This window comes from Triturus cristatus, chromosome 9 (assembly GCF_964204655.1).
Source record: "Triturus cristatus chromosome 9, aTriCri1.1, whole genome shotgun sequence".
Lineage (NCBI taxonomy): Eukaryota > Metazoa > Chordata > Amphibia > Caudata > Salamandridae > Triturus > Triturus cristatus.
This window is the reverse complement of record NC_140592.1, coordinates 225,566,607-225,638,695: the sequence shown is the minus strand read 5'-3', so window position 1 is coordinate 225,638,695 and position 72,089 is coordinate 225,566,607.

The window sequence follows — 72,089 nt, the reverse complement described above, 5'->3', positions numbered from 1 at the left end:
TGCCCACAATGGTCTATTACATTGCCACAGCCTCTCTTGCAAGTCCTGTATTGTTGGTTTGTTGCCCCTGCCCCCCTTTCCACTGCCCTCCATAGTCTGCTGTGCTACCACGGCCACGGCCCTTCCTGCCTGCTCCGTGTGGTTAAATTGTTGCCTTTGCACCCTCCTACCTGCCTTCAATTTTCAGAGTCCGTGCCCCTGGCCTCTGCCTAATGAACAACTAGATTGCTAACATTCTATATTTATTACAAAAGTGTGGAACGCCTGACGTCATCTTGATGTAATAATAACTGTAATACCTAGAGCATTTCCTTTATAAATTACATATATGAGAGGGTCTTATTGGCATCAAAATTATGGTTAGTGCTCTAAAAGACTAAAATAAGCACATATTTTCTGAGTTTTCAAATAGCGACAAAGCACTTTTAAATTATTTGTTATCTTTATGTTTTTTTATCCAGTTGACCAATTGATTAAATGTTGCACTTAGGGGAGAGGATGTGGTGTTACTTCCAGAACTGCAGACTTTGCAACTGGGGACCAGGTTGGAGTTTCTGCTTCAGCTCGACATTCTGTGATTCTGGTCAAATCACTTAGTCTCCCCATGTCTACAACCAAAATGAATTTGTTCTTGTGTGATGTATCCAATGCTCATGTAAAGCACTCCAATACCTGACAAGTCTGCACTATATAACACTGCAAAAACACAAAATAATAAGTGTTTTGCACACTTCTGTCATTGGGCTATATTTGGGCTACCTCTGGGGGATTTTGGGCTACATTTGGGCTCTTTTGTCTCCGGTGGCCATTTTGGGAGATGTATTTGTTATGAAGTTTCCTAATTTCCTCATGTACTGCAGTCTCCTCAGTAGGAAATGCTTTCAGTTTTTTACTTTGATTCCATCATGAAGGTATTCAGATATGTCACACATTTGCCATAAATTCTGAATGTTAGCACTCTAGTTGCTCATTAGATCACTGTAGTAAAACTACTGTTCACCATGGAAGTCTGCTCCTGGTATTAAAAGTGCATGTTTCAGTCTGCATGTCAGAATTTTTTAATGAAATAGAAGAGGATTTGACAAGTCACTCATAATGTGCCCTCATTTTCTTTCTTCAGCATTTATCATAATTTCTATGGCAAAATGAACCCCCTCATTGTGTTCCTTTTTAAATTAAATGTTGTAAGTGTTACCAGTTTATTCCAATCAAGATGGCTTCAGGTGTGCCATACTTTTGTCATAATTAAGACAGTAAGTGCTCTAGTTGTTTTTAAGAACACTCTGGGACATTCTGTCATTGGGCTATACTTGGGCTACATCTGGGTGATATTTGGGCTACATTTGGGCTCTTTTGTCTCTGGTGGCCATCTTGGGAGACTTATTTCTTATGAAGTTTCCTAATTTCCTCATTTACTGCAGTCTCCTCAGTAGGAAATACTTTCAGTTTTTTACTTTGATTCCATCAAGAAGGCATTCAGATGTGTCACACATTTGCCATAAATTCAGAATGTTAGCACTCTTTTTGCTCATTAGATCACTGTAGTAAAGCTACTGCTCACCAGGGAAAACTGCTGCTGGTATTGAAAGTGCATGTTTCAGTCTGCATGTCAGAATTGTTTAATGAAATAGAAGAGGATTTGAGAAGTCACTCAAAATGTGCCCTAATTTTTCTTTCTGCAGCACTAATCATACTTTTTATGGAAAAATGAACCCCCTCATTTTGTTTCTTTTAAATTAAATGTTTTAAGAGTTACCACTTTAATCCAAGCAAGATGGCTTCAGGTGTGCCATACATTTATCATAAGTAGGACTGTTAGCGCTCTAGTTGTTCTTTGGAACACTCTGGGAAGCTGCAGTAGAACACAAAGGAATCAACTGACAGTCTCTGGATGTACATGTTTTACTGAGAATGTCAGACTTCATTCTCACATGACTGAGAAAGATAATGTGAATTTACAGAAAATAAGCCCTCAGTTTAGCTTATAGATCACCTTCCAAACCTCTGTGGGAAAAGCATGAGAAAATAATTTCCTCTCAATCATGATATCCCAGCAGAAGGCTTTTTCACATGGTGAAATCACCTTAGAACATACCACAATTCCTAAAATGAGTATGGTACCATCAACAAATGATTTATAATGTAACTAAAGTCTTAAAACCTTCTATTAACTGCAATGCTTTTTAATGAGGTGCTATCATGTATATTGGTCCCAAGATGGCTGCCAACACTTCTTGGATGAAGTGCTGACAGCCAATCAGATCTCAGGATGAGATGTGTGGTTAGGCTCCGCCCACATATATATATGATTTTACTTTTGATTTTCTCAGGAACTACTGAACAGATTGACACCAGACCTGCAAAAGGCACTTACCTGACCTGAGGACTACCTCTCTGCCAAATTTCAAGTAATTCTGTTTAGCCGTTCGGGCTGTACCTTGGACTAAAGGTCCCTATGGAAAAATGCATGGGGAAAACGTGTTTTGGGACCCCCCTTTTTTCTCGGCCCCCGCTTGACGAATCACCCCGAGACTTTCAGGGTAGGAGCGGAGCAGAGCGCCCCACCTATTTTGAAAATTTTGCGAGGATTCGTCAACCGGCGCCAAAGTTATTCCAAATAGAATGTTGCGGATTTCCTTTGGAAACACGGTCCTAACTATAACTATCTACTGGCGACCGCCAGTAGATAATATATATATATAGATATATCGAAGAATTTTGCCAAGAGTGCTCCTGTACACCAACAGTCTCGAGGAAAACAGGAACAGACGAAAGCTGACCCAGTATGCAAGTGAGAACATTTCTTTATTCTTGTTTTACAGCAATGCCTGCATGACGCGTTTCAGCCTACGAAAGGCCTTGATCACATCATATATATATGTGTGTGTGTGTATGTATATGTCCTTCAGTATGTTCTCTCATGCAATGCCATTGTTTCACCAGAACGAAGGGTGCGTTGTCTCAGCGGACCTCATGGGAGTTGGTCCGTAACAAAATCACTGCTTTCCCTTGATATATATGTATATATATATCGGTCAAACGCTTGGGAAAAAAAATCTTAAGAGACAAACGGAGCCAACTTCAAATGCCATTCTCCATGCTTCATTTATTTTTGAGCGCGTCAGCCGTGACGCGTTTCAGCCGACACAGCGGTTTTGTTCACACATATCTTCAAATGTATGTAGATGTGGAATAGTAGAGTCATACTCTCGTTTATCATCCTAACTTTTGATATATTGTCCTAAATATTTTGGCTACAACATTAATGTATAATGATATTCTGTCCTCGATATTCCTGACTGAAACTCACAACTGTATTACTGAGTAAATCTTTTTTGCATGTGGGAGATGGTTCAATCATAAAATGTCTCAGTAGACCCTGAATATGGAAGTTTGGAATTGTAAGTTTATTGTTTCATTTACTTAAGACCATAACAATTTCACAGGTCAAAAACTGTAATTTATTACACTGTATAAACATCATCAATATGTACAAAACAATTCAAACCTGAGATATGCAATTTTAAAGATTTATGTAAAACATTGTGCCAAGAAGGAGAAAGAGCTAACTCTGGGTATCTGGTCACTCTAGACTGGTATAAAGTCATCATAGGTTCAGACTGACTGCAATGTAGTGCGCAGCAGATATTGGGACCAGGTTAGTCCTGCTAAAAAGTTACCTTTTCAAGGGTCAGTGGGCAGAGTTCAAGAGTTTCACAGAAGGAGTCTGCAGGTCCAGGTGTGTACTGATGAGTGGCTCAAGAGGTCCAATATTTATACCTGGTGTCACCCTTTGAAGTAGGGGAAACTTCTAGTCTGAACCTACATCTGGTTCTGTAAAGTGCCTTCCTTCTCCTATCTTCCCCTGCCCAGGCTCCAAGAGCTCTAGGGAGACAAAAGGCTAGTGTCAAGTTCCTTTGTCAGTGTGCTGAAGGCAGCCCTGCAAGTTGAGCAGGTTACAGCTCCGCATCTCATACTCTGGTAGGATGGGCCTCCATCAGCTACATCCAGCTCATACTGTTCACTGTTTGGGCCTAATATGCATTCCTGATGGGAGTGCTATTAACAGACCCAGGCAGTTGAAAACTCATAGAAAGCCTCAGAAAATGTTGTTCAGGAAAATGCCAACTTTCTAAAAGTTTCACGTATTTCAAGGTGTTGGGCCCTTAGTAACAACTAGAATCGGCCTCTTTAATATATTATCCAAAAATGATTTAGCTGTTCATTTACACCCCTATCCAATTCTGAAAATAGGACCAATAATTCAATTTACTTGGCCCTTGTATTTATTCACTATGATTCTTTAATTAATTAATTTCCATAAAATCATAGTTCATTTTATGTAAAAAATGGGACCACTTTCATCATTTTGGATTTGTACACAAACACTTTAAATACCAAGACGTGAAAAACTTATTACAAAACAGAAACAAAAACCAGAGAAACTAAATTCACAAATTAAAAACAATTCATGTGTGCAATTTTGCAAGTACTTTTATCCAGTCATATATTAATGAAATCAATCAGCACCATCGTTGCCCCTCAACACCCAAAGTCAAGGGCCAGGGGGGAAAAAGGGTCCCGCTATGGGCCCCCAACATCCCTTTCAGCCAGTCTTTTCATGGCTGGTTACCTGCCATAAAAAGGCCAGTGGAAAGAGACATTGTAATACCTACGGCGGTGCCTGGTAGGTACCGCCAACATGGTAGGGACTACAAGCCCCTCCACCGAGACCGTCGGATGCGTGACGGTCGCAAATCACCCCAATCGGCATTGTAATATGGCAGACGGGAAACATGTATCTGATGGAAGGTAGACCACCACCGGCAGCCTGTCAGTGGGGGTCTCCCCGCCATCATAAGCGGTCCCTCGGTGTGGTCGTGTTTTAGTTTACAGGTAAAACTCGATGGCAAAATTACACATATTTCAAGGGGTTGGGCTCTCAGTAACAGCTAGAATCGACCTCTCTAGTATATTACCCAAAAATGCTCTAGATGTCGATTTACACTAATATCCAATTCTGAAAATAGGACCAATAAATCAATTTACTTCGCCCTTATATTTATTTACTATGATTCTTTGTTTAATTTCCATAAAATTACATTTCATTTTTTGTCATCAAAGGGACCACTTTCATCATTTTGGAAAGGTGCACAAACACTTTAATTACATCAAACAAAACCAAGATGTGAAAAACCTATTAGAAATCACAAACACAAACCAGGGAAACCAATTCACAAATCAAAAACAATTCATGTGTACACTTACAATGGCCAAGTAAATTGAATTATTGGTCCTATTTTTAGAATTGGATAGTAGTGTAAGTGGACAGCTAGAACTTTCTAAAAGTGTCATTTTCAAACTTGCAATTTAAATCTAACTTTACCGTTAAAGAAGATTTTAAATTACAATTCATTCGAGTCCAAACATGACAAATGTTGGGCTCTAGTTGGCAATGGTTTGCACCTTGACCAAGAAGGGGCCCTTCCTTCTAGTTAGGGTATGGGGGATACACTTTTAAAATAATCCCTGTTTTTCCTCTTGGCAGCTAGGCACGAGCAGTCAGGCTTATCTCCGAGGCAATGTGTAGAGCATTAGCACATAACTCACAGTAATACAGTAAAAACACTACAAAAGGACACCACACCAGTTTTAGCAAAATAGCCAATAGTTATCTGTGCAAAAAAAGGCCAAAACGATAAGGATCCAACATACAGATATTCATTAAAATGAATAAGTAAAAATAGACTTTAGAGACAGTTTCTTGTAGTGATTAGCTCTGTCTGTGGCTAGCAGGTGGTGTAAATCAAAAAATCCCACAGTTCGGGACGACCGCGACAGTATGGCCCAGCTGCGGTGTCAAAAGACCCTCACACAGTACCTTTTGTTCTGCCCGACCACGGCGGTGCAGGCCAGCTGCAGTGGGCGTCAAGGCTGTGGTTTAAAGCACAGCAGTGCAGTGTGTGGTGCCCTCAGTTCACGGTGCAGGCAGCGGCTCGGTGACAGTCGTCCAGCGGCGACGGTGAGACCAGGGCTGTAGTGCCAAATGGGGCGGTGCTCGTTGTTCTGCTGATGGTCACGGTGCAGCAACGGCATCCGTTTATGATTGGGGGTCAGTGGGGCTGGCGTCGGTGGGCCAAGAATGAGGTGTGGGAAGGGGTGGTGTATTGTGTAACTTATGAGTGGTGCCCTCAAGCCACGGTGCAGGCAGCAGAGGCGATTTCAGCTCACAGCGGTGTTGGCGGTGAGACCAGGGAAGCGGAGTGAAGCGAGGCGGTGTGGAGTGCGGTGCCCACAGGTCGTGGTGCAATCAGCAGCTTGGTGGCTGCGGAAGACCACATCGTCGGTGAGACCAGTGATCCGGTACAAATTGCAGCGGTGCCCTCTGCGATGCCTTCAGGTCACTGAGGTGGCAGCGTTCTTGGTGATGGTGTGGGGTTACGGTTTCCCTCTGTGGCATCTGAAACCCACAGTGCCAGGTACGGTACCCAGAGGAAGATTAAGTCTTTGCTGTTCCTGAGACTTCTTGAATAGGGAGAACACTCTAATTCAAGCCCTTGATGATACTCAGAAGAAGTTGGAGAAAGTTCAGTCCAGTCCTTTCACTGCTGATTACAGAAGCAGCCACTGTAGGCCAACACACTAAAGCACACAGCAAAGTGGTAGTCCCTCATCACAGCTTCTCCGGATCTTCTACTTGGCAGGGTTCTTGATCCCAAAGAGTCCCAAAGTCCTGGGGTCAGGTCACCAATATTTATACCACATTTCCCTTTGAAGTTGGCACAAGCAAAGTTCCAGGGGCATACATAATGCAGTTCTGCCTGGCTCCGGCCAGGCTTACTCCAAGAGGGGGAGACAGCTTTGTGGAAGGCAGCCACAGTACATTCAGGCGCAAGTGATAACTCCTCCCACTACCATAAATGCAGCCAGGTCTATTCAGCCTTGCTATGAGTCACCCAGGAAAGGCAGGACACTCCTCAAACACCCCCCCCCCTTGTGTCTGTCTAGTGTGAATGCACATCCCCTGCTCCTGTCACTCTGAACCCAGAAGGGGAATACACAAATGGCAGAGGCACACAAAATGCTTAAGCAAAAAATGCCCACATTGTAAAAGTGCATTTTCATACACACAATATAAAATTATCTTAACGAAAAGTTGTATCTTTAAATTCGGAGATCAGGAGGCCTAAACTCAATTTCTCTATCTTGTTACAATGGAAAGTTAAGACTGTAAGATGTTACAAAGCAACTCCCATGTTAGCCTATGGGACAGATAAACTCACCAGTACATGTCCTACCTTGAACATACACTGGGGGGTACTTTGGGCCTGCCCGTGGGGTGCCTTAGATATAAGAAAAGGGATGGTTAGGGCATGACAAGTGGGTGCACTTGCCGGGTCGATATGGCAGTAAAACTGTGCGCAGACACTGCAGTGGCAGGTCTGAAAAACCTTTGAAAGGCTACTTGTATGGGTGGCACAACGAGTGCTGGAAGCCCACTAGTAGCATTTGATTTACAGGCCCTGGGAACACACAGTGCACTGCACTAGGGACTTACTAGTAAATCAAATGTCCCAATCATTGATACCAATCATAACACAATTTACAGTAGTAGCACTTTAGCACTGCTTAGCAGGGAAAAAGTGTGCAGAGACACTAAACCAGAAAAAACGAAGTCTAGCACACCATTAAAACCAGGAGGTCAGAAAGCAAAAGACTGGGGAAACACGCCAAAGGATGCCAGGTCTAACAGTTCCCAATCAAACGTTTAGGGCCTACCTTATGGGTGACTTATATGTATTGACAAGGATGGTTTAGGCCTGGCAGATGTTTATTTTGCCAGATAGAATTGGCATTTTAAAGCTGCAATTGCAGGCCTGAGACGTATTAAAAGTGCTACTTTCTTTAGTGGGTGGCACAATGAGTGCCGCAGGCCCACTAGTCACATGAAATTTACAGGCCTTAGGCACATATACTACCATATACTAGGGGCTTGCAACTAAATTACATGAGCCAGTGGAGTGTAAGCCAATATTACCATGTTTTAGGGAGAGAGCTCAATCACTTACGCACAGGTTAGCAGTGGTGAAGTGCACAAAGTCCTAAAACCCAACAGCAACCAGTTCAGAAAACAGGAGGCGTGAAGGAAAAAAGTTTTGTGGTGACCCTACATGTGAAAATAATTCACTCACTGCTACTCATCACAAGGAAAAGGCAGGAAAAGTCATGGAAAATACCAACTGCATGTTCACATCCAGGCAGTCACTACTGAATCTAGTAGTATTTAATACAAAAAGCTTTCAAGGCCAGTGCCCTATGCAGTTCCTGGATTATTCAAGTTTAGTTACATCATTGCCTCTTTTAAAATGTATCTACCAGTAGAATTTCCTGACTGATTTGATGTGAGGAATCCGTGAGAATCAAGGCTCAGTTACACATTAAATATGTGTAACTCCAACTCCGGTATCTGACAAACATGTACTGTCCAGGAATATTAAGGTTGGCCATAAAATTCTTCCTGTCCTTTGAAAGATAATTAACCCTAAAGGTTTTATCATGTTTTACCAGATCACCTTAAGCTGTGTGAACAGGCGATCTCGAATGTGATTGGCTTTTCAATGGTACTTTCAAAGAAAATGACTGATGTAAATCAGTCTTTATTAAAATCGAGTTCACTGCTTTACAACAAGCCACATCTAATGTTGCACAAGACATCTTCTAAGTGTCGTTTTTTAATTTAAAATGCAATAATTTTCCTTTCACCTGTTTAAGGCTGCATCTTCGGTATATTTCAGTGCTCTATGGCACTTGTCAGATGGCCGTTCGCAATTTCGTTTGGGAATTACATTAATCATGCTACAGTATCAAATATATGAGTGCGTTCAGATTTATTTTTATAACAGGCACACATAAAATATTTCTCTGTAAGTCGAGACGCCTATTTCTCATATCCCAATGTTGTACTGATTTTCACTCACCATCATTCATTTTTCGATAAGGCAAAAAACTAGTTGCGTTTTTATTGCAAATGACATCAGCTATAGGACTAAGCGTTAAATATTCAAAATAAAAACACTATCAGCCTGTTAAGGTGGATTCAAATGCTAAATACATTTTGTGTATCACCCACTTTAACAAAGAAAGACTCACCACGGGAATGGAAGCCACGAATTGGCATACACAGATCCCAGTAAACGGCGTAGCTTTCTGTATCTTTGGGTCCATGTCTCGGTGTAACTGACTTTGACTTGCTCCCTTAACCTTCGTCCGCTTTTGTGCAAAATAAAATGCGACTTTAATTCCTGGCAGCCTCCTCCTCTTCAGACCATTGGGAAATGATGTTGTCTCATGGCTAGACTGCCGACTTTGGATCTGGGAAAACCAAGGTTCGAATCACTTAATCTCCCTGTGCCTACCAAAACAAGCACTGGCATAGCCAATAGGTCTCGCCTTTGGCACCTTATAAGTATTTAGTTATGCAGTACAATATCCTTGGTGCAACAACATCAACTGTTGCATGTCTAAACACTTATAAGGTCCCAAAGGCGAGACCTATTGGCTATGCCAATACTTGTTTTTTGTTATGTCAGGCCGGGGCGGGCAATACTGACAATGGGAGAGTGGGCCATAATGGGTGACAAGGACAAATGGAGGGTGGTACATAACAGCAACGGGACGGTACAAAAGCGCAATGACACGGCTAGCCCTGGACGCATCACAGCACCTGCAATATCGGGGCCAAGTCGCCGGTCATCTCCACAGCCTTCCTTCCAAGCCATGAAATGCACGTGGTGGCAAAGCCCACATCTGGGCCCTTCCCTAGGGCATCGCCACAGAAGTACACTAAGCCTAAAATCATTTTTCCAACATCAAGCACACTGAAGTGAAAACACTACAATTCATACATCACTGAGGAAATTTAAGAATGTGGGCCGAGCTGTTTTTTACGCTGTAAAAGCAGTTAATAAGATTACTCAAGTGCAACTCAAAGGCAAGGGGGATTTTTAAAATTGTTTTATATGGCTTATCATGGTTTAAAAGAGACCAGTTCTTTTCGGATGAAGTTATGAAGCACACTGATAGCAGTGATTTTGCTCAGGTCCTCAAGAAGCGTGAGCAAAAAGTGGACACGAGTGGTGCGCACGGCGATAAGAAAAGTGAAAGTAGGCTGCGCGCGCGAAAGTGATCGCGGCTGTACATAGTGCAAAGCTGCCGGCTGCGCGCGTGCACGCTTGCGTGAACTCAAGCGCTAGGCCAGCCAGCAGCACTTTGAAAACTCACCTTCTAAATGTCTCTCCGAGCAGCGCATGCACGCTGACTCAGTGAGACCTAAAAACATAATAATGTGTCCTTGTGTAAAGTAACAGGTGCTCATGTAAGGCACTCCAATACCTTCGGGTCAAGTTCACGCTATATAACTGCAAAAAAAAAGGGTGGTCGTATTTAAAATGATTGGGCTTTCGGGGTTTTTGTATCTCCTGCAGAACTTCCCACTCGTTATTTCTCCAGCGTGGTTCCAGGACCTTAAGGCCTCCTTTAGGGGGCATCCCTCCCCCATCCCCTGGATTGCCTCGGAGCAATGTTGCCAGTTTCCTTTTGATAGGGAAATGGGCATGGCCGATGTTTAATTGTAGTACTGGGCCTACCCATCGCTGGTTATTAATGACTGGATGAAGGCGGGGGACTCAGCATATGCACTAGAACTCTCCTTACTGGATTTAGATAGTGTCCATCATATACTCTACGGTAGGACTCTCCCCCATTCCCTGTCTGAGCCCACTAGGGTGGTGTTCTCCATTTGGCGAATGACGCTGGGGCACTTGTGGTGGGAAAGGCAAATCACACAGCAGACCCCATTGTGGAGGGGAGACGACTTGCCCAGGTAGAGAGCCTCAAGGGGTTCAGAAATGGAACGTCATTGTTATTACCCCTCGGGTTGATGTGTGGAAGGGAGAGTCCATTATCACATTTCAAGACTTGCAAAAACAGCTCTCGCTTTCCACCACACAGTTTCACAAGTACTTCCAGTTGTGGCATGCTCTCTACTGTTGTCAGGAAGAGCTGCTTAACCCTGCAGAGTATAACCCGCTTGAGGTCAGACTGCTTCAGGGCCCCTGGGCAAGGGAGGGATTTCACTAGCATATAAATCACTTGTACCTAACTCCCTGACAAATTTCAAACACAAAAGTGAAGCCTGGGTTAGTCTTTTAGATGATGTGAACTGATAGGCTACGCAAATGAAATGAAAGGATTTGAAATAGCGCAAGCAGCTACTCCGGCTAGAGTGTCTTGGCGCTAGGATGGAACATTAGGGCTAGGGAGGATATAGTGGCAGGATGCTAGGCTCGGGCTAAGTCTTGAAAAGCCAGGATTTAAGGTGTTTTCTGAATGTTGCCAGTCAGCTGAGGCTCTCAAAGAGACAGGAAGGCTGTTCCATGTTTGTGCACTCAGAAACCTGAAAGATCTTCCCCCTATGCACACTAAGCGTATTTTGGGGAGGCGTGCAAAATCTGCAGTAGAGGATCTTAAGGTCCTCCTTGGAATGTAGTGGATAACGTGCTTCCCAAGATACTTAACGTCTTGGCCATGGATTGCTTAAAAAAATATCACCATGGCTTTAAACTTGATTCTTCCTTTAATTCGGAGCCAGTGCAAAGATTTGAGAATAGGAGTCATACGAGATCTAGGCTTTGGACTAAGGATCGCTCTGGCCGCTGCATTCTGCATTACTTGTAGATGCTGAATGAGATAGTCAGGTAGGACAAGGTACAGGGTATTAGAGTAGTCCAATTTTGATGTCACTAAGGCCTGAACTACGATCTTCCTAGTGTCCACTGACAACAGGGGGAGACATTTTTTTAGCATGCGGAGTATGCCAAAATATGAGCCAATCAGTATTTTAATCTAGGGACCCATGGAAAGGACAATGCTCAAGTTGTGAACCCTGTCTTGGGCCGACTGAGGTGGCGACAAATCCATTGGCCACCAATCGCTCCAGTTAACCACTACCAGTTGCCCAAAGAAAATAATCTCAGATTTGTCTGGATTGCTTTTCAATTGACTAATTTTAAGGCAGTTGAAAACCTTTGTGAGGCAGAGTCTGATGCTGTCACTGACAAAATCGGCTCCTTTTTCACATGTGAAGATCAGTTGTATATCATCAGCGTAGGAGATAATCTTAACTCCATCTTCCTCTACCAGAGATGCTAAGGGTGACACATATATATATTGAAGAGGGTGGGGCTCAGAATGGAGCCCTGTGGCACTCCTATGCTCAGATTTGGCATGGCCCCTAGAGTACTGGATATTTCCTCCCGACTGTGTCTCATTCAACTTCACTATCTGCATGCCACTTGTTAGACCTGGCGATTTCTGGTTGGCTAGGGCTTGCGCCAAAGCCAGGCAGAAACCACCACTCTAGTCAGGGCAAGGAAGTTACACGCCAAAGATAACCCCTGCTCACCCCCTTGGTAGCTTGGCACGAGCAGTCAGGCTTATCTCTGAGGCAATGTGTAAAGCGTTTGCGCGCGCACCCAGCAACAACACCCAAGGCCCACCACAAAGGAAACTCCGCACAAGGTATTCTATAAAAATAACCTTTGTATTATACGCAACACATTAGATAAGAACACACACTTTACAATACGCCAACAGGCACGGGCAGAATTTACAAGGGATTATATATATACAGGGGACAGGGCCACGTGGACCACTGTCAAGAATTAGCACTTTTTGATATTCAGCACTTAGCACCAAATATAAAATTACTGTAGCACAGAAAATAATATTCATATAGCACACAACCAGTACTTACTGGCAACAAGACAGTACCACCTACGCAACCCTAACCACTTTAGGAGACTATCACGCAGGGGCTCAGAACCTCCCTAGTACCACCGGTACCAGGGGAACACTACCACCTAGGTATCACAATACCTGTATGGGAAAACACATATTACACATGATGCATAAAACATTCAGAGGTGCAGAACAGGGTGAACACATGATGCATGAAACATTCAGCGGTGCTCTGAGAGAAAACACATGATGCAGTAACTACATTCAGCGGTGTCATAAAAGGAAACACATGATGCATCGAAAATACATTCAGAGGTGTAGGTAGGAACATTAGCGTGAAAACTCGCATGAGCCACCACCTGTGGCAGTCCCTAGGCCAACTGGCCTTGTCCAAGCTTAGGACGCTGTCTCAGTCAAGCTGCGCCAGCTGCGCAAGCTAAACAAGTAATTCTTCCCAACCTAAACCTTGCAGCTGCCCACTAAGTGCTGGGCAGCTGGGAAACTGAGCATGGGCACCACCAATGTGCCTTGGGACATGTAGGAGCGGCCCGCTGCCTTCCGGGGCCGCTCTACTCCCTAAGAAATGCCCCCTAGAGCCTCGGGGCTCTAAACCACCACGACAGCCTCCTGGAGCCTTCTAGGCTCGAGTGATCAACACTTTGCCCTTCCGTTGGAGCCACGGGGCCCAGAAACCAATGCGCCCCGTTTTGGAGCCTCACAGGGCTCTAGCGAAGTGCCCCCGGTCGTTGGAGTCCCACACGGGGGACTCGTGCACACTCTATGGCTCGCGCTCGAGAGCCAATGCCCCCAAACACATGCGTGGAGTCCCCAGCCCTCTGCACTTACCGGGCTGCCTTCAGGGGACTCCCGCGTCGTCTGCTCTCGCTGCTCCGGCGGACGGGCGGACTCTTCTCCACGCGGAGGGGCAGGCACCGACAATGTGCCTCGCGCCCCCTCCGCACCGACTCCGGCCGCCGCGCTCCTCTCCTCAGTCCAGCGCGGGGTGGGCTCCCGCCTGGATCGACACCCTCGAGGTCCGGACCAGCCGCGATGCTTCGTAGGAGGCGGGGTAGGCTCCCGCCCTCCTATCCTCAGTTCCGGTTGTCCCGGAGGCCCGCCCTCAACCCGCCTGACTTCCGGTTGAAGCCCGGCCGCGGCGGTGAATTCCTCGGCAATGAGAGGGGTAGGCTCCCTCACCAACGAGCACAACGGCGGGGTGGGCACCCGCCGAAGCTGGCAGATACCAGCGTAATCGCGGGGTGGGCACCCGCTATCGAAATCCAAGCGCACACAGCGCTATAAAATCAGACAGCGCTCACAGCGCTATAAAGCCCATAAAAGCGCTCCCAGGCGCTTAGGAATAGCAAGTCCAGAAATAAAGTCCTTCCAGAGCAGAGGGGCAAAGGCTGGGCCCAGAGCCAGCACACAGGGCCCTCCAGCAGGGAGGCAGTCCCCAGTGGCGGTCTCTCCTGGCGCCCAGCAGCAGCAGGCCCCCCCCTCAGATGATCCTGCAAGAGAACACCATGTAAGGGGACACAGCCCCTTTTTATACTGTACAAGTCTTTGTCTAAGGTGCAGGGAAGGGGCGAACCAGTTACATCTGGTTCCTGAGCACTTTGTTTTGCTCAGCCCCTCTCCCTATTCACTGGCAGGGCTAGGGTCGTTAGACGCACCACAGGGGCCGGCGCCAGCATTGTGTGGGGGAGCCCTGTCCTATTCAGGACCCAGGCACACTCCTCCCCAGCCATCAACATGCCAACCCCCCATTCATCACTGGGTGACTCCTCCTGACTCTGGGGAACTCCCTAGTCCGTCACCTGACCTCACCAGCCAATCGCCAGACAAGCCACACATTTCAGACTGCACACTGAAGTGCCCACTTCTAGAAGTGGCACTTCCACACCAGGTACATGCACGCCGCACACATCAACGCGCAGCATTCACTCCCACGAGTCCGCACATACCAAACACGGGCCTGCACACCCCACGCATCAGGAACTGCCAGGACACATACATTCCCCCATGCATTCCTATGGGAGGGCAGGCCAACCTCACAACACGCACGCACTTTACCCTGGGACACAGCGGTAAAGTGCGCAGAAACCCAAAAATCACCAAACCAAGTCATCAATAAAAAGCGAAAAGTCTCGGGGGTGAACCTGCCAGAAGGGCCGGGTCCAACACAACCCCCTTCCAGCCAAAACGCAGGGTAGACCAATCACCACCGTGAAGGTCTTCCCTGCTTTGGGCGACAAAACACGGACACAGGCCCGCAACGGCAGGGACACTCTCCGGTTTTACGCCACTCTAAACCCCTGGAGTTCCTTCTAAAAGAACTCGGCGGACCAACTGGGCTACCCCACTGGTACTCCTCAGCTGTCCGCGGCCAGGACCAGGCCCTAGGCCATCTAGGCGCCACTGGTCCTTGCCTAAACACAGAGTGGGGGGTAGTAACCCCTGGCATGTAGTGACCATTTTCCACTCTTCCCCTCATCAGGGCTGTTCTAAACATCCACTGATCTTCCAGCCCAGGGTCTGAACCCTCAAGCTGACCAACAGTCACGGGTGAGGCTCTCCTCCCCCTACCTCTCCTTCTAGGGTTCCGTCCTCTCCTCCTCTGAGAGGCACCCTCAGAAATCAACTTTCCCACCAGCTCAGGACACCTCCCTGAGAACTGGTCTCCCAACCTAGGGTTTAACCCCTCAGGTTGCACCGGGGTCAGAGGTGGGCTCTCCCACCCTCTGCACCCCCTTCCAGAGTCCTGCTCCCCACCAACTGGGGCGGTACCCCTGGAAGAAGCACTGGTCAGGACACTGGTTACAGTAGTCCTACCCTTCAGGTCAGGCTGATCCTGAACCTGGCCTCCCAACCTCTGGTCTAAAACCTTCAGCTGCATACTTGCCTGGCACTCCAGGACTTCTGGGGACTCACACAGTATCCCCCCAAGAGTAACATATTCCTCATATGTTGCATGACAGTCTGCCTGGCGCAGATCTCCCGCCACCTGTCCACCTGACAGTGCGCGAAGATCCCCCAGGACAGACGTGCAGTCGCCATGGTCACCTCTAGGAGACTCAGCCCTACCGGCTGGTCCCTGACCCACTGGCTCCTCCACCGGGGAACACAGCCCCATGCCACTCCTCTCGCCGGACTTCTGTACCCTCCCTACTGGAGCGGTACTGCCTGACACCAGAACCACTGGAGCTCCATTTACAGAGACTCCAGGTTCTCCATACCCTAGGCGAGCTTCCTCAAGTGACCTAACAGGACAGCCTAGGCCCCCAACCTGGTGTTCCCTTAAGAAACCATCCAGGTTCTGAGACTGGGTTTCGGGCCTCTGGGGACTCAAAGTCACCCACTCACTCCTACTCCACTGAGATAGGCCGTGAGCCCCTACACCCCTCTCACTACTCTGAGACCTAGCTGGGCTACTCTGAACCTCCACCCCCATGCAAGATGGGAAGATCCCTGAGCCACTGCTATTGGAAGTACTCTCCCATACCTCATCAGAATCTTGGGCACCCTCCCAACGGTCTGCTTCCTCTGCCAGCTCAAACTGCCCAGACAATCCACACCTCAACAGGTGCTGGCGCAACCCAGGCACACAACAACTGAGCAGGTGTTCTTTGAGAACCAGATCACACAGGTTGTCGTAATCATATCCTGCGGGAACTCTTACCCAATCAAACAGTGCATTCTCACATGCCTCCACAAACTCCTCCCATGACTGGTGAGACAGTTTCCTACTGCCCCTGAATGTCAACCTTAACTCCTCCTCCTGGGAAACAGGTACCAGACTGGGTGAACTGGGAGTGGGTCTCTCTGCACTGTTCTCTCTATCGCTGCCACCACTGGACTCCACCCTCCCTGAGGAATCCAGAAAACCACAACTGCGCTCTGGGGACAGGTAAAGGGATGGGGTGCTGCTCCTGACACTGGACCCAGCAAGGGACTCCCTATCTATGGGGTCTTCACTTTCTACTGGCGTCCCTGTCAGGTAACCTTCCTCCTCTTCTGAATCTTCAGGGCTCCCCACAGACCCACCACCCTCTTGGCGTGCGGCCCGGGCCCTATCTTGCTCGCTGCGCTCTCGCTCCCACTCAACCTTTTGCCAAGTGATCAGGTTGTCCCTCAGTGTGGACTGGGTATCTAACTCACCCACCTCTATGTCCCTCTCCTCACAGAACCTTACCAGCTCCAACCTACTGTACCTAAACAGACTACAGAAGTTAAAAGCAGGCTCCATTTTGGCGGACGTTCCTGAGAAGAGTTTAACACAAGGAACCTGAGTGTCTGAGCTAACACAGGAGTACATGATTCAAAAAGGACACCTTCAGGAGAAGAAATAATGGAACTAAAAAAAGAAAAACAATAATCCCTAAAATGTGATTTATCTAATGCAGAGTTTTGTGGTGTAGCCAGTCGCTGCTGCGGTACAGCGCAAACGCACGTCCAAATCCCACCGCTGAACACCAATGTTAGACCTGGCGATTTCTGGTTGGCTAGGGCTTGCGCCAAAGCCAGGCAGAAACCACCACTCTAGTCAGGGCAAGGAAGTTACACGCCAAAGATAACCCCTGCTCACCCCCTTGGTAGCTTGGCACGAGCAGTCAGGCTTATCTCTGAGGCAATGTGTAAAGCGTTTGCGCGCGCACCCAGCAACAACACCCAAGGCCCACCACAAAGGAAACTCCGCACAAGGTATTCTATAAAAATAACCTTTGTATTATACGCAACACATTAGATAAGAACACACACTTTACAATGCGCCAACAGGCACGGGCAGAATTTACAAGGGATTATATATATACAGGGGACAGGGCCACGTGGACCACTGTCAAGAATTAGCACTTTTTGATATTCAGCACTTAGCACCAAATATAAAATTACTGTAGCACAGAAAATAATATTCATATAGCACACAACCAGTACTTACTGGCAACAAGACAGTACCACCTACGCAACCCTAACCACTTTAGGAGACTATCACGCAGGGGCTCAGAACCTCCCTAGTACCACCGGTACCAGGGGAACACTACCACCTAGGTATCACAATACCTGTATGGGAAAACACATATTACACATGATGCATAAAACATTCAGAGGTGCAGAACAGGGTGAACACATGATGCATGAAACATTCAGCGGTGCTCTGAGAGAAAACACATGATGCAGTAACTACATTCAGCGGTGTCATAAAAGGAAACACATGATGCATCGAAAATACATTCAGCGGTGTAGGTAGGAACATTAGCGTGAAAACTCGCATGAGCCACCACCTGTGGCAGTCCCTAGGCCAACTGGCCTTGTCCAAGCTTAGGACGCTGTCTCAGTCAAGCTGCGCCAGCTGCGCAAGCTAAACAAGTAATTCTTCCCAACCTAAACGTTGCAGCTGCCCACTAAGTGCTGGGCAGCTGGGAAACTGAGCATGGGCACCACCAATGTGCCTTGGGACATGTAGGAGCGGCCCGCTGCCTTCCGGGGCCGCTCTACTCCCTAAGAAATGCCCCCTAGAGCCTCGGGGCTCTAAACCACCACGACAGCCTCCTGGAGCCTTCTAGGCTCGAGTGATCAACACTTTGCCCTTCCGTTGGAGCCACGGGGCCCAGAAACCAATGCGCCCCGTTTTGGAGCCTCACAGGGCTCTAGCGAAGTGCCCCCGGTCGTTGGAGTCCCACACGGGGGGCTCGTGCACACTCTATGGCTCGCGCTCGAGAGCCAATGCCCCCAAACACATGCGTGGAGTCCCCAGCCCTCTGCACTTACCGGGCTGCCTTCAGGGGACTCCCGTGTCGTCTGCTCTCGCTGCTCCGGCGGACGGGCGGACTCTTCTCCACGCGGGGGGGCAGGCACCGACAATGTGCCTCGCGCCCCCTCCGCACCGACTCCGGACGCCGCGCTCCTCTCCTCAGTCCAGCGCGGGGTGGGCTCCCGCCTGGATCGACGCCCTCGAGGTCCGGACCAGCCGCGATGCTTCGTAGGAGGCGGGGTAGGCTCCCGCCCTCCTATCCTCAGTTCCGGTTGTCCCGGAGGCCCGCCCTCAACCCGCCTGACTTCCGGTTGAAGCCCGGCCGCGGCGGTGAATTCCTCGGCAATGAGAGGGGTAGGCTCCCTCACCAACGAGCACAACGGCGGGGTGGGCACCCGCCGAAGCTGGCAGATACCAGCGTAATCGCAGGGTGGGCACCCGCTATCGAAATCCAAGCGCACACAGCGCTATAAAATCAGACAGCGCTCACAGCGCTATAAAGCCCATAAAAGCGCTCCCAGGCGCTTAGGAATAGCAAGTCCAGAAATAAAGTCCTTCCAGAGCAGAGGGGCAAAGGCTGGGCCCAGAGCCAGCACACACGGCCCTCCAGCAGGGAGGCAGTCCCCAGTGGCGGTCTCTCCTGGCGCCCAGCAGCAGCAGGCCCCCCCCTCAGATGATCCTGCAAGAGAACACCATGTAAGGGGACACAGACCCTTTTTATACTGTACAAGTCTTTGTCTAAGGTGCAGGGAAGGGGCGAACCAGTTACATCTGGTTCCTGAGCACTTTGTTTTGCTCAGCCCCTCTCCCTATTCACTGGCAGGGCTAGGGTCGTTAGACGCACCACAGGGGCCAGCGCCAGCATTGTGTGGGGGAGCCCTGTCCTATTCAGGACCCAGGCACACTCCTCCCCAGCCATCAACATGCCAACCCCCCATTCACCACTGGGTGACTCCTCCTGACTCTGGGGAACTCCCTAGTCCGTCACCTGACCTCACCAGCCAATCGCCAGACAAGCCACACATTTCAGACTGCACACTGAAGTGCCCACTTCTAGAAGTGGCACTTCCACACCAGGTACATGCACGCCGCACACATCAACGCGCAGCATTCACTCCCACGAGTCCGCACATACCAAACATGGGCCTGCACACCCCACGCATCAGGAACCGCCAGGACACATACATTCCCCCATGCATTCCTATGGGAGGGCAGGCTAACCTCACAACACGCACGCACTTTACCCTGGGACACAGCGGTAAAGTGCGCAGAAACCCAAAAATCACCAAACCAAGTCATCAATAAAAAGCGAAAAGTCTCGGGGGTGAACCTGCCAGAAGGGCCGGATCCAACACAACCCCCTTCCAGCCAAAACGCAGGGTAGACCAATCACCACCGTGAAGGTCTTCCCTGCTTTGGGCGACAAAACACGGACACAGGCCCGCAACGGCAGGGACACTCTCCGGTTTTACGCCACTCTAAACCCCTGGAGTTCCTTCTAAAAGAACTCGGCGGACCAACTGGGCTACCCCACTGGTACTCCTCAGCTGTCCGCGGCCAGGACCAGGCCCTAGGCCATCTAGGCGCCACTGGTCCTTGCCTAACCACAGAGTGGGGGGTAGTAACCCCTGGCACGTAGTGACCATTTTCCACTCTTCCCCTCATCAGGGCTGTTCTAAACATCCACTGATCTTCCAGCCCAGGGTCTGAACCCTCAAGCTGACCAACAGTCACGGGTGAGGCTCTCCTCCCCCTACCTCTCCTTCTAGGGTTCCGTCCTCTCCTCCTCTGAGAGGCACCCTCAGAAATCAACTTTCCCACCAGCTCAGGACACCTCCCTGAGAACTGGTCTCCCAACCTAGGGTTTAACCCCTCAGGTTGCACCGGGGTCAGAGGTGGGCTCTCCCACCCTCTGCACCCCCTTCCAGAGTCCTGCTCCCCACCAACTGGGGCGGTACCCCTGGAAGAAGCACTGGTCAGGACACTGGTTACAGTAGTCCTACCCTTCAGGTCAGGCTGATCCTGAACCTGGCCTCCCAACCTCTGGTCTAAAACCTTCGGCTGCATACTTGCCTGGCACTCCAGGACTTCTGGGGACTCACACAGTATCCCCCCAAGAGTAACATATTCCTCATATGTTGCATGACAGTCTGCCTGGCGCAGATCTCCCGCCACCTGTCCACCTGACAGTGCGCGAAGATCCCCCAGGACAGACGTGCAGTCGCCATGGTCACCTCTAGGAGACTCAGCCCTACCGGCTGGTCCCTGACCCACTGGCTCCTCCACCGGGGAACACAGCCCCATGCCACTCCTCTCGCCGGACTTCTGTACCCTCCCTACCGGAGCGGTACTGCCTGACACCAGAACCACTGGAGCTCCATTTACAGAGACTCCAGGTTCTCCATACCCTAGGCGAGCTTCCTCAAGTGACCTAACAGGACAGCCTAGGCCCCCAACCTGGTGTTCCCTTAAGAAACCATCCAGGTTCTGAGACTGGGTTTCGGGCCTCTGGGGACTCAAAGTCACCCACTCAATCCTACTCCACTGAGATAGGCCGTGAGCCCCTACACCCCTCTCACTACTCTGAGACCTAGCTGGGCTACTCTGAACCTCCACCGCCATCCAAGATGGGAAGATCCCTGAGCAACTGCTATTGGAAGTACTCTCCCATACCTCATCAGAATCTTGGGCACCCTCCCAACGGTCTGCTTCCTCTGCCAGCTCAAACGGCCCAGACAATCCACACCTCAACAGGTGCTGGCGCAACCCAGGCACACAACAACTGAGCAGGTGTTCTTTGAGAACCAGATCACACAGGTTGTCGTAATCATATCCTGCGGGAACTCTTACCCAATCAAACAGTGCATTCTCACATGCCTCCACAAACTCCTCCCATGACTGGTGAGACAGTTTCCTACTGCCCCTGAATGTCAACCTTAACTCCTCCTCCTGGGAAACAGGTACCAGACTGGGTGAACTGGGAGTGGGTCTCTCTGCACTGTTCTCTCTATCGCTGCCACTACTGGACTCCACCCTCCCTGAGGAATCCAGAAAACCACAACTGTGCTCTGGGGACAGGTAAAGGGATGGGGTGCTGCTCCTGACACTGGACCCAGCAAGGGACTCCCTATCTATGGGGTCTTCACTTTCTACTGGCGTCCCTGTCAGGTAACCTTCCTCCTCTTCTGAATCTTCAGGGCTCCCCACAGACCCACCACCCTCTTGGCGTGCGGCCCGGGCCCTATCTTGCTCGCTGCGCTCTCGCTCCCACTCAACCTTTTGCCAAGTGATCAGGTTGTCCCTCAGTTTGGACTGGGTATCTAACTCACCCACCTCTATGTCCCTCTCCTCACAGAACCTTACCAGCTCCAACCTACTGTTCCTAAACAGACTACAGAAGTTAAAAGCAGGCTCCATTTTGGCGGACGTTCCTGAGAAGAGTTTAACACAAGGAACCTGAGTGTCTGAGCTAACACAGGAGTACATGATTCAAAAAGGACACCTTCAGGAGAAGAAATAATGGAACTAAAAAAAGAAAAACAATAATCCCTAAAATGTGATTTATCTAAGGCAGAGTTTTGTGGTGTAGCCAGTCGCTGCTGCGGTACAGCGCAAACGCACGTCCACATCCCACCGCTGAACACCAATGTTAGACCTGGCGATTTCTGGTTGGCTAGGGCTTGCGCCAAAGCCAGGCAGAAACCACCACTCTAGTCAGGGCAAGGAAGTTACACGCCAAAGATAACCCCTGCTCACCCCCTTGGTAGCTTGGCACGAGCAGTCAGGCTTATCTCTGAGGCAATGTGTAAAGCGTTTGCGCGCGCACCCAGCAACAACACCCAAGGCCCACCACAAAGGAAACTCCGCACAAGGTATTCTATAAAAATAACCTTTGTATTATACGCAACACATTAGATAAGAACACACACTTTACAATGCGCCAACAGGCACGGGCAGAATTTACAAGGGATTATATATATACAGGGGACAGGGCCACGTGGACCACTGTCAAGAATTAGCACTTTTTGATATTCAGCACTTAGCACCAAATATAAAATTACTGTAGCACAGAAAATAATATTCATATAGCACACAACCAGTACTTACTGGCAACAAGACAGTACCACCTACGCAACCCTAACCACTTTAGGAGACTATCACGCAGGGGCTCAGAACCTCCCTAGTACCACCGGTACCAGGGGAACACTACCACCTAGGTATCACAATACCTGTATGGGAAAACACATATTACACATGATGCATAAAACATTCAGAGGTGCAGAACAGGGTGAACACATGATGCATGAAACATTCAGCGGTGCTCTGAGAGAAAACACATGATGCAGTAACTACATTCAGCGGTGTCATAAAAGGAAACACACGATGCATCGAAAATACATTCAGAGGTGTAGGTAGGAACATTAGCGTGAAAACTCGCATGAGCCACCACCTGTGGCAGTCCCTAGGCCAACTGGCCTTGTCCAAGCTTAGGACGCTGTCTCAGTCAAGCTGCGCCAGCTGCGCAAGCTAAACAAGTAATTCTTCCCAACCTAAACGTTGCAGCTGCCCACTAAGTGCTGGGCAGCTGGGAAACTGAGCATGGGCACCACCAATGTGCCTTGGGACATGTAGGAGCGGCCCGCTGCCTTCCGGGGCCGCTCTACTCCCTAAGAAATGCCCCCTAGAGCCTCAGGGCTCTAAACCACCACGACAGCCTCCTGGAGCCTTCTAGGCTCGAGTGATCAACACTTTGCCCTTCCGTTGGAGCCACGGGGCCCAGAAACCAATGCGCCCCGTTTTGGAGCCTCACAGGGCTCTAGCGAAGTGCCCCCGGTCGTTGGAGTCCCACACGGGGGGCTCGTGCACACTCTATGGCTCGCGCTCGAGAGCCAATGCCCCCAAACACATGCGTGGAGTCCCCAGCCCTCTGCACTTACCGGGCTGCCTTCAGGGGACTCCCGCGTCGTCTGCTCTCGCTGCTCCGGCGGACGGGCGGACTCTTCTCCACGCGGAGGGGCAGGCACCGACAATGTGCCTCGCGCCCCCTCCGCACCGACTCCGGCCGCCGCGCTCCTCTCCTCAGTCCAGCGTGGGGTGGGCTCCCGCCTGGATCGACACCCTCGAGGTCCGGACCAGCCGCGATGCTTCGTAGGAGGCGGGGTAGGCTCCCGCCCTCCTATCCTCAGTTCCGGTTGTCCCGGAGGCCCGCCCTCAACCCGCCTGACTTCCGGTTGAAGCCCGGCCGCGGCGGTGAATTCCTCGGCAATGAGAGGGGTAGGCTCCCTCACCAACGAGCACAACGGCGGGGTGGGCACCCGCCGAAGCTGGCAGATACCAGCGTAATCGCGGGGTGGGCACCCGCTATCGAAATCCAAGCGCACACAGCGCTATAAAATCAGACAGCGCTCACAGTGCTATAAAGCCCATAAAAGCGCTCCCAGGCGCTTAGGAATAGCAAGTCCAGAAATAAAGTCCTTCCAGAGCAGAGGGGCAAAGGCTGGGCCCAGAGCCAGCACACAGGGCCCTCCAGCAGGGAGGCAGTCCCCAGTGGCGGTCTCTCCTGGCACCCAGCAGCAGCAGGCCCCCCCCTCAGATGATCCTGCAAGAGAACACCATGTAAGGGGACACAGCCCCTTTTTATACTGTACAAGTCTTTGTCTAAGGTGCAGGGAAGGGGCGAACCAGTTACATCTGGTTCCTGAGCACTTTGTTTTGCTCAGCCCCTCTCCCTATTCACTGGCAGGGCTAGGGTCGTTAGACGCACCACAGGGGCCGGCGCCAGCATTGTGTGGGGGAGCCCTGTCCTATTCAGGACCCAGGCACACTCCTCCCCAGCCATCAACATGCCAACCCCCCATTCACCACTGGGTGACTCCTCCTGACTCTGGGGAACTCCCTAGTCCGTCACCTGACCTCACCAGCCAATCGCCAGACAAGCCACACATTTCAGACTGCACACTGAAGTGCCCACTTCTAGAAGTGGCACTTCCACACCAGGTACATGCACGCCGCACACATCAACGCGCAGCATTCACTCCCACGAGTCCGCACATACCAAACACGGGCCTGCACACCCCACGCATCAGGAACTGCCAGGACACATACATTCCCCCATGCATTCCTATGGGAGGGCAGGCCAACCTCACAACACGCACGCACTTTACCCTGGGACACAGCGGTAAAGTGCGCAGAAACCCAAAAATCACCAAACCAAGTCATCAATAAAAAGCTAAAAGTCTCGGGGGTGAACCTGCCAGAAGGGCCGGGTCCAACACCACTTTTCTAACACCAATGAATCTCTGGAAGGCTTGTAAGAGACCTACTTTGTAGGGCAACTGATATGCTCCCCCGGAGGCAGACCTTTACCATGTGGTGTGGTTTTGCCCCATTATTGCACAATACTGTTCTTCTGTTTGTGGGGTTTTGCAAAGGAGGTGTTGGACAGACCGGTGGAACTTTCTCCCAGATTGGAACTGCTTTGAATTTTGCACGACCTTGAGAGTACCGGGGGGAGCGCCTTTGGTGGGTATGGTGCACACTAAATGAGACAAATCACGTCACTGGAGGGCCATCCCCAGATTGCGAGCTGGAACTTAGTGATGGACTGGTGCACTAAGCTGGAGGAGACAGTTTGCTGGGCCATTGTATGGTGGAGGGGGTCGACTTATTCTAGAATAAGTGATGTTGCCTCCTTAGGGTGAGAGGGAGACCCTCATTCTGGGTTGTTCAAATGTGGGATTTTTCTTGGGAATGGGGGAAGGGTGCATTTGTTTGTACTTCTGTTCTTGTAAAACAATTACTTTAAGGTTAAAAAAATCAAAGAATGACAGTGGGGATCTACAATTACTTTTAAGGGGAACTGCAGTGAACCAAACTTTTAATAATGAGATAACTATCCAACAGAAGGTCACATTATAAGTAATTGTCTATATCTATTAAATAGAACTGAGTTTGCAACTTTCGTTATTTACATCCTCGTTATTAAATGTCCTTCCACAAATAACAATCTTTAGGGACGAATTGAGCACAAATTTAATCGCAGCTGTTCTCAATATTCTTTCACAGCCTGTACCTACAACATTTCGAGGGCAAGAATACATCAAATGACATAAAGTGCAGTCTGTAATGTTATTGGCGTAGATAAAACACATATACGAAGCGTGCCAATGCAGGCCCAAGAGGGTTGGATCTATTCCAGAATGTAAGGATAATCAAAGAGAATGTAACATATTTCAATTTGTATTGTGTTTATATATATTTTTCCTTTGTGGATATCCTGAAAGCTGGCATGGATCTGGCCCTTTTGCACCTACAGTGTACGTCCCTGATAAAATTCATCATAAGCATCTTTAACACACATATCCACCACATGCTTATCACTATGCACTTTACTTATACGCTTTTCAGTAAATCTACATTGTTTTGCAGATTAGTTAATGCTTAACCATTATCTACTTATGGAATTATTAGGTTTTTGATAACTGACTTATAGTATAGTGTTATATTGCATAGAAGACGTCATTTCTGGAAATATTCAAAGTCACTTCGGGTGAAGCCGTTTATGAACTGTGAGAATCAGCTGCCCATAAACTCATTCTCTATTAGTACTAAGAGATTGTATAGTAATTTATATAACACAACTATGAATGAAAATGTGTGGAGTTCCCAAAAGGGCTGTGTGAAATTATGTCACATATATTAGTCTCTTCAGATATGTGTCAAACATTCCATATGATAGTAAATGTCTTGAGTTCTATATTCTTAGATGACTTGATCGGTGGAAATATACATCTACCCATGCCATTTTTATTTTTACATTTTTTGACTTCCTTTAAATTCTCTGTCAGAGATTATTACAAATGATAAATAACTGCCATTTAAATAGGTATTAGCCTTCTAATTCCTGAAAATTGTAAATATCACCATTGTAGAGATAATGTGCCTATCTTTTTACCGTGTCCAATATGATTATTAATTTATTTTAAGGGTTAGGTTTAGGGACAATAATTAACATCAGTTTTAAAAAATGGGTACACACATGCCTCAAAATACAAATGCAATCTTACTGCAATAATATTTTAGGCATAACTTACAGCACATAGGCAGAGAAGTCGTCCATCCCCTTCTGCTGTATGACAGTGCAGCCCTGAAAAAGCCCAAAGGTATAAACATCCTGATCAAGAGTACGAGTAACTACACAGTGGAGGGGACAGCCACAACACCTCCTCAGACACTCAGTGGAGTGGGGAAGGTGCCAAGATGCAGGAGGTCAATAACAGGATTATTTAATTGGGGTAGGGCTGAGAGATAAAGAAAAAGTGACAAAATGATATAAGGCATGTGAAATATAGGTTTTCCAAGATAGAGATTGCAAAGGTAGTGCCTGGTGTAAAGCCAGATCAGGCCTCCATTTTGCCCCAGTGGATCAGAGCATCTGACCAGTGGTGGCCGGCACGGATCAAGGTGGCGGGGAGGGGGCGGTGAGGGAGAGGGGGTGTATAAAAAAAGAAGAAAGAAAAAACGTACCTCCTCCCTGCTTCCTTGCCATGTCTCTCCTCCGTAGTCACTCGATTCAACCGGAACACACCCAGGGTTCCCTAAGGCAATCACAACGTTGCAATGCGGCATTGTGATTGGTCTGCAATACAGCCTGGGTAGAGAACATGCAAAGTGTGTATGAATGTTTGGCCGGCCCGAGACGGCTGCCATCAACTACAGAGTCACTGAGCTGTTGTGTCTGGCAGAAACAGTAAGGCTGACTATGGCAGTAAAATAAAATAAAAACTAAATGTGTCATGTCTTCAATATATAATCTAAATGAATGCACTTTTTTAACTGTGAGTTGAAAAAACACAAAAATAGATAGATTCTGAAAAATCAAGTCCAGATCCGAAATCGAATATCTAAAAGGCAAATCTAAACTGTGTTTTAGGTGTTCGGAATCACACAAAGAATTGAAATAATCTGTTTATATTGTTCTAAGATGGCCCCTATCTTCACATGGATCCAGCCTTGAGACTCAACATATTGGATATTAGAAGAGGTGAACGGTGCCATGAGGTACAAGAAGTTAGAAACTTGTCTGATTGCTAAAAACGAGGCAGTTCTGCAGCAGTTACTTGGAGGAAGGTATAAAAAAACTGTTTTGATCCAAGGAAAGTCAGAGCATACATTATGTCCTGCCACAAAGATAATGGCCGGATTCACAGCAGCCTTTTTAATATTTTCGTACAACAAGTTTGTGGCGAATTATGCCTTACCTCACCAAATAAAAGATTGATGAATGCTTGAAAGGAGCGTCTCCAGGAAATAATATTTTAGTAGGAATTGTTTACAGTGTTCATGTGGCGCTGATAGCACTGAGCAGACTCTTGTGCAGTCTTGATAAGACATATTTTGGTGGGGACTTCATCCATGCAATGCATGCTGTATCAGGACAACTTCCCTTGGAGAAAACGTCTTTTCCATCCAGCATAAAACCTAAAGTATATATTATTGAATTCTGCAACTGACACCCAGAGGAGACTTTTATACGGGATTTTAATGAAAGGAATACCCCTGTAATACCCTAACTGATGCTCCCTTTTAACAGACACAATCTGCATAATTAAAAATCATGAAATGAGTCTACCACAGGATACGAAGATACACAAATTAAGCAATGTTTATACTAGTTTGATTTGAAAAAGAAATTATGAAAGCAGTGTGTGTTTTTACTTGATTGCTTTAAAGAAAAATACAATTATGGATTTAGCAACAAAAAATAATTGCCGGTCTTTTTCGGAAGCAAACTTGGTCAAGCTGTGTTGCTGGGCAAGGCCGGCTGTGCCTTTCATCGTTTCTAGAGGAATGAAATAATAAAATGTGTGGAACTCAATGGGGGAGTGTTCTCAGCAGAGCTATGCGGCAAACTCACCAACACAGGTGACTGCAAATGAAAGAGCCCCATGTCAAGCTTTTGTGTAGGGACACAGACAATGATCTGCAGAGGAAGGTGATGGACATGGGGAGGAGGGGAGGAAGGCAGAAGTCACAGCATCAGGTCGGGAATTGGATACAGACACGAGTCATGCTTGTGTTAGAGAGGTTCCGCCATTTTATTTCATTCTACAGAGGACTCAAACCCATTTTCAGCGCTGCAGGGCAATGTTGTGCGTAAAATAATTGGGATGAAACATTCACCATAGCCTAAAGGAATGTATCTGGTTTTTATCTCAATTAGAATCTAAATCCAAGCAAACAAGCTGTCGTTCAATATTCTTTAACAAACAGACCTCTGAACGGCCTTTTAAAATCTGCCTAAAAATCTTGCACTGATGTTAGGCACCAGCAGCACCAAGCTGCCCGGAGCGCTCGCTGTTTCTCACAGCTCCAAACCAGGCATAGATGCCCATTAGGCAATAAAACAGGGAACAATAAAGTATTAGCGCGAAATCTTCATAGGCAAAGCTATGCAAAGGATGACAGAAGCAGGCCATTGATTGGGCCTGTAGTCTCATTAGCTGGTCGGCGCGTGCTTGATAATGATCGCCCCATCTGACCATTGACCTGTGAGTTACAGACGGCGACGCACTCCCCTGTGATCATATCCCCTGTAATCACTTGGCTGTGATCACTCCCCTGTAATCAGTGCTCGGCGACGCTCACAGGAGGTGCAACAGCTCTGAACGATAACGAGATGGGAACAGCAGTCATTTTTGCTGTTGACCAATTCAGCTACACAACCTGCACCAGACAGTTTATGGCTAACACCTGCTGCTTTTCTGTTCATCTTCTTTTGGAATGTTGCTCTCTCTCTCAGTTTGTATTGACACATGGCATTTTCTGTTTTAAAGTGTTGCTTAAATAGGAGGAACCATTATAATAGCATGTGGCTGAAATTAATTTGTTTGCCTGTAAATTGTGGCAGTTTTTCATTGGCATTTGTATGCTTTGTAACTTTAGCCTTTCGCTCTTGTCCTTTGATTTAATTGCATCATGGCCTCTGGCAAAAAATAAACACTTAAAGAATATCACAAGTATTCTCATGCCCTGGTGTTGGAAAATAGAGTTTCTGGTTGGCTGAGGTATATGACTCAGCCAGGCAGAGCCCATCTTTCTGGCCAGGGTAAGCTAAATACAAAAGGAAGATGACCTGTGCTCACCCTCTGGTAGATTGGCTCGGAGCAGGCAGGCATATCATCAGAGAGAATGTGTAAAATATTTGTGCAACACACAGTAACACAATAAATAAACCACAAAAAGACTCCACACAGGTTTATAAAAATAGAATATATTATAAGAAACTCTAGACCAAAACGCTTTAAATACAGTATATACTTTTTAGGATATGCACTTAAAAATATATAAGGATGCCACTTGTTGTCCTGAACAAAACAAAGGTAAAATCAGATAAGGACTCTTCGAATTAGGCAGTTCGTAAAATATCACATTAAGGGCATGAAATGGCCATCACATTCAGAAACTCCTTCTCTTCTTTTGGATTCTTTAATAGAAAGAAAGCATGTGAACCGCCTTTACGTGGGAGTGCAAATGTAATATCCCCAACAGAACACATTGATCCCAACAAGCCTCCCGATGATCTAGGTGAACTAGCACTGAACCACTCAGTTCAAAGTCTAGGAACCTGTGTAATGAGGTTTTCGAGGAATGCGCAGGTCGGCTAATGGGGCACATAGGTCCTGTTTCAGGTTTACAGTACCTTCCACTGCTCGCTGGGGGCCCACATCACGGGGGCTTTCCTACAGGAAGCCAAGTCGGTGCTGGCAGCAGACTCAGTCATCCATTGCCAAAGGGGAACGGTCACTGCAGGCATGCCGAGCCACCTCCGCCCATGGATGGGGCATGTGCTGGTGGACATGAAGCTTCTGCTGTCATGAGGAACAGGTGGGGCTGTACTTTCTGGGCTTCCCTTGGCGCTGCCGCGTCCGAGGTGAGGATCTGATGATCGATCTGGTCGCAAAGCAGTCACTCGATTCCAGACAGAACAGAGTGCCGGATCTCGATGACAGAGGGCACCAAGTCACTGACAAGACTGGGTCCCTCGCAGCAGAAACCCCACCTCCCCTCCCCGGAAGAGGGAAGTGCCTATCTGGGTTACTTGGAACTGCCAGACTCAGAGTCCCACGGCAGTGAAGGTACAATGGAGCCCTTGATGGCCATGGCACTCTAAAACAGGGGGCAAGCCAACAAGTCCTTTGAGAATACTTAAAGTAAAGCGCAGCAGTAGGCAGAAGGCAGCAGGTCAGCAACACGAGGCAGGTAGTTAGCAAAGTGACAGCCCCTCCTGACAGCACAGCAGTTCCTTCTGGCAGTGTGCATATGTAGAGCTAGTGATGTCTGCTTACAGGTAAAAAATGTTGGTGGGGCCAGCGCCCCAGTACTTATACCCTAAAATATTCTTCTGAAGTAGAGGTGACTTTGAAGGAAAGTCTTTGAAGTGCACAGGTCCCCTTTCAGCCCAGCCCTGTCTGCCAGGCCAACCATGGGGAGTTGATCAGCGCTTTGTGAGAGGGCAGGACACAACCTATTGAAGTGAGCTTGTCCATCCCCTCCTTCCCTTTGTCCGGGAAGACTCATCAGTATGCAGATACATGCAGCTGAGTGTGCTGTGTTTGTGGTTTTCTAGAGGGAATGCACAAAGTGGAGCTGTCACCCAAACCTAGATGTGTATTGGAGACAAGCTGGAAGGCGCACCAAGAGCTAGGAGCAGAGAAATGTACACGTTCTAAATGTGGCACTCCTAAACTAGTAGTACCAAATCCAACTTTACTAGTAAAGATGATTCGTCATTACTAATCCAAAGATATTAAACATAAAGCAACTTCTACTCTCCAGTCATGAATTACAGCTTAAAAGTATATTAAGCAATTCCCAATTGTCATCTATGAGAGAAGCAGGCTTCACAGTAGTGAAAAACGATTTGGAGTGTTTGTCACTATAAGGACATGTACAACATATAGGTACATGTTCTACCTTTTACTTACATAACACTCTGTCCTTAGGGCTACTTAGGGCCTAACTCAGTGGTGACTTATATGCAATAAAAGGTGAGTTTAAAATGCCAAGTTGCAAAAAGTGTCATTTCCAACACCTGGTAAATATGCAGCTGATAACAGGTCAGACATACCATCTCAATTACTTTGTTATCATAATTGTGATATCAAAGGAGTGTTATTGACATACACAATTGCTGCTATCAAACCACAGTAAACGCAACTCTGCACTGAACTGCTTATTCCACTCAATTAGTACAGAAATAGTAGTGAAAACATGGTGGGTTTTGTAATGAATAGGTAAATGATGTAGACATTAAAGCACCACTTAAAAATATCAGCTAAAATATGTGCACAATCTTTACTTTCCATAAACAAATAGCTTGTATTGGCTTTGCTGGCTTAATGTATATTTTTTGAGAAAGGAAGGATAGAAGGATAGAAGGGTAGAAGATTCCCTTAATTCTTTTAAGACATGCATAGAATAGGCACTCTCCAACACGTCTCTGAGAGCAGCAGTTTTGACCAGGAGCCTGGGTAAACAAGGCTGTAAAGAGAAACTGCCTGTAAATATATGTACATATATAATTTTTATTTTTGCCATCTATAATAGCATAAAGTTTAGGACGGCCAATCTACTCTACCTCTATAAAGGATATCCAAATATAAGTATTTTCGACTGTGGTAGGGAATATTGAACCTAAAATATCAATGGGTTACAATATTGTGACCAAAATATCGAAGGACAAAATATAGAAGACGTAAGTTACAAGACGAAAGGCATGGATTTACTGTTCTAAAGTGCACATCTACGTACCTTCAAGATTGATATTTCACAATGATATGTGTATGTGGAGTTAGGTCTAGAAGAACTATATAAGCTTACCTTTCGATATTTTAACCCTCAACGTTCTGGACACGATATTGTGACCCATCAATACTCTGGCCTCGATATTCTGAGAACACACATGTATTTTCACCAATCGTTTCATCTCATTTCCAACCATATGTGGCTTCGGTCTGGCCTCACCCCATATGACCGTTATACCTCAAAACTCTAATAATTTTATCTAAAGATTATTGTGTAGCACAGCTGCCCTAACGGCAGACAGTAGTAAATTAACACTAGTCTGCGACACAAGTATGTCTGTCTAGGGCAAGCTGAGCTGGCATGCCTACAAATACAAGATTAATTTAAATAAACAAGAGATGGAAGAATAATTGTCTACTCCATAGTGCCTGATGCCTGAAACTCTAATCTCATCCAAATCTTAGCGGCTGAGGAATCGAGGATACCACAAATGTTATGTACTGCTAGTGCTACTGTGCCACTATATAATAATTTTATGTGTTACTGTTTTGCTAAGCGTTCTGGTTACAATTTATCTTTTTTCTTTCTTGATATAGCTACTCCTGCCAAACAAACAACATCTGGTAGGTGGGAGGAAGCAGCCAGGACCCGGCAAAGAAAGCTAGAGGCCATAAGAGCTGAATATCGGCCTCTGGTGGTGGAGGAGGAGGAGTAGGCAGCAACTGTAGCCTTCACTGCACAGGGCCTCGGCCAGGTCCCAGTAGTTAATAATAATAATAATAATAAAGCCATTTCTAAAGCGCCTGGCTGCACTAAAAATAGTGTGTCCCCGCGCTAGAATGTTGCCATGTCACAAGAGGCATCGAGATAGAGAGAGCGAAGTAAGGTCAGGGAGAGAAGGAAATTAGTTGGGTGGGAACAAGTGAGTTTTAAGTTTGGCACGGAATCTGGTTTCTGAGGGTTCCATACTGAGGTTCTGGACTTTTTAAGAGTCCAGAGGTGTCAGGGAAACAACACCCAAAGACCTCTGAGTTCCTCCTGTCTCGGTGCACAAATAAACAGAGACACGGGCTTCTCGATGGTGGCGTCAAAGACCAAGGTTTATTTACTGCAGGGACACAGAAGTCATAGGAACCACACAGAGGCAGAATCTACGAGACTGTTCGATTTGTATTACGTGGGTTATTCTTTAAATACACGCAAAATGTCTTGAGGCAACATTACACGAATATTTCTCATGCCCAACCCGGTATCCCAAACAAACAGTAAAATAGACATCAAACAATAATTTGTCGTGGGTTTTCGGTATTCAATCAGTTCCCCTTGTCAGTTTTCCATTCTTTACCCGATCCTCCCCATCATAAAAATCGTAACCTCCCCATTGTAAAAGCCCAGAAGGAGAGGAGCAGTGCCAGGTGCAAAGGATTGAAAAGTAGGATAAGAGATGTTTATGGATCATAAACGGGCATGGCTACCGTCTTCGGCCTTTCAGTAAGGACAACGGACACGAGAACCAGTATAGCAGGACTGGCTTCAGGCAAGGGAGGCAGCTTGATTCTGCCTAGTCATGCAGCGTCAGCCTTTCTCGGGGCTTGAGCTACGTGTCCTTAACAAGGTGACTCTGCCGGGGTCATCGTCCGTTCATTGACTATGTGAGGGCAAGAAACAAAATGGATACCGTAACTAAAATGGATGCCATGACTTTACAACAGAATGCCCTATTTCTCAGTGAATTCATGCTAGTGGCGTAGCGAAAACACCGTCATGTATATAATGGATCATTTGCGGTTCATTGGTACCAAAATCGTGTCAGTACTACGATACCGAATTTACGGGTTCGGATCGCTACAGAACCTCAGACCGTCCTTTTGCCCTTACATAGGCAATAACTTACTCTATGTCAGAGTCCATTTCTATGTTCATCAGGTCACTGATATGTTGTTGGAGCATTACTCTATCTCGTGGCGTATCCTTAAAAACAGGTGGTCTTCTTACGCATGTTGAAATGCAGAGACTACATAAGGCAGGACCACACTGAACAATGAGACAGCACGAAAATAATAATACCAACGTAACACCAATGACTATCAGAACCTTCCATCCCCACGCAGATAATATGCTCCAGAACCATCCCATTAATGACCAGTCACCTTCCTCTACATGAATAGAGTCAGAGATTTTATGTAACTTAGAGATGGCCTTGTATACCGTTGGCGCGTTATCTGGGATAAAAACACAACAACTCGATTGGATCATCTTACATACTCCACCTCGATCTGCAAGTAACACATCAAGAACCATACGGTTCTGTAACGTCATGAGGCGATCCGCTTGAAGCTCAGCTGTCAGGTTACTAAGGGCACCCGCGGTTTCGGTGATGGTGGATTCAACTACCCGTGTTAGTTGACGTAAGTTTCTACTGTTGGCCATAGGCCCCCAGAACGGAAGGAAACCTTTGAAGAAGTCTCCTGCCTCTTGGCCAGCAGTATCCTCTTTACTGAAAACACCTCTCACAACTCTAGTTTTGTGATAGTCCGGTGCAGCAGTGTATGTCGGAGGTAGCAGTTGATTGATATAACATGAGCCTGAGAAGTCAGCGGTCAGCCATGTGTATGCTCTGTCTTGACAAACAAAATAGGTACCTTTAGCAGCTAAGAATGCAGGAGAGGACTGTGACGGGAAAACATATGTTTCGATACAGTCACTCTTCCCTAGTCGAGCTTTCGGATTCCTCCCGTTTCCTTGCAAACAGACCTGACCTTGGTGGGGTACAACCCAGATCGGAGTCGAACTTTTACGTTTGTTCTCACCCAGAGTAATGCCATATTCCGTAACATTACAACCCATGTAAACTCGCAATTCGTCCTTGGGAATGAACGGAGTATTATTGACATCTCTAACCATGTCAGTGATTCCTTTTACCAAGGCTCTATTAGCAGAGTTATACCGAGTGGAACGCGGAGGTCGTGGAGGATAGGTCTCTAGGGCATAGGCGAACATGGTCTGAAATGCCCAAAATGATCCATTATAACTAAAAGGCAGAACCAGATAAGGGATGCCCTTGTCCATGGTATGTGGTATCAAGCCACACACCCAGCAGTTTGTTGTGTTAACTACTAGTTGATGTTGGTGCAAGAGCTGAATGAAAGTGTTATTTATAAATTCAGAGCGTCGAGCTTGCTCGTGGGCAGGAAAAGGGTGGAAAGAATGGAGAGAAACAACAGTCGGAGAAACAGGAACATAAGAAGATACTGTAGATGTAACAGGTGAAAAGATCAACTGAATACCAAAAATTATTCCGCCTACCAAAGTTATCAAAACAATTAGAAGTGTCAAAGTACATTGCATTAGAAAACATTTACTATGTAATATGTCATATAGCTTTGTCTTGTGCACATTTATGACATTAACCCGTCGCAGTTCAGGAAGCTCCATCTTCTACAACCGTTCGCAACGGATGGTTTGTACCTGTTAGAAACTTGCCTCTGTTTACCCTGGGAGTTCCCAAAATAGACAGAAGAAACCGACCTTGTGTCTTGTTCCCTGCAAATCAAAACAAGGCACACGTTACGACCCTACGGTAACCCAGATGGCAAGGTGAGGAAAACAAAATAAAAAAAACAAAAAGATGAAAATTCTGAACAAACTTCCTGACTGAATGGAATGCAGTAAGATCAAAACAGTTTTCAAACAAAAAGGTAATTATGCAATGTCATTAGTTCATAACATGAGAACGTAGATTATATCTGTACTTTCCGGGTCTTGTCTGATCTTGAAATAGCTGGTCTACAGGTGCGGAAATGTTCGACTCCTCAGGTGACAAATGTTCACTTTGTACAATACTCGGTCCAGGATTCAAAAGAGCGGTTCCTGCTGAGGTGTCAAAGTTCTGTGTTTCAGTTCGTGGATGGTCTGTTATATACTCTGCATCACTGAAAGGGATGTGCCTAGGAACAGGTTCTGTCTCGGATACACCAAATCCCTGTCTAACCCAATTGTCATAGGGGAGTGGGAGAGGGACACGCTTCGTATGGCTAGCGTGCACCCAATTCTTCCTTCCAGCCAGGCGTACAGCAGTTCTCGTTGTTAGGAGTACTTGAAACGGACCCACAAATCTTGGCTGGAGGTTTTGAGTTCGTTCGAAGTTCCGAACTACAACCTGGTCGCCTGGTTTCAATGTGTGGCCTGGACTCTCTGGCAGTTTAGGCAAGGATTCGAATACCTGTTGATGAATAAGACTTAATTTAGCAGTCAGATCATAAAGATAATCAATTAACATTGGGTATTCAATCTGTTTGAATTCCTTTGGCCTAGGGACTCCCCAAACATTAGCAGGACGACCAAACACAATCTCATATGGGCTAAGCCCTACTCGAGAGTGTACAGTCGCTCTGGTGGACAGTAGAGCTAAAGGCAGTGCATCTGGCCAAGATAGACCAGTGGAAGCTTGAATTTTAGCAAGTTTCAGCTTCAGGGTGCCATTGTACCCTTCAACCAAACCCGCTGACTGTGGGTGATTCGCACTGTGAAATTTCTGGGTAATACCCAGACCCGTACACACACTCTTCATAACTTTCCCTACAAACTCACTTCCATTGTCCGACCAAACAATCCGTGGCATACCATACCTGGGGAAGTATTCTTTAAGGAGGATTTTGGCAGTGGACATAGCAGTGTTATCCTTTAACGGATATGCCTCAATCCATCTTGAAAAGGCACAGACTACCACTAAGACATATTTAAGATTGTTACACCTGTCCATGTGGATAAAATCCAACTGAATCACTTCAAAGGGACAAGAAGGGGGAGCAAAATGACCAGTTGGGGTTGGGGTTCCCTTGCCAGGATTGTGCATCAGGCATATCATGCAATTTTTCACCACTCTTTCCGCACACTTAGTAATTCCATCGTTCTTCCATACTGGAGCTAACATCTTACATATCCCTTTCGAGCTGATGTGCGCCGCTCCATGCGCCATCGTGACTACCGCAAGCACATACGCATCAGGTAACATCCAACGCTGTTGTTCAGTCAAATCAACCCAACATCCACTCGAATCCTTTTTACCCGTTTTCTCTTTCCATTCATTCTTCTCATTTTCAGTTGCTTCATTCTGGATTGCTTTCACACTTTCAATCGTATTCTCACACATTCCTGATTCAGCAATCCACCTTGCAGACGTTGCAACGTACATTCGGCTCGTCATGTTCCTGGCCGTTTCTTTAGCGACCTCATCAGCGAACGCATTCCCACGGCCAACATCATCCGTAATCTTCCGATGTGCACTGCACTTCACAATCGCAACTTCATTCGGTAGAGTCAGAGATTCCAATAGATCACTGACTAACTGTCCATGTTGGATCTTAGTCCCATGGGACGTGAGAAAACCTCTTTCTTTCCAGAGACGTCCAAAGCTATGTGCTACGCCGAAGGCGTATTGGCTATCAGTAAACACATTCACTCTCTTTCCCTCAGCTAAAACACACGCTCTTGTTAGTGCAATTAATTCTGCAGCTTGGGCAGAATTCTGACTCACTCTTGCGGTCTCAACAATCGTACTCAAAGTCGTAACTGCATACGCGGCCGTCACATCACCATTCTGTAATTTAAAACATGACCCATCGACATATAAAGTGCCGTCTGGGTCTAGTAACAGAGTGTCTTTCAAATCAATCCTACCTTTTGTCTCTTCCTCAGTTTTGAAACAACAATCATGGGGCACTGAATCACTCGACTCTTGAGTAGTCGGCAACAGCGTTGCTGGATTCAGTATGTTGCATCGCTTGATCTGAATGTGACTTGCCAAAAGCGTCAGCTCATAGCCTGATAGTCTAGCACTGGTGAGGTGCTGAGTTTTTGTTCGATTCATGAGTGTATCCACAGCATGTGGAACCATGACTACTAACATGTTGTTCATGACTAGTCCAGCAGACTGTCGAATAGACACTGCAGCTGCTGCTGTAGCTCTCAAACAACTTGGCAATGCTCTGGCTACCGGATCTAGTGTGGATGAGAAATATGCACAAGGTCGCTGTTTGTCGCCAAATTGTTGCGTTAAAACACTCAACGCACAACCTTCTCTCTCATGAACATACAAAGTAAACGGCTTACTGTAGTCAGGAGTACCCAACACAGAAGCTGAACACAGCGCATCACGTAAGTCGGAGAAGCTCTGTTGACATTCATCAGACCATGGCAAAGGGCTCGGAACACCTTTTCCAGTCAGGGCTACCAATGGTTTTGCCATGAGAGAAAAATTTGGGATCCATTGCCTGCAGTATGACGTAATACCCAAAAACGCACGCACTTCTCTCTGTGTGCTTGGTACAGTCATCTGCGAAATTGCTTTGATTCTCTCTGGGGTCAACCTTCTTCCCTCCTTTGACAAGAGATGACCTAAGTAGGTCACTTCTTGGCAACAATATTGCAGTTTAGAAGGTGATACCTTGTGATGTAAGTCTGACAAATGGCGTAATAAAGAAATTGTAGCTGCTTTGCAAGTTTCCTTGTCATCAGCAGCCAGTAAAAGATCGTCTACGTATTGGATCAGAGCAACACCAGGAGGAAGTACAAGAGCATCTAATTGACTTTTTAATGCTTGGCTATAAATTGAAGGGCTTTCACAATAACCTTGTGGAGCGCGTTTGAATCTGAAACTGCGACCTCCTAAAGAGAAACCAAAAATGTCTCTACTTTCCTCGGCTATCGGAATGCTGAAAAATGCATTTTTCAAGTCGATAACTGTAAACCATGAGGCTGAGGCTGGAATCAACGTCAATAATGCAGTGATATCTGGTACCACAGGAAACTGCGGAATCACTATTTTGTTAACTTCTCTGAGGTCAATCACAAATCTGTAGATTGGAGGTTGGGAAGGGTCAGTACGTTTCAAAATCGGCAGAACAGGACTATTGCAGACATTTCCTCTAGTTTCCTCTATCACATCTTTCTGTATCAAGTCTTTCACAATCAGCAAGAGTGCACGTTCCCCTTCATTCGAAATTCGATACTGTGGGATTCGTGGAAATTTAACATTCGCTTTCAGACTTACCACATAAGGGGGAATTTCCAAGAGGCCTACATCGTTAGGACCAGTTGCCCAAAGAGTATCAGGGAGAGAACGCAGCTCCGGTGGGAGCTTATCCATCGACATGTACATTGGAGAGATGACTCTTTTGCCTAATGTGAGCTGTACTCCCGAAGGAGAACAGTACAGTGTCGCGTGCAGGCGTTTCAACAGATCTAAACCAAGCAGATTCTCATTACAACCGGTTGTTAGAATAAGGGGTGCTTGTAGTTCGCATGGCCCAACAGAAATTGACAAAGGACTAGAAACAGGATTGTGAACAGGGGCGCCTGAGAAACCTACTGAAGTGTTCGTTAAGCCAGACAAAGGTGCGCCAGGGAGTTTCGCATGTATAATTGAACTTTTTGCCGCACCAGTATCCAACAGAAACGGTTCGACCACGCCTGAGGTAACTACTGCGACATAAGGTCCACTCTGATCAACTGGAACTGATACTACTCCCTCTCTTTGCCTGTGGCTGTCCTAGTACTCGCTTCTCTGAATCTCCTCAATATGATCATGATAATCTTCAACATGATACTGTGGAGATCTACCTGCTTGCGTAGATTGTGCATTTCGCTGATCGAAATAATTTGATGGGCGATCGGCCTGTGGTGTCATTGTACCACGTCCTCTACCTCTAGGAGCTTGCATTAACCCAGCATTACCTCTCTGAGCTGGGACACCACTAGTCTGTGCGTGCAGTACCGGACACTCATTCTTATAATGGCCCTCCTTTTTACAATAGGCACACTGATTCCATGCTAACTGTTGTCGGGAGAAACCATAATTAAATCTTTGGGACGCCCCTTGCTGGAATTGTGACTGTTGCTGGAACTGGGGTCGTTGCTGTGAATCTGACTGATTCGAACGAGGCGGATACGCCTGTTGCAATAGAACTTTAGTCTTTAAATCTTTCGTTTTCTTTTCTGACTTTTCCTTCTCTTCTTTCTCTCTATTCTCGTAATACTGGGCAGTTGCCAGTATCTGTGCTGTCGTCGACACTGCCCATGCACTCTCAGAATCCTTTAACTTGTTACTAAGCTCAGGCAGTAAATTAAACACGAACTTGTCGACAAACAATCTCTGGCCTCCCTCAGTACTCATATCTTGCCCACTATGGTCTACGAAGGTCTCTTCAAATCTAGTGAAAAAGTCAGAGACGCTTTCGTCCTTCTTTTGCTTGCATGCCGATAGTTTATCCCAATTAACTCGTAACGCTGGCATCAGCGTTTTCATCAGATTAATTATTCTGCCAGGTAAGGCAGCAATCAGAGGTTCAGGTTTAGCACCGCCAACTTGCTGCGCATCTGCTGCTACAATGGCTGGCCAATCACCTCCTAAGGCGACTGGGTGGTTCTCTTGCCGAATCTTGGCCCATATAGGCTGTGGCACTACATTACCAAATAACATTTCAATGTCTGCCAAATTCATGACGCATGCTTGAACTGTTTGCGTTAACTCTTTGTAATAACCAGCAGGATTTTTACGCGGGTCCGGCAACGCTTGTTTTACTGCTAATACTTCAGCCCGCTTCCAAGGGATGTGTATCCACACTCTTTGGAATTGTGCCGGGGCAGCTGCAATACCATTAGCCGCATCAGCTTGAACTGCATCGCGCCATATCGGTGGAACTTCCCTCATCGGATATTGACCTCCTCTTTTCCTAGTGGTAATCGGTGAACCATCAGGGTCCCTTGTCGCTCGACGAGGGGAATCATCCCTACAAGCTAAAATCAATTCTATCGCTCCTCTTACTTCTGAACCTATCACCATTCCTGCGGCAAATTTTTGCTGAACATTTATCAAATCAGAGGGGACGGAATCTAAGTCATCATCTTCCCATTCTTCACGCACAAATCTAGTGAAAAAGTCAGAGACGCTTTCGTCCTTCTTTTGCTTGCATGCCGATAGTTTATCCCAATTAACTCGTAACGCTGGCATCAGCGTTTTCATCAGATTAATTATTCTGCCAGGTAAGGCAGCAATCAGAGGTTCAGGTTTAGCACCGCCAACTTGCTGCGCATCTGCTGCTACAATGGCTGGCCAATCACCTCCTAAGGCGACTGGGTGGTTCTCTTGCCGAATCTTGGCCCATATAGGCTGTGGCACTACATTACCAAATAACATTTCAATGTCTGCCAAATTCATGACGCATGCTTGAACTGTTTGCGTTAACTCTTTGTAATAACCAGCAGGATTTTTACGCGGGTCCGGCAACGCTTGTTTTACTGCTAATACTTCAGCCCGCTTCCAAGGGATGTGTATCCACACTCTTTGGAATTGTGCCGGGGCAGCTGCAATACCATTAGCCGCATCAGCTTGAACTGCATCGCGCCATATCGGTGGAACTTCCCTCATCGGATATTGACCTCCTCTTTTCCTAGTGGTAATCGGTGAACCATCAGGGTCCCTTGTCGCTCGACGAGGGGAATCATCCCTACAAGCTAAAATCAATTCTATCGCTCCTCTTACTTCTGAACCTATCACCATTCCTGCGGCAAATTTTTGCTGAACATTTATCAAATCAGAGGGGACGGAATCTAAGTCATCATCTTCCCATTCTTCACGCACAAGAGAACACATCACGTCAAAGACATAACGTTGAGTAGGTTCATTCCATTGCATAAAGGTATCTAATACTCTTTGTGCATCATACTTCACAGCTTTCGACATCCACCTAAGAGCTGTCGAATCTAACATGTCTCGTTCCTGGGGACCAGGAAGCTGGCTACGTCTCTGTATCGAGTCAGAAACAGGGGTCTCAATTAAAGACCTGTAGAGAGGAGTTAAGACATTAGTTACCGAGTCGGTTATTTTCCGACGAACGGAAAACGGAGTCAGAATGTTCATAGGGTTCGGGGATAGGGCAGCTGGAGCAGGTGAAAATAGTAAGGGTGGGAGTAGCAGGTAAAGCAGTTTGCGAAACGACAGGTAAAGGCGGAGCAGGAGTCCCAGGAAGAGGGGGTGCCGAAGGAACATTAACTACGGGAGTGATAGGTGCTGGAATCAAAGGAAGTGGAGCAACTATTCCAGGCTGACCAGCAGCTGGCTGTACAACAGGTAGTAACTGTGGTACTGTAATACCATGTGCATACGGTGGAGGTGAATTCAACAAGTAAGACAACAGAGGATCCTTTTCATGATCTTCTATCGGCTTAGTAGGACAAGATGGCAATACAGGGTAACATTTGTCAATTGCCAAATTATATTTTCTATTCGCTATCTCCATTGCTTTCTCAGTTTCGTTGACATGCAGCTGCCTAGCAGACTCCATTAAAGTCAATCCTTTCTCTTTCTGTTCTTTCTTCGTCTTCCTAATTTCTCTCTGTTTGGCTTCTTTGCGCCATACGCGGAAAGAATCAAACATTGCCGGCCGGGCTTTTCTCTTAAGCAACTTCATTTCTAGATTATCTAGTATTTCGGTTTCAAAGCTACCATGCGGTGGCCAACTAAGGACACCATCTTTTCTAGTATAACGGACCCATACTTCATTATACGTAATAGGACCAACACCATGTTTACAATAGAGCTCATATGTAGGAGTTCCAATCGGAGGAACCGAACACGAATCCTCCAACCGGGAATCCCCGTTGCAACGTAACCAGGATAGGAAACAATTATTACTGGCAGTCATGACTAACAAAGACAAATTCCAACCAAAATGCGCAAAGAACTTAGGCCTACCAAAATGAACTATTACCAAAACAAAGATTATCTAAACAAGAGCAACCAATGATAATCTACGAATCAAACCAGAGCAACAAAGAACAACCAAACTGAGCATAACCCACTTAATACTTAACTGAAATATGGAAGACGTCACCAAGGAGAACCCGTCTGCGTCTCGCCGTACTAAGGTCTGCACCTCGGGTCCAAGACAGGGCGACAGTCAAGGCAGCGATCCTCTGTAGCCGTCTGGGAACGGGAACCCTCGTGGAAGAGATCGTCGGGCCACTTTTACGACATGCAGGGATCGATGAAGCGGGGTACCTCCCTCCGGAATCTTCACACGAAACTTCTCGAACTTTTCAGGCTTTGGACCGGTACCGAATGACGTCGCCCCACGTTGGGCGCCAATTTGAGGTTCTGGACTTTTTAAGAGTCCAGAGGTGTCAGGGAAACAACACCCAAAGACCTCTGAGTTCCTCCTGTCTCGGTGCACAAATAAACAGAGACACGGGCTTCTCGATGGTGGCGTCAAAGACCAAGGTTTATTTACTGCAGGGACACAGAAGTCATAGGAACCACACAGAGGCAGAATCTACGAGACTGTTCGATTTGTATTAAGTGGGTTATTCTTTAAATACACGCAAAATGTCTTGAGGCAACATTACACGAATATTTCTCATGCCCAACCCGGTATCCCAAACAAACAGTAAAATAGACATCAAACAATAATTTGTCGTGGGTTTTCGGTATTCAATCAGTTCCCCTTGTCAGTTTTCCATTCTTTACCCGATCCTCCCCATCATAAAAATCGTAACCTCCCCATTGTAAAAGCCCAGAAGGAGAGGAGCAGTGCCAGGTGCAAAGGATTGAAAAGTAGGAAAAGAGATGTTTATGGATCATAAACGGGCATGGCTACCGTCTTCGGCCTTTCAGTAAGGACAACGGACACGAGAACCAGTATAGCAGGACTGGCCTCAGGCAAGGGAGGCAGCTTGATTCTGCCTAGTCATGCAGCGTCAGCCTTTCTCGGGGCTTGAGCTACGTGTCCTTAACAAGGTGACTCTGCCGGGGTCATCGTCCGTTCATTGACTATGTGAGGGCAAGAAACAAAATGGATACCGTAACTAAAATGGATGCCATGACTTTACAACAGAATGCCCTATTTCTCAGTGAATTCATGCTAGTGGCGTAGCGAAAACACCGTCATGTATATAATGGATCATTTGCGGTTCATTGGTACCAAAATCGTGTCAGTACTACGATACCGAATTTACGGGTTCGGATCGCTACAGAACCTCAATACGGAGGTCAAGCGGTAGTTCATTCCAGTGCCTTGGGGCCAGGTACCTGAAAGAACATCCTCCCATTCTGGCTCTGCGAGTGCGGGGGAGTTTAAACAGCATCGCTCCGGATGATCTCAAGTTCTGGGTGGGGCGGTAAATAGTGAGAAGCTTTTGCAAGTATCTAGGACCTTTGTCATGGGCGATGCGGTGCGTGAAGCATAGGGCTTTGAATTTGATGCGTTCCTTGATCGGAAGCCAGTGGAGCTTAGTTAGAGCATTCTTCCCAGATGCTCTATGGGGCAGGTTAAGTACCAGGCGAGCAGCAGCGTTTTGTACGCACTGAAGACGATGTAAGCCTGTTTTACTTAAACCTAAGAGCAGAATGTTGCCGTAGTCAAGATGGGGTGTGACTAAGGCATGGACGAGTGTTTTTCTGGCGTTGATGGGGAGCAGGTCAAGGACTTTACGGAGAGTTTTTAGTGTACTGAAGCACCTACCCGTAACTTTGCTAACCTGAGACCTGAAAGAGAGATCGGAGTCGATCATTACTCCTAGGTTTCTGACAGATTCGGCGGGAGTGGGAAAGTTTCTTAGTTCCGCAGGCCACCACATGTGCGTCCAGGCATTTGGGGATTTTCCAACGACTAAAAGTTCAATTTTATCGCCATTAAGGCGCAGGCAGTTGTTATTCATCCATGTTGCCACAGATGACAGGCATTTGGAGAAATTAGTGGCATCTTCCGTGTGGTCAAGCGTAAGCTTGATCATCAGTTGGGTATCGTCAGCATAGGTGACAATATCCACTCCGAAAGCTTCAACAATATGGGCCAAGGGTTCCATATAAGGGTTGAACAGGGTGGGGCTCAAACTGGAGCCTTGTGGAACCCCATGGGTAAGCTGGCGGGGGGAAGATTTGAAAGGAGGGCAGTGCATTTGGAAACTCCTGTTATCTAAGAAAGATTTTATCCAGGCAAGGGTGGATCCCTTTATTCCCATGTCAGAGAGGCGAGACAACAGCGTTGTGTGCATCACGGTGTCAAAGGATGCACTTAGATCTAATAAAACCAACGCTGCTGTCTGTCCTTCATCCACCATTTGTCTGAGGCATTCGGTGGAGTAAAGGACGGCTGATTCCGTCGAGTAGCCAGCTCTGAACCCCGATTGGGTGGGGTGAAGAAGGGATTCCTCCTCAAGATAGGTCATGAGTTGGCCGTTGACCACTTTTTCCAAAATTTTCGAGCAAAAGGGAAGAAGGGAGATGGGACGAAGATTTTGAAGTTGGGAAATGTGGGTATTGGGTTTTTTCTTCAGTGGGATGACCTGGGCTGTTTTCCATGCATCAAGCACATGGCATTCTTGGAAGGAGAGGCTAGCAATATGAGTGATCTGATCAATCATGTTTTCCAAGACTCCCTTACAGCGTTTGGGGGGGCACACGTCACAGGGGGAGCCAGATTGTATGCTGTAAGCAATGTTCAGCAATTCCTGTCTTTCGGGTACCTTGAAATGTGTCAGACAGGGTATGATGGTAAAGTTGTCTATGGCAGCCACAAGTTTGCTAGAGGCGTCAAAGTTGTTTGTGAAAGTGGCATGTATTTTATCAACCTTGCCAACAAAATGATCAGCTATAGAGTCACATAACTCGCTGGTGTAGGTGTCTTGCGCTTCGAGTCTAGTTGGGACCGTTAGCTCTTTATAGATGGTGAAGAGTTCTCTGGTGGGATTGTCGGCGGATTCTATTCTACTCTTAAAGTGGGCGCCTTTCACTGATCTTATAAGTTTGTGATATTTATTTGGTTCTGTTCTATAAAGTGACTTGCTATTATGGTTGTAATTTTTCCTCCATTGTCTTTCAAAATTTTTGCATTTAACTTTGGCTATTTTAGGTTCCTCGGAGAACCAGGGGGCAGTTTTGGTGTGTCTTGCGGGCGGTTTATGTGTCTAGGGTGCTACCGTGTCTAACGCGTTGGACACCCATGTTTCATAGCTATTCCATGCCTCCTGTAAGGTATTACTAGGGGGTGGAGGCTTTTCAAGTAGGGCAGGTTTAAATGTCTCCTGATTGAATTTTTTCCAGTCTCTACGTTTCTGGGGTAGGGGTTGGTTAGATCTGGATTCTGAAGAGGTACTTTCTATTTCGAACGGGATTATAAAGTGATCTGACCAGATAGTTCTGGTCGGGGGGGAGACCTTAACACCCTCCCAATTGGCAAAGATAGGATCGAGAAGATGGCATAATTGGTGCGTAGGGGAATTGGATTGTAGGTTGAATTCTAGGGATTTCAATGCTTCTGCCACATCTTGTGCCTCCCTACAATCCGCCATGTCGAAATGGAGGTTTAAATTAGGGGTGGGCGGAATTTGCGAAATTAACTTTCGCAAATTATCGCGAAAATGTTTAAAATTATCGCAAACAAGCGGAAATATCGCGAAGATGCGGAAGTTTTTTTCCGGCATGTTCGCGTGATTTTCTGCATGGTTGCGGGTCGCCAACTTACCCATGTGGTTGCTTGCGGGCGTGGCCATCTTGTTTTGAGTTGTCTCGCGGTGCATGATCGCGAGAAGAAAGACGTGATCGCGCGACGCATGATGTCACTGCGGGCGCGAACTGTCGCGAGACAGCGCAAATGGCTAAAAACAATACAACATCTCATGGAGAATGCGACCGGATCAAGAAAACGCAGGGATTCAGGTAAGGCGATCGTGCGCGCTCGAGAATGTATTATTTTACAGCACGAGCAAGAAACAAATTATCGCCAAGCTGCGGAAACCAGAATTTTTGACATTTTCGCGCACTCTGCGGAACGCGAAAATGTCAAATTATCGCAATTTCCGCGAACGGAACGAAATTTTCGCCCAGGCCTAGTTTAAATCACCTAAAATGAGAATTTTTTTATATCGAAGTGCTGGCTGGGTGATCAGTTCTATGAGTTGATCACCGAACTGAGCTGCCCCACCGGGCGGGCGGTATTATAAGTAGCCCGTTAATGATATTTTTGGTCCCTGCTTTTATTCTGAAAAAACCTCCCTCGCTATTAGGTAGCGAAGCCTTCAATAGGGTGAATTCTAAGTCTGTTTTATGCAATAGAGCAAGCCCCCCACCTCTCTGTTTCTGTCTGTCTAATCTGAGTATGCAGTAGCCAGAAGGGGTGGCTTCGAGAGTTTCGGGCGACGAAGTTTCGTCAAGCCACGTCTCGGTAAGAAACAGAACATCCGGACAACTCTCCGTCAATAGATCATGTATTTCCATTTTATGTTTCTTCAGAGATCTGCAGTTTAGTAGCAACATTTTTAGCTTAGCTGTCGCCCGCTTTTCCTTTATCGAGAGTTGGAAGGTACATTTGCAGGTTTCGCAGACGAGGGGTAAAGTGTCCGCCTGTGCGGTGTGGAAGCAGCCATCTTTAGGTGATGGGCATAGAGATAATAGTTGTTTAGTATAATGTAGCTCCTTTCTGTGGGATGCCGGGGTGTTCCGGGGGACAGGAGAGCCAGGGGGAATGGCCCCAGGCCCCGTTCGGACGCGGACGGGCGCAGACGGGCTTGCCTTTGGCGCGCCTTCGGCGCGCCAGTGGCGCGCTCGTGCTATCGCCCTAGATATAGCGCGAGGGAGACAGACGCTAGAACTGCTCCCTACACTACACCCAAGATGGCGGCCGCATCGGGAAAGAATCAGGTGAAAGCAGGTAAGCCTTACTGTTTGCAGCACAACTCGCTGGATTTAAGAACAGATTAAAAACCAGGGAGTGAAATAAAAGAACTTAAAAAGCCCCGTTTTCAATAGCCCCCAATCAAGATTAAGAACACAGTGATAATGTACAATTTTAAAATCGCTATCTGTATCATATAAAACACTGGAAGAACTCACAGACAGAGCAGCGAGCACTTCCCTCCCACTCTCGGCTCAAGCATCAAGAGTGGCAACACTGCGCGCTCGTGCCATCGCCCTAGATATAGCGCGAGGGAGACAGATGCTAGAACTGCTCCCTACACTACACCCAAGATGGCGGCCGCGTCGGGAAAGAATCAGGTGAAAGCAGGTAAGCCTTACTGTTTGCAGCACAACTCGCTGGATTTAAGAACAGATTAAAAACCAGGGAGTGAAATAAAAGAACTTAAAAAGCCCCGTTTTCAATAGCCCCCAATCAAGATTAAGAACACAGTGATAATGTACAATTTTAAAATCGCTATCTGTATCATGTAAAACACTGGAAGAACTCACAGACAGAGCAGCGAGCACTTCCCTCCCACTCTCAGCTCAAGCCTCAAGAGTGGCATCTGGTTTTCCTGCGCCTTGGTCCGGCTGCCGCCCGTCGCAAGGCAACCACAACCACTGCTTCCCAACCACGTTCTTGTAAAAAAAAAAATCAGTGCTGCATGCTCCTCCAGATGGCATGCCTAGAAGGCCAGGATGAAGGAGCACTTCGACAATTTTGAGCGAGAGATCTGGCTCCTAGCACGCCGCTAGATGACCACAGACCTCAGTTTCTTGCTCCTTTTTAAATCTTTTTTTTGGTGTTTGGGACTTGTTGTGAAGAGGGTGGAATGTGGGAGTTGGGGATAACTTGTACTTTCTTTTTTTTTTTTATGGACCTTTAGGATTTATGGACAATTTGACTTTTTTTTTACTGGACATTGGTTGAGGTTAGGGATAGGGATGGGTCAGGTGTTGTGGGTTTCGTTCGAGTTTATTTGTTAGGGGAATACATTTATAGTTTTACAAATTATGTACATTTTTGGGGGGAGTTACTCTTTTACTTCGCACTGTTTCCTTTGCTGCAGGTGCACAGCCTTTTTTTTAAATTTGCCGATAGTAAATGTAAAATGTAAATGTGCTTGTACTTATATAGCGCACAGCTACCCCGGTTCGGGGTTTCCCAGCGCTGTACTCATACTGTTAGGGAACCCTTCCTGGCTTTTTCCCTGTGAAATGTCCACTCCTGGGCATCCCCAGGGTGAAGCCAGACATCCCAGCGCTGTTGTGGAGATTAAGCAAGCTATTGCCCAGAGTTGCAGCGTGGGACCCATGATTAGAATATGCACTGAGGCGAGAATATCCGGTCCGTGTAATTTATAGCCCGAGACCCTGCCGCGACGGGAATCAAACCCTGGTCCCGGACCAGTGCTCTGCATCGAGGTCTACCGCTCTAACCATTGAGCCACACTTCTGTAACACTCCAACAGACAGATGCGGTACCCTCACTTGTCCTACTAATGTCAGTCTCTCTTCCTAGTCTATGCAGTCTGCAACTAAAACCCTTAAGAACTTGGAAGGGTGTGGGTATATGAAAATAATTAATTTCCATAGCATCCCCAAAACTTCTTCTCCTACCTGTGATCAATGGCTGCATGGTAATGGTTTGGTTTACCAAGGTGCCATGGTGGTGATAGTAGTAGAGACAGTAGTAGATACAAAAAAATAAAATGAGAGAGGTCTAGAGAACGACTAGTAGAAGAACAGTACACATGAAGAAGACTGCCAAACGAGAAACCATGATAATACGCAATGCTAAAGTAAAAAGAAAACAGATTGGGCTAGCCTAGTACAAGTGACAAACTGAAGTTGAATCAAGCTATGAACTTTTGAAGTGGACAAGCGTAAACTTTAGTACTGGAAGGATGATGATGCTGGCAATTATGATGGATTATGCTTCTCTGAAAAATATTTGAATATCAAATACTGTCTGTGCATGGGTGAGCAATATAATATATGGCAGTGTGGGCTATAGTTATAATTAGAGCAGAACTAGATACGCCCCCTCCCTGCCCTTGAGTTGGTGTTGCTTTCACCACATCCGCCCCACCACGTTTGTGATCAATTAATGGTGTACATTTAATTTAGTCACATCAATAAATCTTACAGCTCGGGGGAAGAGGGTTAGAGGTTCGATGAATGGATAGGAAGGGGGAATTGAGGGAAAGGTTTGACAAAGACAAACACTACAACCCAAGGACAACAAAACATTTATCTTGGCAGCCGACCATCATAAATCTGTTATGGGAGGAAAAGGAAATGCATGCATGATGATGAGTACTAGACTAGTACAAGTAAATACCTTTTTAGTCTGCCTCCGGAGAGACCCAAGTTACATTTATCTTCTTGTAGCAGACTTTGAAAGATAGCAAATAAAATTAAAATATCTATACGGGTCAAGTAAACTAAACAAACATAAACAACATACACACTTATAATGATTGAAGAAAAAAAATGATACCTTATGTATTGCCAAATTGGGAGATGCATCTCTGCAGCACTGCATTCCTCTTGGACTGTCCGTTAATCTTGTGTGCCTGGCGGATGCGGTTCGGTAAGGTCAGTGTGAGTTGTTTTTCCATGATGGCGCAGAGTAAGGGCCTGTAGATGGAAAAAATATATATTTAAGAAACAAGGGGGAAAAGTTTAACTGAATAAAGGAGTGCAACAAGAAAGACTTTGTTTCAGAGGCAGCATGGCTAAATGTCTGTTTCTGGCAGTTACCTCATACAGCAGGCCCCCCAACCTCCACCTTGCTTCGAATTTGATCCAGACATCACTGAGCACAGACACAAATAGTAACATAGCATGCCATTTTCACAATTAAGTAAAGAATCAATGCACCGCTATAGTATCAGTCAGACAGTCACACCACACCACAACTACTACCACTACACAGACATGTAGGTCTGGTGTTGATGTCGTTTACCTTTAGGCCACCTCAAAGCCATCATTATCCAAATCGGTTGGTTTCAGTGAATTTGAAAACTTCCATCTTCTTCTGGTGGCAGTTCTCAAAGTAGTCACGCTCATGCTCATGCTCACGCCCTGAGTCATTCCATCATCTCTGATCCTCCTGAGTCTGACGAAGATTCCGAGTATGGTGTCCAACTCCGTACCAACAGTGTCCTGAATGAGTCTGGCTCCCGAGTTCTGACTCAATGTAATGGATTGGCCTGTAGTAGTACAATTTTGTTATTGAACGACAAGAAGGGAAAGATTGACTTGACAAACTTACTGTAGAGTAGATTACAGTAGGGACTAGATTTGTGTTTGCAAGCTTTGCATTAACTAAGTGAGTGGTCAGGTCTGAGTCTTTGAATAGCATAAGTAAGCATAAAATAATTTATAAAAAGCAGTGTGGACAGTGTGGAGTGGAGCCCGTGAAGGAATCTTGCTATTCGATCTTTCAAAGGGGAAAAAAATAAAATAACTTTCAGGGGAAAATTATTGCTCAGTCGTCGGTAGGCCACCACATCATTGTGAATCTCAATTATATAATCATCACTAAAACATTAAGTGTAACAAACAATCACCCAGTCTCACACTGCCTGCTGCCACCACATGAATCATCTTTCTTCTTCTCAAGTCTCAAGCAAGTTGACAGACACATGCTTGATGATGATGAGTTGACATATCATCATTCACAAGTTGACATCACAACAAACAACAATCACTCAGCGTGCAATGCATGCCATCATTTGCCTGTTCTTCCGGTGTGCTCACAGTGATCGATTGGTGGTGGCACATCGCAGAATGCAGATCCTCCATTGCTTTGCTGTAAATCGAATTATTAATAATCTCACATGTCGGCGGTGCAGCTCCTCTAGGCTAGGAGGAAAGGATAGATAGTCAGGGCAAGGCCCATGGTTGGAGGCAGAGGCGGGCACTCATTTGTTTGTATTAATTTCTCCATTGAATGTCTGGATAGAGGGAAATGGCTTAGGGCGAGTCGGATTTCTTCACTGCACACAGTTGTAACTCCAATCTGGCAGTAAAATATGTTGACGAGTAAGAGGTGGGGATGGATTAGTCAACCAGACGCACACACAAATAATAAAGTAAACAATGTTCCTTAGCTATATCTTTTTAGTTTTTTTTTTGGGATGTCAAAGGAAAAAACAAAGTAAAGCGTCGTTGTTAGGGAAGTACAGCTCACCCTGAAACTCTGGTGGTTCACCCAGAAGTAGGTCACCTAACACACTATTTCCATGACCTGAGTCACCGTCATCAGCTTCATGCTGCGCTACTTCAGGTATGGTGAAAATGAGTAGTATAAAGTGCTGATTCATTTTGATCATGGCTAACTTCTCCACGTTTTAGGGCGAGAAACTCGTCCTTCTCACTGTCAGAATGGCACCAGCAACACTAAAAACAGAGACACTTGTAACGGGGCAAGCCAGATAGTTTATAGCCAGCCTGCTGAGCACTGTCCATTGGCACCTTTCTCACACCAATACAGCAATGGGTTTTGATCAAAGTAGACCTCTGTTGGGTCATCCAGATAGGGCTGGACCATCTGCTCAATGGTCATGGGTGCTCCACTTTGCTCGCCCTCTTTTGCCTCAGCACTAACTTAAGCCCTGCCTGTAGAAACCACTCCTGTGCCGATTTTGGAGCTGATACTCCTGTTCTTGTTGGTGTTTATGTTGTTCTTGGTCTTATTGGTATTTTTGGCTGGTGTGAGCCAACCACACTGCCCTCAGGCTCTGAAGCTGAACTTGAAGGCTGCCCCGTAGTACTTGTTCTCTCCTGGAGAAGTGGGCCTCTAATTCCTGGGCTGTTCATTTTCTATCTGACTGCCTTGCACAGCTATATAAGTTTTTTAGGTCACAACGTCTCCATCTGAAAAAGGAATGAAAGTGTCCAGTAATGGTTTGTACCGTGGATCAAGAATTATGGCATAAATGCTATGGTTGGATGACACAATGTCTCTTTACACCCTTGTATTTTCAGATATGCGAATGATTAAGCTCTGCACCAACTCATATGCTTCCTTTTTTCCTCTACTCCTGCATACATTGCAGACACCTCCTTTAGCTGTTCCTGTAGTTTGTGCAACAATGGGATAGCAGAGCCCATGGGAGAGTCCTGCTTGCTGACTTCACGTGTAAACACCTCAAAAGGAAGCAGCATTTCTGACCGACATTTAACTAGGCCCCGTTGCCCATCACAATGATCATGCCATTCACAGTTGCATCCCCTCTTTGCATGAAATATTCATTGATTGGTCAGTACTGCTCAAACAGAGATTCAATCATGTAATAAGTTGAGTTCCAATGTGTTGGCACCTCCTGGATGAGTGCTTTAACTGGCCTTCTATTATCATGTTGAATGGTCCTCAGCTGCTTCAAGGCTTTAAAAGAATGGCTGAAATGTGTGCAGATCCTTCTTCAGGTGGTCAGTACGTTGCTGGCTCAGTCTTCTTTTATCAGAAACTCTTGATCAATGATGTTAATACAGTGCGCTAAACACAGAACCATGAAATAGCCACCTTCGGTTATGGCCTTAATTATATTACTGCCATTGTCTGTGGCAATAGAACCAATGTTAAGCCCTCTTGGTCACAGCCATTCAAAGACCTTAGTGTTAAAGTCTTCCAAAATGTTTGCAGCAATATGTGATTTCTCCATGGCGAACATGGCTACTGTAGCATGCTTCCAAGCGCCATTACAAATGTCAGCAGTGTCAACACCTGCAGATATCTTTTCTCTAATTCCCACAAAAGAGATCCAGTGTGCAGTGATGAACATGTAATCAGTGCCTTGGCAACTGGTCCACATGTCCGTCGGCAGATGGATAGTGTGAACAGCACTCTGCTGCTAAGCTTGTCCAAGCAATTCCAGCATGTCGTGATGTAGTGCTGGAGCAGCAACTCTGGAGAAATAGGGCTGGCTGGGAACCTTCCATTTCAGGCAGATGGCTGGCACAAATTCTAGAAAACCCACCCCTTCCACAAAAGAAAAAGGGAGGAGGTCCAGCAATAACATATTAGCTAGCTTCGCATTGTACAAACGTGCCTTTGGGTAGTTGCGTTCGTACTTCCCCTCCTGCCTGAACATGCTGAGAATGTTAGCCTGGATTTTTTTCTTTTCTGGTGCCACTGATGCAGGTGACGTCTTGATACCAGATATTGTTAGGCTCAATGCACCTTTTTTTTGTTGCAGTACTCTCTTGCCTTGGACCCCTTTGGTGTCTTGGCCTGACTCTTGTGCCATTGCAATGTTGCTGATGATGATGTGGGTGATACCACTGCACTGCTGGGGACAGTTCTGCTTTGTGTACCAGAGAAAATGTCTCCCTCTTGTTCACCTTCCTACATGATCGGATCTTCATCCCCTCCACATACAACACTTGCAGTTTTTTGGCCGCAAACGTGCGCCTCCCACTGGATCAAGTGGTGTTTTCTCAGATGGGTTGTTTGGCCTCTGGTACCATAGTTTGTACCAAGCTTACCCCGACTAACACCTACTCCACAAATGGAGCATATAGCAATGTTCACCTCCTTCCTGCTAACCGAAAAGAAGTCCCAAACTGGGGAGGTCAACTTTCTGATGCTGCTGGTGCAGCTTGCAATGTTGGATGAACTGGTAGGTAGGTGTGATGTTTAACTCTCTGCAGTATCTACTTCTACTGAGGTGGTTTTCGGTGGATGTAGGTCGCTGCTGGAACTTTGTAAATATGGCAGCTGGAGGTGTTGTTAGTGGTATCAGTGTTGGTGGTATTCATGCTACATCCCTCACAGCAATTTGGGAAGGGGTAATGTCGGTCTCCACTGGCTCGTCATCATTCTCCTATTCTACATCTACCTCCATAACTCTAAGGCTTTCTGGAACCTTCCTTTTCCCTAGCCTTGTCTCGTGGTGTGTCTCACTCTCAGACTGAGGTGGGATCCAAGTGGCGTCTAGATCATCAGAAGGGGAACTTGCTGAAGAAGTTGATGAACTAACCCTCCTTTTCCTGGCTGGGGAGCTGTAAGACAATGGATCTTCTAAAAGAGTGGCTTGCTCTTCTTCATCAGCATGGAGCTCGATCTCCTGAACTGCCCCAACTTCAGGAGGAACAACTACTATTGAGGGTGGCTGCAGCTTTTGTTGCCCACTTATCTGAGATTCCTGCATTGATTGGGTACTACTTTGCGATAACAATAAGTCAATTTCAACACCACTATTCATCGGCGTTGTCTTGATTAGACTGGCTGCCTCTGCTTGGGCCTAGGTTGGTGGCATGGGTCAATTTATGTAGGGGTGCTGCTCCCAGCTTGCTCCCCAGACACTGTTGCTGCAGGCGCAATTTATGGTTTCCCAAAAAAGGTCTTGGGCGACATACCGGTGGTGGTAAGTGGCAGTGCCTTCTCTACTCACTGGCGACTTTCTTGGTACTGGACCTGGTACCTTTCTTTGAGGCCATCTTGAAGATGTCAGTTAGCAGACAGCGGCCCAAGTTGAAGAGATGTCTGTGGTCACATGTCACGTGAAATTGTGAGCTGGGCGCAGTCCTTCGTCTGGCAGTACAATGGGTGATTTTTTCTCCTCTTCTTTTGTGCATCTAAATGCAATTAAGCAAAAAATGAAAAGTGAAATGTGACATTGTTGTGATTCAATTATTAGTACAAACAAATATAATATAATTTAGTGTGTGTGGTCACACTTGTTATTACCTCAGTTATTAAAACAATTAACAATACAGTGTAACCATTTGTGAGTCTTTGATAGCAACAAGGGCCTTCATGGTGTACTGTACACTACAGTACACTCTGGAAGGACAGGAGAGAAGAAGAACAACAACAAAAATACAAATGTAATGGTTTAGCATTGTGAATCACGTGGGATGCAGCACTCAGAGAGCTGCATCTGACAAATGACAATGAAAGTAATAAGCCAAGGGGAACAAAGGGAAGTCAGACATGCAGGCCTATATGGCAAAAGCACATTAAGTGCCTCCACAAGATGTCTCCCAGCCTCATGGTCACAGCAAGCAGGAGGCCTGGAAAACAAAGAACTCAAGCAGGCGTATATGGACACAGACTTTGCAAAATGGCCCCTGGCCATTTGGAGATACTCAACCAAGGCAACTGCTGTTCTCACTATTACAAACACAGGGACACACTGGTCACACAAAGGAGGCATGCTAAACAACACATCTTTAATGCAACAATGCCAAAAACAAAAATCTGCAGGGCTAAAACCCATTTTGTATTCTTAATTAAATTCAACAGACACCACAAAAACAGTTGTTTCATGCACCCATGAGTAGATCTGAGCCTATTGGTTGGAAAACCCATTGGCAGACTACGCCACATAGTGAATCAATTTAAATCAATATTGCAAGTTTATTAAAAACATGGAGAAAACGTAGTGAACTGTGCTACATTTTTGCTGAATAAAAGAAGAAAAAAGTGTATGCAAAACAGCAACCAGCCACCACAAAGAAGGCATGCAGACCTATGGCAAAATCACACTAACTGCCTACACAAAATGGCCACCAGCCACATAGTCACAGCAAGCAGGAGGCCTGGAAAACAATGAACTCAAGCAGGCCTATATGGACACAGACTTTACAAAATGGCCCCTGGCCACATGGGGGACTCAGCCAAGGCAAATTGTGGCCCATTATTACAGACATAATCACACACTGGCCAGACAAAGGAAGCATGCTAAACAACACATTTCTAAAGCAACAAGACCAAAATGAAAAAGGTTAGCAAGTTACAACCACACACATCCAACAAAGGCAATTAATTTAACAACACACATAAAAAAGTGAAATACCACAAAAAAAAACAAATTTTTATTTTTAATCTAATGCCATCCATGGCCAAAATTATGTTTAAGTTCAACAGACACCACAGAAACAGTTGGTTCATGCACCCATGAATAGCTCTGGGCCTATTGCTTGGAAAACTCATTGGCAGATTAGGCCATGTAGTGAATACATTTAAATCAATATTGAACATTTATTAAAAAGATGGAGAAAATGTAGTGAACTGTGTTAAATTTTTGCTGAATAAAAGAAGAACAAATTGCATGCAAAACAAAAACCAGCAAGAAGACATGGCCAGTTGGCCACCACAAAGAAGGCATGCAGGCCTATGGCAGAAGCACACTGGCTGCCTTCATAAAATGGCCGCCAGCCACATGGACATGACACAACAACAATCAATAAGCCTAAAAAGGGAAGACAATGCAGGTCTATGCTAAAAGCACACTGGCTGCCTTCCCAAAATGGCCACCAGCCACATGGCCAAGCCACCACAACCAGAAGCAATAAGCCAAGAGGAACAAAGGAAAGACATGCAGGCCTATGGCAACCGCAAAAGCACACTAACTTCCTAGACAAAATTGCCACCAGTCACATGGTCACAACAACAACAAGCAGGAGGCCTGGAAAACAATTAACTCAAACAGGCCTATATGGACACAGACTTTACAAAATGGCCCCTGGCCATATGGGAAGGCTCAGCCAAGGCACCGGGTAAGTCGCTCGCACATGTGCGCAAACGTGTTTCGGGAGTGTAAACACATAAAAAACTGCGCTCCGTTGCGAAATGCAGAGTTTTTGGGCAATGCAGAATGCGGAGTTGCCAAAATTCATCAAATACCGCAAGTATGGTGGAGTTTTACACCCAGTGTTAATGTTCAATAGCCTCTGCAGCCATGATAACATTAAGTTAACTGTGATAGATCAGGCCACTGTAGATTGTATTGTATTGTATAGCGAGTTTATATAGCGCAAACTGTCACCCTACGGGTATCCTGGCGCTGTAACTTAGACAGATGGCATCAACAACAATGGGCCTGATTATCAGTGGAAAGCACTGCTCTCAATCCTAGGGAATAGCCAAGTTTTCAAACTCTTTCTAAAGCATAACAAGGAATTAGCTTGTCTAATACTCTGGGGTAGCTCGTTCCAGAGGCGTGAGGCCGCTGTGCCGATTGCCCTGCCTCACAGCCTGGATTTCTTAAATCTGGTAGTTGTTACCAGGTTTGCGCTGGAAGAGCGAAGATGTCTTATGGGCTTGTACCAGGTAAATCTCTCCTGCATAGATAAAGGGCCCATACTGTGCAGTGCTCTAAACACAATGCATAGGGATTTGAAACTAACTCTTTCCTTGATGGGCAGCCAATGAAGATCTCTCAGGGCAGATGTGGTAGAGGACCTGCGTTGCCTATTTAATACCAGCTTTGCTGCTATAGACTGCACTCTCTGAAACCCCTGCAAGATATATTGTGGAGCTCCCAAGTACAAGGAGTTGAGAAGTCCAGTCTACACAGTATTATGCTCCTCACTACAAGGGGTCTAGCCTCATTAGGCAGCAATGGAAGAATCTGCCGAAGCGCTTTTAGCAAAGCAAAGCAAATGGGTCATCCCCAGGGGTGAGTTTAAACTCTAGCGGCAGGTGCTGTACCATTTTAGCAGTACAGCAATATTCCACCTCTGTTTTCCCCCCGTTGAACTGCAAAGAATTTTCTTTGAGCCAACCAGAGGTCTGGCGCATGCATTCCTGGAATGTATCCATGGTCACCGCATGCTTCCCTTCCAAAGAGAACACCAATTGGGTGTCATCAGCATAGTTAACCAGGTCAATACCAAAAGATTTTATGATGGGGATCAAAGGGCGCAGATATATATTAAGAAGCATTGGCATAGCCAATAGGTCTCGCTTTTGGGACCTTATAAGTATTTAGTTATGCAGCACAATCTCCTTGGTGCAACAACATCAACTGTTGCATAGCTAAGCACTTATAAGGTCCCAAAGGCGAGACCTATTGGCTATTCCAATTCTTGTTAAACTTGGTAACACTGCCTGGACATTGGTTGCACCTCATTAGTAGTTTCAAGTTCAAGTTTATTTATGTATGATCTTGGAACTCCAAAGAGATCCACATAATCTGAAAGGCCAACAACAGAAAAAAATTGTGCAGCATAATTTCTACAATCATAAGCAAAAGCTGACGATAAAAAATCTCCAAATAAAAAACATTAGAATATTTTATTGAATAGGAAATAGTTCAAATATCCTTTATGCCCTTAATACTGTATAACAACAGGTTACCTCATTAGTACCAGTGTAACAATCAAATACAGCAATAAGCGATAGAAAGGTGACCTGTCCAGCTTTGCAAACGCCTTTCACTGAGCCGCAAGATGTGTTGCTGCATTTTTTGTAACTTTTGGAGCTGGAATTTACTTTTGTTGTTGTTAATATCTGCCGATTATGCGGAAGATGATGGATTATGTGGCAAATGTGAAAAATCTATAATTATGCGAAAATGGCTGCAGGCGCATAATTTTAGTGGCCCTGGCCTGATTATAAGATACCGCAATAATCATGGTTCAGTGTGCATCTCAGGCCTCTGGGCCTCGGTGCCACTGCACCTCCTGCACAAATGGAAGCAGCGTCCCTGCCTCCTTTGAGAGAAACAGGATTTGTATGGCATTCTGCCCTGGCCTCTTTGGTATCACAAAGTAATTGACCTTTAGGGTTTTAAATGACATTACTATAGGCCAGAAGTCTTTGCCTGGCGCCCTGGTCACCACAGCTGGTCAGTCAGTCGTTACAAAAGACACACCAATAGTACCCATTGACACCGAAATATAATACCAGTTTGGCGATATTGGAGACCCCTGAAGGGTTTGGTTCTTAGAGCTAAGCCTTCCTTCCGACTCGACTGTGACTAGTGTCTCTCTTTGAATTTGTTGGCTGACAGCCTGACAAAAATCGACTCAGTTTGCATGGGTGGCAAGTTTCCTTGGCCCATGCGTGACTAGTTAGGTCATTCCTCATTTTTCTTAGAATTCTGAGAGCCTTATTTAACCCAGTACTAAACTGGGACTACAAGTCCCAGAATTCTATGAAAAAAATAGGTCAGAACTAACTAGTCACTTACGTACCTTGGAAACTTGGCAACTATGGCCTTATTTATGAATGCAAAGAAGGGGAGCAGCGCACTCCTGTTGACTTCCTTATCAATTATCTTTAGGTAAATGATGTAGGTGCTGCAGTGTTATGCTCGCTGTCTATCGAGCATATGAAAGACTGAAGAAAGAGGACAACCAACTAATGGCACTGCGCACAGTGCTGAGGGTACCAAAGACCCAAATGATTAAACACTTTGGCAAAAAACTGATCGAATACAATATGTTGTGTTCGGAGAAACATATATTATCTCATATATGCAGTGAAACAATATAACATTTTATCAGCATGTTAAAAGGAAAATAACACTTAATGGTGGTCATCCACCTGAAACAATTCTGATATAAATCTAGCACATAATACATTTGAATGATCACATGATGGTATATTGGTGAGCCCAATGCATTTCGGGACTTTGTTGTCCCTTCGTCAGGGGCGATCTGTGAAAGAGAATACATAAATATCACAACCAGTAATAAACACTAAGGTTTACATTCAAGAATGCTCCATGGTAAAAACATCTCAAGTCATGTGGTGGTCAACAATGCCTTAACCCAGATCAATATACAAGAGACCTTGTAGATCGTGCTGAACAAGAGTGATGTGAAATGTAGTGAAAAAAAAGGTTTGACAGTCATATCACCCAGAGGTGTGGTTACACCAAGGCGGTGTAAGTAAACCAAGAAAAAACAGTTAAGATGGTGTCAAGAAAGAGAGGGGAAAATCGAAAAAAGTGATGGCTGAAAAAGCCTCACCTCAAGTATTATGTATTGACCTCAAAATGTGAAGATAATCATTAAACCGGACAGCGACGTTGTAGACTGAAAGGCAAGGAAATTAGTGAACAAGGCATCAAAACACAGAAAAAGCGGCTGAAAAGAGTGTTGGGAAAGAGAACTACTCCCTACTTACCAACCTGGTGATATGGACGGATGCTAAGGCAAGTGCTGAAAGAAATGGATGGAAATAACGTTAAAGAGTGGGCTGAAGGAAAGACGAAAGAATAAAGCACTGCTGACGCAGGACCTGTAAGATGATAAGGTACTCACTTAAAAAAGGAAGATAGCGTAGCGTAAGCCGTGGTTTCTCAAAGGAACCCGTAGTAGCAGCGGGCTTATCTGGTGCGAACCAGACGCCAATAGGTAACACTAGAACAGAAGCTCTAATGCGGGTGCTAAGGCAAGCGCTGAAAAAAATATAAATAAGGGTGACGTTAACAAATAGCCTGGGGAATGGCGGGAGAGTAAAACAATGCTGGCGCAGAACCGCGAGAGGACAAGGTACTTACTAGAAAAAGAAGATAGCATGGCATAAACCGTGGAGTCTCGAAGCGTCCCGTTGCTGAAGCGAGATGATCTAGTGCAAACAAGGCGCCATTAAGTAACACTAGAACGGAAGTTCTAAAGCGGAAGTTCTAAAGCGGATGTGGTTTGTTGGAGAAATAATGAAGTGGGAAAGAGGACTAACTCTGGGCGCCATGTTAGGAAGGTGTATCGTAAAAAAACGAGAGAAACGTCAGAAAAAAAGAATGACTAAATAGACATCGTAAATAATCAAAGAGGAGCGGTATGGAACCGGTGCATAACGTATTAATGTATGATAAACAAATAGAAAACTGAAAAATGATGAATCTCTTTGCATATTGGGAATATAGAAAAGAACAAGTATCTATATATGTATATAGTATGTCAACAAGGGCATACATAAAAGTTACCATAAGGTCTAAGATCGAACAGTCGATCTACAAGGTCTCTTGTATATTGATCTGGGTTAAGGCATTGTTGACCACCACATGACTTGAGATGTTTTTACCATGGAGCATTCTTGAATGTAAACCTTAGTGTTTATTACTGGTTGTGATATTTATGTATTCTCTTTCACAGATCGCCCTTGACGAAGGGACAACAAAGTCCCGAAATGCATTGGGCTCACCAATATACCATCATGTGATCATTCAAATGTATTATGTGCTAGATTTATATCAGAATTGTTTCAGGTGGATGACCACCATTAAGTGTTATTTTCCTTTTAACATGCTGATAAAATGTTATATTGTTTCACTGCATATATGAGATAATATATGTTTCTCCGAACACAACATATTGTATTCGATCAGTTTTTTGCCAAAGTTTTTAATCATTTGGGTCTTTGGTACCCTCAGCACTGTGCGCAGTGTCAACCATTAGTTGGTTGTCCTCTTTCTTATTTATGAAGGCCATGCGCCAGCGATGCGTCACTTTTAAAATGGGAAAAAGTGGCGCACCGGGGGCGCAACGCCTTCATAAATAAGGCACTATAAGTTTGAAGTGTATGGCATTTAGAAGGTGAGATCCAGTGACAGCACACGTGTTACCTGCCGACGCGCACAATAAATGGCCCACGTCAACATTGATCTTTCCTCGAAAAGTTCACTACGCTTTTGTTTTTTCAAAAACTATGTTGACTTACTGTCTTGAGCCTTCACTTCGCTTGAAAAGCTTGCACTGCAGCAGTCATTCGCTTGAAAAGCTTGCACTGCAGCAGTCACACGATTGTCAAACTATGTTCGTGGCAGGGGTAGAAAGCGCTATATAAATACAAGTATTATAATTATAATTTTCAGTGCGTTTTTATTTTCGCGCTCCATGACAGTTTGGGCATCGGCAGGATGTCGGAGTTTCAAAGGCCATATTAAACGAGCGGCCGTGCGGCCACGAAAGTGAAAGAAATCGCGGGTCAAGCGCGGCGCGCTCGCCCGCGCACATGCACTGTAGCTCTAGGCTGGCCTGGTAGCACTTTTTGGAGCCCTCTCAATAAGTCTCGCCAGACCAGCGCATGCGCTGGGTCAGGCGAGACCTAAAAAGAATGGGGCTTATTGCCGAACCCTGTGGCACTCCGTAGCGTACCGGAGAATTAGAGGAGGCAAACGGTGTCATGGTTATGACCTGTTATCTCTCTGATAGGTACGATTGTAGCCACTTCAGAGCTCGACCTTTCACACCCATTCTTTCCAGCCTTCCCATCAACACTGCATGGCTCACCGTGTCGAATGGGGCCTACATATCTACCAACACTAACACAGATGAGTTACCATTGTCGGCTCGCATTCGCAGATTATCCAATACGGTTGCCAAAGCTGTTTCCGTCCAATGTTCTGGGTGAAAACCAAACTGATCCCTATCCAACAGATGAGTCTCTTCAAGATAGCACGATAAGGACTTGCTGACAGCTTTTTCCAGAATTTTTATAGGATAAGGCAAAAGAGATATGGGCCTAAAGTTTGCTGGGTTTGTTGGATCCAGATAGGATTTCTTAAGCAGGGAGGTTACACTGTCTGCTTCCATACCTCTGGGACCATGCCTTCTTCTAAGGATTAACAGCAAGTCTGTCGCATCCAGGGAAATAATTCTTGTCCACACTCCTTCCAGATCTTATGAGGGAGGGGGTCTAGGGGGGACCCAGAAGATACACTTTGAGCAAGGCTGTTGAAGAGCTCCTTGGTAAGAGGTTGAAAGTACTCCAAAGATGTTTCTGCCCATGATTCCTCAGCTAGTATCTGAGGTAGTGCATTCTGGCGACTAGCATTACCTGGGTCAAACCCTCTGATGATTTTGGTGATCTTTTCATCAAAGAAAGTGGCGATCTAATCGCATAATTTTTGTGATGCAACCACTTTACCCATGCAGGCGGGGCTAGAGAGATCCCTTATGATCTTGAAGAGAGCTTTTGTACTGTTAGGCACATGTAGGATGGATTTAGCATAGAAGAGTGCTTTGGACTTGGCAATAGTCTCCTTATATTGCGCCTGCACTAATTTCAGCTCTTTCCTATCTGACTCTAGGTATGACCTTCGCCACCTCCTCTCAGCCTGTCTACGTGATTCGCATTAATTTCAGCTCCTCACTGTACCAGGGAGTTGAAGGTTTCCTTCTATTCTTCATTCGTTTTATGGGAACACACACGTCCAAAGTGTTGGTAATATGATTACAGTAAGTATGATAGTTCTTGTCCACTGAATCATCAGGAACAAAAAAGGTCTGATTCGGGAATATTGGGTCTGTTCTATTTTTTAATAATTTGGCCCAGTTTCTTCCCTTGCGATAGGTCACTGAACGATTGTTGTCATTCGCTGGATTGGACATTATAATCCTGAAATGGATTAATGAATGGTCAGTCCAGCTTTGAGGCAGTACATCGATCACCTCAGTCTCAGTCTGGTTTGCAAACAGGAAATCCAGCACATGTCCTCCTAAATGGGTTGGCTGTTGTACTAACTGGTGTAGACTAAAGTTCTCGCATGTATGCCTCAGGTCTCTCAGATGATTCCCTAGGGCCCTGTTATCCCATAGGTTAAAATCCCCTAGAAGCATCATTCTGGAGTGTGTTAAAGTCAGGGCAGCAATGGTATCAAACCATGCTTGGTACTGAGTATCTAGACCTGGAGTTCTATAGCAGACCATTCCGGTTAGTAGTCTTCCTTTTGTCACTTGCAGAGAAAAGCCTAATAGCTCAATCCCAGCAACCTCATCAACCTGTAGGGGTGCAAAGTTCCATCTTTGTTTGAATATCACCCCAACCCCCCTCCTCTTCCAGAGGCCCTAGGTTTGTGAAATATCTTATAGCCTCCTTGACAGGCAAAGCCTAACTATACAGAGGAGTCATTGCTGGTCCAGGTCTCGGTAAGAAATAAAAACATCCAAATCCATGTCTTCTAGCATTTACGACACTTCCTGATAGTGTTTTATCAGGGACCTACTATTAATCAGGCCACACGTTAATACAACACTGCCCTGTGGCAAAACTACTTGATGTTCCCCCCCAGTGGCCCTCTCACCGATGCTGAGCAGTAGTTCTTTGGAATAATTTATCCTGCCTTGACCAAAACGGGCAGCGTTGCTGGCGCTGGGTGCGGCCAAAGTGCGGACAGGCGCGGACGGGCTTGCCTCTGGTGCGCCATCGGCACGCCCGCTGTGTGCTTGCATTGCACCTCCTAAATAGGAAGGCAAATGCAGCTGGCCAACAACTAGAGCGATACCCAAGATGGCGCTGAAGAAGAGTGGGATTCCCTGATTCCCGCTAAGTAGCGAGATGAGGTGAAAATGTTTATAGTGCGGGTAAGTTTATTCTCAGCAGTTTGTTTCTTTCACAACATTAAAAACAGTTATCAGAAATTAAAAAGGTTACAGCGAGCCCCCTGTTCCTAACCTCGCGAGCAGCAGCGAAAAGAACAGCGTACTTGCGTCTTTCAAAAAGCTTCCAGCAGAGTCAATCAGCGCATAGCGTGTTGTGTTAAAGTCTAAGTTATTCAAGGTTAAATGCGCGCTTGCATTGCCCCTCCTAAATAGGAAGGCAAATGCAGCCGGCCAACAACTAGAGGGCTGCCTAAGATGGTTCTGAAGAAGTGTGGGATTCCCTGATTCCCGCTAAGTAGCGAGATGAGGTGAAGATTTTTATAGTGCGGGTACGTTTATTCTGAGCAGTTTGTTTCTTTCACAACATTAAAAACAGTTATCAGAAATTAAAAAGGTTACAGCGAGCCCCCTATTTCTGACCTCGCGAGCTGCAGTGAAAAGAACAGCGTACTAGCTTCTTTCAAAAAGCTTCCAGCAGAGTAAATCAGCGCATAGCGTGTTGTGTTAAAGTCTAAGTTATTCAAGGTCTCTTGGCTATAGAATCTCGATCACTACCTTCCCAAGGATCTGCGATCCAATTAAAAATGGCTCTGGTCTTCATGAACGCATGCAGAGGTGCTAATCAACCTAACATTATTCACCCACTAGACAAAACAATAAAAAGTAACCATTCCATATGGCAAAAGCAGCATAAGTACATCAGGTGGTGCTCTAGAAGTTCTAACCATGCAGCCATCTGCCAAAAGATCATGTTCACAAAGGTCTGGCCAAGGAAATGGATGCCAGGGTTCCACCATTCATGCAGATCCAATAATGGCCACTGGTCCATCTTCATCTCCACTTAAAGGAATCGATTGACTGACTGGAACTCATAACACCACTCAACTACCTAACTCTTCTAGCAATCCCTCTCTTTTAATGCCCAGCTGAGGTTATTCAGACTAGCTTGATATTGATGCCCAAGGATCCTTACAACTTCTTCTTTGAGGTCTCCAGTAACCTTTGGCTCCTGAACCTTGCTTTAGATGTGGTTAGTCCAACTTCTATTTCCCAGCCTTATCCCAGGAGAAGGGTCAACTGATGGGAGGCTTAGTTATTTGGGTAAGGAATGTGCTAAATTGTACCATAAAGGGACTGGCAGTTTCGTCCTTTGATATCCTTGGTCTGTACTTGCACAACGACAGCAAGAGCATCTTGCTTTTAAATCTGTACAATAGAGCCCAGAGTGCAAACACAGAATCCCCCACTCTAGCACTTTCAGACAACCATTTAAGTTCCCTACATCCTAATGTGCACATAATAGTCACAGGTGACTTTAACGTGACATGTGAACCCCTAGGCTACTGTGTGTTCAGTATTTAATTTAGGAGAAAGATTCTGACTGGTGGATTCCAAAGCTAGATATCCCCCCACTTAAAAAGAGCCTCTACTCTGGTTCTCCAGCTGTTTGGCACTACATTAAGATTAGGGCTAAGAGGCTGCAATGGAAAATCTAACTATAATCAGAATTGCGCCATGACTTTTAAATGCTTTAACAGCTCAAATAGAATCAACTATATATAGCTATCCTTGCATACCTGGCCATTTCTGTCTGACAAGGTAGTTACAGAAAGGGGGATAGTGATCCCAACTCCCTGCTACTTCATCTGAACGGGCTGGTCAGGCATGGCAAGATGACAACAAATCCAATTGTTTTGGGAAATGTAGCCCTCTCCAATAATAAAAAAGTCATAAAAGGGTCTTTCAGAAGCAGGTGCACTTGAGGGTGGTAGAAGCTACGGAAAAGATGAACTGGTTAACTGGTGAAGTGTCAGGCCAAACCAAATAATAATTGATGTGTTTGCTGGGTTGAGAGATTTACTATTCAGAGTGTTGAGGAGAAATGGGAGGGATTGTCCTAACCCCCACCCATGGTATAATACCCAGTGAACGGCTGCCAAGTCTCAACCGCTGGACCTGATAAAAGGTAGGGAGATCATGGCAATATTCATGTGGCCTGCAAGAAATATAAAAAACTGCTGGCTCAAGCCAAAGCTGATAAGGAAGTGGAGGTACTGGCTGACTTGACCCAAGCAGCCAAGTCTGGGGACTTCAAGATATTCTGGCACATTCTAGCACACGGCAGCCGCTATTCAATTTTGCAAGTTGCATTCCATGTTCAACCGCAAAAGTGGGTCAATCATTTTGGGAATCTATATGCAGCATGTAATGAAGAGGGAAAATATCTTGTTATGATTAACCTGGGGTGTACTAACCCTCCTACCTCTTTAAACCCTCCTGTGGTATCTAGCCTAGATTCTTACCTGACCCTAGATTTAATATTCACCAACAAAGCTCAGGGCCTGGATTTTATTCTAGCTGACCTTTATGCAGCTGAACCTAAAATCTGGACAATTTACCTTAATGTTATTATGAAGGCTATATTAAAAGGGGGTCTGTTACCTAAATATTGGCATGACGCTGAGATTGTGCCAATACATAAGAAAGGGCCTCAGGATGAATCAGGGAATTATAGGCCCATCACCCTCATAGATGGGCTTCAGAAGATCTTTGACTACAAGTATTTGACAAGCTTACCAAATGGGTCCAATCTAATGGCATTCTTGTCGATTTACAAGTTGGCTTTAGGCCAAAAATCAGTTTGATAGAATGGGAGTCCTAGACAATATTATATTTATAAGGATCCACAAGAATAATTCTGCTCATGTTAGATGTGGGGTAAATGATGAACTGATGGAAGCGTTTGGGATAGAGAAGGGTGTGCACCAGGGGTTCGTACTAGCCCTAACTCTCTTTGCTCTGTACATTAACGACCTGACCTAAGCTCTAAACTTCACAAATAAAAATGCCCCAAAAACGGGCCCTAAATAAATCCCTACCCTGCTGTTTGCAGACAACTCTTTGCTTATTTCTGAAACCCGAAGTGGTCTGCAAGGAATTTTAAATAGTTTTTTGCTGTTTTGCTCAGTTTGAGTCCTTGAGATAAATATTTCCAAAGCAAAATTCATGGCATTAAATTCCTGAAGGTCCCCACATGCAAAAATTGCAGTAGATAATTCCCCCCCTTGGGTGTGTGTACCACTTTGTATATTTGGCTAGAGACAGGGGTATTCCTTAAAATGGCAAATAAATGAAATCTAATTCCAGCTTTTGAACTTTATAAAATGAAGGGAAAATGTACAGTTTTATACACAGTGGATGTGTGTGGTCACTCACACATTATGGAGCTAACTGTGGCAAAGAATAATTTTCTTAGACACTTGTTTAATCTCCCACAAAGTACTCCAACACTCCCCTTGTTGCTGGATCTTGACAAATACCCAACATCTTCTACAATCTAATTTTGAGTGCGCGACCATTAATTTCATAGTTTATTTTGGAAAATATTTTCTGTTTAGGAGTATAGAAGGATTGTACTCTGGGTTCATTACACCATCAGTATCATCTGAACTTTACCTAATATTCAGTTGGCAAGTGCGGGACATTAGTGCCTCGACCCTTCTTCCTTTTTACATGCTAATATTAAATTCCGACATCAGGGAAGGGCTAGTGATTAGCACGGCCTAGTACCTGCATGCAGCTTGGATAAAACGTAACTGTGTAGGCCGAGTGCCCGAGCCAGCTCTTGTGGGTGTGCAAATTCCTTAGATGCCTTTTGATCAACTGTAACTGAGTCTTAGCCGGTTTTTAGTTAGGAAATGTGTTTGTAATCAGTGTTGCAGTTTAAAATCACATTTTTCTCTTTTGGCTTTTTTAATCTAATGCCGATTTGAATTGTAGATGATGGTTGTGTTTATGTTGTAAGGATTTGTAATCCGCAATGAATACATTTGATGATGATAATAATGAAAAGCAAGTTTTGTTGACAATCGTCTGTGAAATACTTAAATTCAGAATAGTTTCCCCCGACTTCTTTTTACTGCATCACCCGCCTCTACCTGTGTTCTCCCCACCTACCTCATAACACACAGCTAACTACACCTTTCCTTGTGTGAGGATGGTACACTCCTTTTAGTCTATACCAACCGTCTTTGATCTGGGGGTGGAGGACATCCATCACTTTCTATTACTGCCCCAAGCCCTAAGTTTTATCACAATTGAAGTACTTCTCTGATATACTTTTTGTGTACGTTACAATTGTCATGTAGCTCATATACCTACTCAATGTGGGATGTTATCAACCCAAGACCATAAAAAACAATTACTATTTGCTCTACCATTGACAAATTACAATACAAATTAAAGCAGAGGAAAAGAAAAGAGGGATACACTATACTGGAATGCCGCGTAGTCTAATTGCTGCCCTCCTGCAACTGTTCTGTCCAGGAGTTCAGATTATAATTTGTGGATTCAAAAACAGTAGATTTCACTTCCATCTCAATAAACTGATCAATCGACTGTCTCAGTCGCCTTTCAGAACAATTTTTCTTCATAATTCATGCTGACGATTGTTGACAAAGAGTCAGTGCTAAATGATGTGTTAGGTGTTGTGGTCTGATATATTCAAAATTAGAAATTTCACAAACACATGTTGGAGTTCTATTCATAGCCCTTGTGGGAATAGACAATAAGTTATATGCTCTTTTTACCTCTATTACAATGTTTAAATTCGTTCACTCTGGGAAAGAAGTCTTATATTTGTCAACAGATTGGCTCCATTAGAGCCTTCCGGAACTCCCAAACAAAAACACGTTTCTTTCAAAGATTGTGTTTATGTTTGCTACAGTTCGGAGGAAATTGGTATGTGGTCACATTACAAGGTGTTGAGATTCCTATTTATAAGAGCAATGTATATAGCGTATATCTAAAGCTGATTCAATTGGTATGTGGACCATCACACAATTACAAACGCCAACCATTGCTTTAAAATTATGGTCCATTTATTGTCATAATATTAAGGACTCCATCTTTTTTGACCAATTAGCTTCCGAACTGGCAGATTGGGTGGAACTTTTACTAGTTTGCAGACATTTTAATTGCATAGCGGATGAATAACAGGACACTTCCAATAGATGGTATTGCGGATGAATATTGAAGTCCAGACATTCAATATCGTATTTAGTGCAGATTTGTGGTTAACTGACATTCTATTATAAGGCCCCAACACCAAATCATACACATTTTCCACTGGTCAGTAGTGCTGTATTGATTTATTTTTTATTCCTCCATCTTGTGCAGATAAATGCAAACTGACAATAGAAAAGCCAATAGCAGTGTACCATACTATGCCCACTTAAACAGTTAGTGATTGCTACCTGCAGTCCAAGTTCAAACAGTTAACTTTATAGCAAACCTTACTGATTCATAACTGCTTTTTACATCTTCAAGCGGAGGTTGGTGATATGACACAATATCAAGCTTTAAAATATATTGATTTACCAAAATATCATCACCCTATTTACAAAAAAGAAATACAAAAAATATTGATTAAAAAACTTACAGCAAAAATGCTACACCTACAAGAAAGCGTAACTCTGCCGGATTCTACATTGAAATCCAGGAACTACCCTGCACAAAACCTACAATCTATATCAGAATGTAAGTAAAAAAAGTACTGTTCATTCAAAATTAAACTAAACTATTTGGCTAATGCTCAACCCTACATAAACCACTAAAACCGTTAAAATAAATCTTTCTCTTTAAGTTTCCAAACCCTAGCTGTCATTACAAGATTGCAATACAAAATGTCGCTCTGCTGACCAAAAGCATCAACTTCCCAGTGGTGGCTCCTCCACTAAAGCTGAGGAGCATCGCCCCACTGCTATTTGAGCACTGTTAAAAATAAAAATAAAATGATAATAACAAGTCATTATTATCATTTTTTTTTTCTGCTAGGGATTGAAGCCAGGTTGGGTGGGACTGAGCACAGTGAGGAGTGTTTTTGCACTCTCAAAGTGCACACGACTGATCGGCCGGCCCTCTTGGGCCGGCCAAACAATCATTAGCACTTAGCATGTTAGCACGGCCCCATGGAGAACATGCCCAGGCTCCTAGGAACTGCCAAACCGGCTGGTCAGACCAATCACGATGCTGCTCATGCAGCTTCGTGACTGGCTGGGAGCCTGGGTGCTACTGGTACTGCAGATTGAGGACAGAGAAGAGGGTGCGGCGGCTGCGAAGAAGACACGTTTAATTTCTTTTTTTTATCCATATCTCCTCTCCCCCTGTCAACCCACCATGTACCGAAGCAGCTGCCACTGCAAATTCTACAACAACAAACTCAACAGAGTAAAAATGTAAGTAGCTATTTTTGTTAATGTAAAACCGAGACAAAATGTCTCTATTCAAACGATTAAAAAACACCACCTGAAACAGATATCAGTTCACAGCAACAGAGAAGAAAATAAAGCCACATATTAAAATGACAGCAGACTTGTAAGTATAAAATGTAGAAAGTAAAAACACATTTTAAAATGTTAAATGTAAATTATAGACATTAAACTCACAGTAATAAAAATAACATGTGTATTCGTAAAGCGCACGTTCACCCCTTATGGGGCATCTTGACACTAAATAACAGATGTTTATTGTTAACCCAACTCAATGGTACTCATTTTATCGACCTGACATGGATGAAAGGCTGAGTGGACCCGCCAGGATTTGAATCTGTGACCATGAGGTCAAGCACAGGCCCCCGCAGTGAATGCATTAGTCCACTGAGCCACCAGACCCGGCAAATAACATTTCTAGATACCATGTCAGAATTAGCAACAAACATCACCTCCCAGTAAGGAAAGAAATGTATATCACACATGTGATATACATACAGCCAGCAGAGGAATAGCACAGATAATTTGTCACTGCAAATGCACTACATATGCTTGCTTTGGAGAGCTACAACTAGAACTGAAGTTGTAATTAATGTTAGGGAACACAACTACCCCCCAATAAATAGAGATAGAATTAAGAAATGTTTTTCAAGACCTCCGAGAG